Source organism: Poecilia latipinna, unplaced genomic scaffold (genome assembly GCF_001443285.1).
Source record: "Poecilia latipinna isolate Pla-1442-1.1 unplaced genomic scaffold, P_latipinna-1.0 Scaffold232, whole genome shotgun sequence".
Taxonomy (NCBI): Eukaryota; Metazoa; Chordata; class Actinopteri; order Cyprinodontiformes; family Poeciliidae; genus Poecilia; species Poecilia latipinna.
The window spans coordinates 256,097-313,974 of record NW_015112848.1 but is presented as its reverse complement, the minus strand read 5'-3'; the positions used below and the strand labels follow the sequence as shown (position 1 = coordinate 313,974).

The following is a 57,878-nucleotide window of genomic DNA, read 5'->3' as shown; positions in this document are numbered from 1 at the left end:
CTCATACCAGCCTAAGGGCTTCCCGTAGGAGGGTCTGGAAAGGGAAAATGTCACAGATGACAAGGAGAAGCCAGAAAAGGAAAAGAGAAGCAGAGTCTACTGCTCCTTCTTTTCGTCTCACTCCTTCTTGACACAACGCCAGGAGGATCTGAAAAACAAAACGTGTCAAATCGCAAAACAGTAAATAATCTTTACATCTTAAATATTAGAGCAAATATCTGAACCTAAAACCTAAACTTTACCCATGTGACAGCGAAGAGGACTGGGTTTGTGTAGTGTACAGCAGAATTTTTCTCTGCTGAGCTGTTTCTACCAAAGTCTTCTACTAATGTGACAATCAGGCCTCCAATGGCCGTCAGAAACAGCAGAAACACGACAAGCTGAGGAGGGAAGAGAAAGATCAGACTGATTGTTAAAACGTTTCCATCTCAGCATCAAATACTGAAAGAATCAGAGTGTTTTAATTGTACAATACCTGTTTGCAGAGGTAGAGCTTCGTCCGACGTTTTGTATTCACTTGTGATCTTTTACATAAAGACATGAGGTTCCATGGAGCGCTCAGCCAGAGGAAGCCCAGAGGGATCCAGACCAGAACTGTCTGTTCCAGACATACTGGGAGGTCAGGGTCCTCTCTCTCCAAATAGGACGCATTCTGAGGGACAAACACAAATATGTACACACACGCATCATAAACAGGTATCAGAATAATTGTAATAATCAGACTCGGCTTTACTGGCCAAGCACGTGCACACAAACAAACTTAGACTTTGGTCACTTGTTCTCAGTGTCAGATAATTTAAAATAGAAATATATAAAACTGGTGAGTGGTGTGGGGAGTTTTTGTTGTTTTCTTTTTTTTCATTTGAAAATATGTGCAGCTGTATAGTGTTTTTAAAAGAACACTTTATAGTGTTTTATTTCAGTCACATGTTCACCATGTGCACACAGGGGTAAAGTATAACCTCTGTTACACTTTGTACTAGTTAACTTAACTAGTACATGATAATCAACTAGTACCTAGAGTACTAATTCACTCTAATCAACTCTTAAGACTAGGTGTCTTAAAAGTTGGAAACACTGACACCAAGCTGAAGAACCTGAAGAAAATTTCACGATGTTTTATGCCTAATTAAACATTTTAATAATGAGAAACTTTAAATATAGAATCTGTCATTTTTGTAATTATTGGGTTGTGTTTGGGAAGATAAACATCAGAGATTGCAGATCAGATATGTTTATGCATCAAAGCTAAATCACCAGACTCATCTTGAGACAGAAAGAGCTTAACTACACTTTTAAAGAACATCAACAGTTAAACCCACCCAAAAGACTGACCCGCAGTACTCCTCCAGAAACGCAGCACACATCGTCTGCTGTGTCGGCTTCACTCACGGGCGATGATTTGACGACCAGGCGCCTTGTGCCCTCTGCTCCACTGCAGACACGACTATTCTCCTCTGTCCACCCATGGTGCAAAGACAATTGCAGGATGTGGCTGTTGGGGACTTTGATCCTGGATCCTTGAAGCATAAACCAAGTCTCTGCAACTTCTTTATGAAGAGAATATACAAGTTCAAAAATGACACTGAAAAACAGTAAAAACAAACAAATTTGTGTTTAGAAAAAGTGGTGCAGGGCACCTCTCTCTGATTCCGTTTTCGTTTTCCTCCATGTGAACGAGTCTAGAACGACACATATTTTTCAAAAGCCAAATGTAGTCAAGTTCTCAACTGACATGTTTATGACAGCTCTGTCGAGATGTTTTTAAAGTCACCAATAACATATCTGCAGCTCACAAAAAGATGTGTGAAAGTCAGGGGGTGGGATTGTTTGCATGAGCCTCCTACGTTATCTATTTTTTGTTTTAACTTGAGCAAGGCTAGGGTTGGACTTAGATCCACAGTGTACACTGACTGAGCATTTCTATTCTAGCAAAAGTGAGACAAATGAGATTAAACTTTCATTATTTGGGAGGAGAAGGCTAAAGAAGATTTTGTAATGTGCAATGCAGAGTTCAAAGCACACTAAAAGACTCGGTGCAAAGCTGCTGTGTTAGTTTAAGTTTACTCACTTTGTGTTACCAAAGGAAACTGTATTACAACTTGGCTGCTATAGCTTTAATAATGATCAGGCATTTCGCTTAATGAGCTATCCGGTTTACTAACATCTCTGCAAAATAAATGCAAGTGCATTGCACAAAAGTAGAAAAGCTTTTTGCACAGTGTGTTTATTTAATTTGACTAGCCTTAATATCAAAATAGCATATTACTTAGATTTATTTGTTTCCTGGCACAATAAACAAACCCAAGCTCTCATCCTCACTCTGAGAAAAGTTTAACAATAACAGAATGAGGCGCAAACAGGTGTGCTTGAAGGGGTAACCTTTGAGGTTTTCAGACAGGAGCACTATACCAAATGTCAAGTGGTGGTAGCGTCATGCTGAGTGCATGTCGTTGCCAGCTGTTTTGGTGCATTGCACAAATGGATGCAATAATGAAGATGGAGAATTACCTCAAAATTCTTTCTCCTCATCTCCTGAAAAACCACAAGCTTTTTCCAAACTTGAGGATATAAGGGCGTCCCAACAGGACAACAATCCCAAATACATCACCTTTGAAATGCATAAAGGAGGTAAACCGCTAGCTTCTGAAATGGTCCCAACCACATTGTGGACTACAACATAAATGTGAGGTCGGTGTCGTGAACATGTGACATACCTGGTCAAACCTCCAGTCAGTTGAGACCGATGGCAACTCACATCGAGTCACGATCTGCTGGATGCTTCTTCCTGTTAAAAGTGAGTTCATTTACAGTCACCTGCTCTGTATGAGGTATTGCTGCAAGATTAGTGACTTTATGTAACTGTTGAATGTTTTTAAACCTTTTTAGTAATTGGAAGAAAGAACTGAACCACACTACATTGCATTATAACTATGGCTGAGATGTAATGTATTTATAATTGGATTTATTTAATTATCCTAATGTCCAATAAATTAGAAAATGCTCTGGTAAGACCATTTATTAAGTATGCTTTCCAATAAGCCCATATTTCTGTATTAAAAATTGTAGTATTGGTTTAATAGCTGTTAGCAAAAAAAAACAAAACATAAAGGCTTCAAAACATCAGTCTGTAATTAGTCTGTATAACATGTTTTACTTAGTAAAAAAAAAATATCAGGCTGAGTTAATTTATGCTGAAGACCTTGGTAATGCATGCTAACAGACATATCCAAATAATGGTGGGTGTATTTGAGTCTGCAGTCACAATTTTGATCTTGTGGGGAAAACAAAAACTACATTTTACAGTCATTACACTTACATTTGCAGTCCATCCTGAAAAAAAAAAACAATGGTTCAGATAAACAACTAAAAGCCCCAAATTCATATAATTTTCATGTCCCTGCTAGTTAGCTGTAAACCTCTGACCGCCAAGATAATTGAAAATAAATGTGCAGAAAATCGGAATTGTTTTGGTCTGCAAAACTGTGTAGTAAACTAAAAGCATCTTGCATTCCTAGATTCAGAACATCATCATTCGACAATAATTATAAATAAAAGTAATCTATATGCCCGTCTTCGTTAGCTTTACTTTGACATCTGCAATTGCCAACATGTAATCTGACAAATTGATACTTAATGCTACAAATGAAATCTGCACAAACTGACGGGACATTTGACCTGAAGCTTCAATTTGTGATCACAGCAGCAGTGGCAATTTAAAAAAATCCTGTTTGAAGAACAAACACATCTTCATACTTTCAACTTTTCAAGTTCTCTGACAGCTTCTTCCTTATGATGGTGGAGCTGCTGGGAGAAACCAAACCTGTCAACAAGTTTAACTCAAAAATATTTTTAATCGATTGATTTTTATCAGACATCTTGCGGGGCTGAAATTCTGACTGGTTGTAGATGCTGAACTCCTGACATCACTTAATGCATGTAATGCGTTTTTCAGGATGTTTTATTGTTAATTGTTGTTCCGCATATGATTAACACACTTGATTTCTTTGGAAGTAAGAAAAATTAGTAAAACAGTATAGAATCAAACGCTTATTTCCCAGTTTTATATGACTCTACCCAAATAAACAATGAGAGACATCCAAATCCAAATCACCAACATTGTTGTGTTGAACTGAATTTAGAAATAAGCTGGTCATTCTCTTGCTGCACAACTGAGGTCAGAAGCAACCTTTCTGCAGTGGGAGCTTCCTGTGGTCTTCATGGACCGTGTGGTAGGACCTTCAAAGGTTAAACTACTCATAAATACTGCTCAAATACGATGCGGTTCATTTAAAGGTAAATAGCTTGATAACATGTACTGATTTCATAAATAATGGCAGTGAAGAAAATAAAAGGCCCTGAAATGGCCTTTTCAGGACCATTTCAGGCCCTGAAATATTGCAAACTCATATTGCTAATGAGTTTGCAATATTTTCTCCGAAGCCTTCATTTTCACTCTGTCACCCTGTTCACCAACCAGTAAACGGGGCTTTTAATTGCCCTGTTGCCACTTTTGTAACTTGAAGATGTTGGGTTTTCTCTAATGGGAAAGATTGTTTAAAAAAAAAAAAAGATTCAAAAGACTGATGCAAATGAAACAAAAAAGTATAAAATTTAAAACATCTTTATACCAACTCCAGTCAAAATACAAAGTTTTTAACATAAAGATGTGTCAGTCTTGGGGTTACCACAAATAAAGCAGGTATTTATTTTGAATATACAAAACCCAGATTTTTAAATAGCAACTGCAAAGAATAAACAAGTTCAAGTCTGACATTGGGTGGGCTGCAATATATTTTCTAAATCAATGACCTTAAATATCAATAAAAACATAGTGGAACTGGTTTTGCATCTACAAGTGATTTATGCCCTTAAAGAAACAGAGCCTGGTAAAAATGAAATGACACAAATAACACTGTCCTAAAAATGTGTTGCTGTTAACAAAACAATTACAAATATTACTATAGAAATACGCAGGCTTCACATTATGAAAACTCACCCAACAATCAGAGGAAATGAAAGAAAAAAATGCTTGTCAATATAAATTATTAATGTTCAAATAAAAACCAATATAGTATAAAATTTAATTGTATTGTTTTTTGTTTCTTTTTTCTTCAGAGAAGTTGAAATCATCTCAAATTTGATTTTTTTTCTTCCCTCTGGGATGTGTTCTCTGAAGATTTGGTGTTTAAATAAAAGGTGGGGTTTAACATCTGGTTTGATTGGTTTTCTGAAACTCATCAACAAGAACGGTAGGTGTAGATAAACACAGCAATGACACCTGACCACAAACAAAAACAACACAAAACGTATGACACACAAACACCACAACCATGTCTTTGAATAAACAATGCAGATCTTAACATCTAATGAAGCTATAATAACAATTTTCTGTTAATGCTTTGGGGGAAAATGGGCATAAAAGTAAACCTGCCAGGGAAGTCCCAAAATCCGATCAGAAGAACTTGCAGCCAGAGCAAGAGGCGCACAATACCACATCCTAATTGCTTCTTGAAGCAAAGAAGGTCAACTGCATCTCCATGAAGAGAACTTTTCACATTTAGCAACACATTCATTTACAATACATTTCATAAATAAGGCACCTGGTTCACAACGTCACATATTCACAATGTTGTGATTGGAAGACTGGCTGGAGACACAAACTGCCAACTTACCATACGTGAAACTTTGATTCAAAGCTCCCTCCCGCTCCAAAAAATTAATGTAGAACATGCCATCATCTAAAACTATAAATATATACAAAAAAGAAAAGACAGACTGTAGAAGCACAAGAGTGAGGATGAATTCCATATAAGCTTGATGCTTATGATCTGACCTTCTAAAATGGAGGTTTGTCAGACATTTGTTATCTCCAGCCATTTTCATAGAGTGCAGAAACACAAAGTAACTACATTTGTCAGACATCTTTCAGGACTTCTCTGTAGTTCCTGAACACAGGAAAAAAACAGTTCAGGAATTACGGCACCATGTTTGCGTTTTCACCATCAAGCTTTACAAAAGCATGGACGAATTTCAAAATTCTGCTCCTTCTGAGAGGAGAATTATCCAGAGAGTTTGGGGCGAGTACAAAATAGATATTTTTGGTCCTAGTAAAATAAAATTAACAAAATTCCTCTAGATAAAGAATTTCTCTCCAAAAAGGTCCATTTTATTTTGTCCTGGTGCGCTTTGCAGGGGTCTCTTGGAGTTCCTGGGCTCTCTTGGTGGCAACCTTAGTTCCACTGCGCGGCAGTGACGATGCCTGACTCCTCTTCAAAGCTCCACTTCTTGTTAGCTTAGGTCCATCTACTTCAGTGGCCGCTTTAAGAGATTCTGCCAGTGATGCCTTTTTGGCTCTCTTTGAAGGATTGCCAAGACTCCCACTCAAAGGGGTCGCTGCCTCCATTTTTCTCTGGGACCTCGTTTGTACCTGGTCAGAGGAGCCTGAAGCCTTTACGTCAACGCCCTGCTGTGGCGTTTCAGCAGCAATCTCTTTACCCTTGCTTTCCACAATTGTGCTGTGAGCAGATTCCTTAGTTTGAGGTTTTTTCTTATTTACTTCACGTTCTACTTCGTTCATTTTTTTGCTGCTGATCTTGCTCTTTGATGTGTCGACAGGCTGATACTCAGGTACTTTAGGGGACCCAAGTCGTTGCGAACATCTCTTTGGTAGTTTTGTCTTGCTTTTGTCTTTTGAAGCTTTGTTGGCCTGAGTCTTGACAGCCCTTTTTGGAAGAGAGGGCTTTGTTGCCTTACTCACAGTCAAAATCTTCCTTCTTGCCAGTTTTGCAGCAGACTCTTTGATTTTTTTGCTGACAGGTACAGTAGATTTCTTCACCTTTAAATGTGAGTTTAGATTTGATTTAGCAGATGACTTCGTAACAACCACTGATTTCTTGTTTTTTAGCATTTTTGAACCCCTTTTCATTCCAACAGTGCTTTGCTGACCTTGCATCTTCCCTCGAATATTGGAGTATTTCCTCAGGATTCTTGCACTAGCTGGATTCTTAGATTTTCCAGAAGGTTTTTGTGATTCACCTTTTTGGGCACTGGCTTTGGTAGCAGAGTATTTACTCAAATTTTGAGTACCGCTAGGAAATTCTGCTCTCTTGAGTGTGTTTGCCTCTTGTTCAAGTGCTTTAGCAATAAGTTTCTGACTTCTGGGGTTGCTTTTTACAGGAGAAGCAATGGCAAATTTTTTCAAATGTTTCTTTAAGCGTTCTGCTTGAAGGCTTGGAAATGCGTCCTGTGCGGACCCTGACCCAGTCGATGAGCTGTGGAAGCACAGCTGAGTTTCGGATGGAAGACGTGTATTCACCTTCTTGACAATAACAAGGGACTTGGTTTCTGTTGAATCAAGGAACCAGCGACAGATGCTGGTGAGACTGAATCCTTTCATGAAAAGCATTTGGACAGGAGAGTATTTCTGCTGCTCTGAAGACTTTGGTTTTCGTGCCCTCCGTTTACTCTTCCATATAGCTGCCTGTCTGTCTGATTTGTTTTTGTATTTTGCTGTTGGCTGACCCTCTTTGTCCATTTGTACCCAACCCTTTAGCATTTTATCATATTTAGTATTCAAGTTTGAAATTAAGTGTTGGTTCTCTTCACCAGTAAGAGCTTGAAAGAATTTGTTGACAGTTTGTTTAGGGGGTTCTTGTTTTGGGGCAATGACAGGGGTTTGGGCGCTGTGGGTCAATGGCGCAACAGTCCCAGAGGTGGGTTTCAACTGAGTTTTGGCTGTTCTTTCTGGGATTATTCGGACAGGGGAAACTACATCAATTTGCTTTGGAGTGTCAGCAACACTGGTGGAATGTGGGGTAGATCTTTGTGATCTCAAGACTAATTTCTTGTTATCTGGCGGCGGTGACTGAGAAACAGCCTCGTCAGACATTTCACCCTTACTGGTCTCACTTCTTAATGGCATTCTCTTGGGTCTCTCTGATATGGAAGCATCCTTATCTTCACCTGCTAGCCTGTCTTCTACAAGAGTTGCGTTTTGCTTTTGGATTAATTCAGACTCACCTCCATCTGAGTTCTTTCGAAGCCCACGTTTGTTACTTGTTGGCACAAAATCAGTCTGATTTTCAGTCTTTACGGGGGATGGCTTTTCTAAAGAATTTGATTCCTCAGTACTAAGGTGTTGTTTCTCATTTTTATTGTTATCTGAAACAACTTTACCTGATCTTAACGTTTGTTTAGTCTCAGATTCACTCACAAGTTTATTCTTTTGGGTGTCTTCGGAAATGGCCTTAATTGGTTGTATATTTTTAGGGTTTGGTAGCACAGTCTCAGAGACCTTATGCTGTTGGGAGCATTCAGAAACTGAGGGGTCAGAATGCTTGTCAAGAGAGGATATGGTAAGCGGTAATGAAAAGGGGGGGATGCGGAGGGAAGGTAGCTGTTCCGCAGGTGGAAGAATAAGAGTTGAAGGCTTTGGGGAGGAAATGGAGGTGATAATACTTGAAATAGAAGCTGCTGTCTTTTGACTGGCTGATCTCAGTTGACGTTTTGATACCGTACTTTCAGTTTGATCAGCAGACTGATCAGAAGGCACAGGTATCCTGCGCTGATTTCTGGGAGAACTTTTTTGTTTTGGGGTTTCTTTAGTCCTTGAAGGTAATTTAGATGTTTTGCTTGAGGGCAGGTCAGAGGACGGTTCCATATCTTGTTGAATCATAGCAGTCTCAAATGTGTTTGTTTCTAGTTGAGGTTCCTCTGGTTTTTTGTTTTCAACAGCAGACGTAGGTGTAGGATCCGAAACACTACAGATAAGTAGATTCTGACAAGATTTTACTGGAGTTTTACTTGAGGGTGTTGGGTTCCTATCAGCTCTATGGCGCAGACTCCTGTCTGAGGCTGAAACTGGTTTACCATTGACAAAGCCAACTATTACTGGCTCTGTCTGTCTCAACTGATCTGGCAGCTGAGCTTCGGTGTCTATTTTCCTATGCCAAGGTGGCAACTCCTTTGGCAGCTCATCAACTGGCTTTGCAGGCTCATCGCACTCAGCTTCATTATTTGTTGTCTCTACAGGTTCAACAGAGTTCTTGGTTTCTGGCATTTCAGTTTCTGTCCTTACTACAGTCAGTTCCTCTGCTATACTTGTAGAAACTGACATTTCTGTCCTTTCAACATTATCGCAATGCAACTCCGTCTGAGGTTGAATCTCCTGACTTTGCTCCTCTTGCGTTTTTTCCTCTTTATCTTTCTTTATCTCTTCCTCCACTAGATGTACTGTATCAGAACTATTCTGAATATCATTCTCACAACTGAGAAGTTTATCTGATGAAAGCTGGTGCTCTGCCTCTTCTGTGGTTAGACTCTCTAATGAGTCTACTTGTGTCTCTGTAACCGTTTGCTCTGTATTGTCCAGTATAGCCTGTTGAGACTCTGGCTCGTTTTTGGTTGTTGATTCATATGAAGGCGGACCAACACTTTCTCCAATTTCTTTTGCCATCCCTAGATCGTTCATTGTCTCTTGATCTGTTAAAGTGTCTGGAAGAGTTTCTTGGCTCTCTACTAGAAGGTTCATAAGAGGTGGTGAACCAGACTGGACCTTATTCTGGCCCTGATCGGTTTGACTCATTTCAACCTCTACGGCATCTACTTTACTAGCGGCTACCTCTACAACATCTCCTGCTCCTGAAATGACATGCTCATTCGATTCCTCTGAGGGAATTTGTTGATTCACTGTTTCTGAGAATGTCCCAGCAAAAGGCATATCTACTGGTGGTAGACCTTCAGGTTTGGTCAGAATTTGTTTCGGCGTGACCAGTGTAGTCATCTCTGGCATTGGGTTTGGACAGTTGCCCCTTCCGGCTAATGTGCGAACTGTTTTCAACTCCCAAATGTCATCTGAATACATATGCCCCCTAGTACTTTTTCTGGCATTACGGCGGGGGGCCATGCCGCGGCGCTTTTCCTTTAAACAATCTGTAATTGGTTTGTCAATAAAAACAATGTCACAGTTGCCGATATCAGGGTCAACTATTTCCCTACAGGCATTGTCCCTGACCTGATTTTCAGAGGATACCCTGACAGTCTTTCTCGCTGTTCGAACAGAATTTGAGGGAAAGGACGCATGGATTGGAAACACTTTTGCCGTCTTATCTTTCTGATGTTCAAGAACCTCTTTCTGACTAGCTTGAGGAGTGACATTCAACTGACTGTGTCTTTTCACAGAGGAGCTAAGTCTGGCACTGTGTGTCTCTGATCTATTGGATGAACCCCTTTTCTCCTCGAGAAAATGGAAGGGAGAAGAAAGAGGGTTATCGAGCACACAGGACAGCTTCTTACCAGCAGCAGCACTGCTGGTTTTGATCTTCATCCGAACAGGTGGCTGATCACTCTGACGATTGTTTTCTCCATCCACTGAACTCGGGGTGGAACTGACCCGAGGTTGGTTACTCCCGAAACCAAGGCTAAAAACATCCAAAGGCGGGCCTGGGGTTATAGATGTTTTCAAGGACACCGCATCCTCTGGAATCTTCTTCTGTGAATCGCTGTTTGGGACAGAATTGGGGAATTCCAGGACTTCAGCTTTAGGAGTGGATTCATTGGGAAGTTTTAGCTCAGGACGTGATTTCTCTGGGATTGTACTGCTAGAGTCTGAATTCAGAGATGCTTTCCCTCGAACGCCAGAGGTAGAGTCAGATGATTTTTGTACATTAGAGGATGCATGAGCCTTGACTTCCGTTTGAAGAAAACCTATTGCATCTACTATCCGTCTCTGGTGGTGAGGACACAGTTTTGCCATGAATTGTTCCAATGTGGAGGTGGACTGCAGATCTTTTGCTTTTGAAGAACGGTAGTCTGGAGACTCACTACGGAGACAAGAAGAATAAAACAAATTAGCATTACTAATGTTTGATACACCAGAAATTATGGATGTGGATACAAAATTAAGTGCTTGCAAACAAGTGAAAAAGAAGAACACTAATATCAGATTTTATATGTTGCATATTTATTAGAAGAATAAGCAAATCTGAAACTGAATCATTCATCCAGTGAACTTGACCAAGCACATTTTTTTTAGTGCTTACATTAAACATACATATATATGCATAAAATAATACATGCACAAGACTGTGATGGTAGTCCAGTTTGATATAGGTCAAACACACATTTTTCATTGGTAACAAGTACATATGGGCAGTTCAGTACATCAGATTTCATATCAAGCTTATTTAAAACAAAATCATCACATCTGGATTACTGAGATGACATGTCATAAAAATGTGGTAGCATATGTGGTCAGAAGAAAATCTGATGCTTTAGTGTCTGGTAGTCACTTTTTTGGGGGAACAAAGAACACTTGGATTATATCTTTCTTAATATTATACCTTTAGGAAAAACACATTTGAATAAAGAGTTCTGTTTGGAACACAGTTAAATTGTGTTGGCTCTCATATACAAAAATGGACCAAAGAAATTTTAAAATTAGTTTTCGAGCAAGAACATAATCTCTTTTGAAGTGTTAGTACAGTGTATAGTTATGCATGACGAAAAAAACATTGGATTAATTAAAAAGTAAATCACACAAAGATTTTGCATTTAGTCGTTTTTCATTAAACTTTTTCAGGCACAGACCAAAACATAAAGACTAACATTCACCACAATAATTTAAAACTGAAAACAAACACTCAAATAGTAAATGTACACATCTTGGCAAAAATGCTAATGTACCTGTTGGCGTTTTAAAAATAAATTTGAGATTAAAAAACAGGCTTTCCTGCAACTAGAACCCATCATACTGTTAAAGGTGGTGTTTATTAACTTCACATCTCTGCTTGCAAAGTTTAAGGTGTAAAGTGGAGTACCTGAATAACAAATAAGAAAAGTGTTGTCCCTGAGGGTGTCGTTGAGCATTGCCATGAGGAACGGACACCGAGTACAGGCATTATTCTTCCACTAAAACAACTTATCCAATCTTGCAAACAGGCAAATTCATCCACATGGCTGATATAGTACTGGAATATACAGAATCTATACATTACAAATTATAAATCATAGACAATTTTTGTATGCTGTCATGTTCAATAAATTAGAATATATGGTTTTTGTTTTGAGGACCGTTAGTCAAAGTAGAGTTTGAAGTACATTTTGAAAACAACCTTTAAGCAGGCATTAATGTTTTTATTAACCCACATTTTTGTTTTGAAATGTTTTGAATAGTCTGATTTAATATTCTAATATTAACCGTTTCCATTCGCTGTGTCAAATCAAATAGAGGCTTGAAAACAGTTTGTGTGTAACTAAACCATATAATCCATTTCACTTAATGAATTTAGTTACTAAAATATGTGAACTTCTCAACAATATTTTTATTATTTTTAATATGACAGCACTCTGACGTTCAAACTTTGTTGAGACGTTGAACTGGTTTACATCCAATGCAAAGTTACAGTAATTCCTACTTTTTTATTTTTACATCAAATCACACAAAGGTCAAGCGTCTGTTAATATGAAAACATCTTCAGGACAATTTACAACAGATACAATAAACCTTCTAAAACACACAGTTTAGCTCAATCATGCAAAATTACTGCTGCGTTTCTTCATATTGTTCAAATGCTAAAGCAAAGACACAAACGCTGTACAGTGACTTTGAGAGCCACATTATCAGTAAGAGACTTTGGTTGTCATGTATTTACTAAGTTAAGCAACATTTACAAGATATACACCAGGGGTCCCCAAACTACGGCCCGCGGGCCGGATCCGGCCCGCCACGTCATTTGGTCCGGCCCCCTGAACAATGCCGGATCCGGCCCGCCTGCTCATACCAGAGAGCATTCAGTGTTTTTTTTCATATATTGTATTTTCCGGTTTATATGTGGATTTTTCTTCAACCACCAGGGGGCTTTTGAACAATTGTGAAACTTACTTTCCCTCAATGGAATATATACTCGTCAGTCACCGTTTCACTCACGGTTTTTTCCATTCTGGGTAAAAATCTATCCAAAAGTGTCGTCGTCTCCCCCCCCCGTCGACAAGAATTTCTTTGTTTTTTTTTACTGCAAAAACTAAGACCGGCCCCCGACCACAGAAAGGAACAGCTATGTGGCCCTCGCAGGAAAAAGTTTGGGGACCCCTGATATACACGTATGTTTACCAACTTTTGTGTGTAGTAATATTTTTTCTTGATATAGATGTTTACATTCGTTGTTACGTGGCTATAAGCATACTGAAAACAATGTATTAATATCAGAAAAGAAGTGCATGGACAAGATGTATTATAAGCCGGAGGAATAATTGAGGCAGAAATGAAGTTTTGGATCACAACAAGATAATAACACAGTTTACACCCTCAGTAGAAGAAACGGTAACACTTTAGTTGAAGGGGGGTGAATAAGACTGTCATGACACTTTCATAAACATGAATAAGCCTTCATGAATATTTATGACTGTTGTCATAAAGCGTCATTCTGTAAATTTGGACACTTTTAATACAAAGTTGACATTATTCAAAATGTCTTTGATATGACAACTTGACGTTAACCAAGAAATCATTACTGTTTAAACTTTACCTTTAATAACATAAAGTTACCTAATTTTTAAAGTGCAATCAGTAATACTTTTATAACAAATTTATATCAGTAATGATTTCTTGGTTAAAGTTAAGTTGTCATAACAAAGACATTTTGAATAATGTCAACTTTTTAATAAAAGTGTCATAATTTACCGAATGACACTTTATGACAACAGTCATAAATATTCATGAAGGCTTATTCATGTTAACGACAGGTGTTTATGACAGTGTCATGTCAGTCTTATTCAACCCCCTTCAAATAAAGTGTTACCGAAGAAACTAACATCAGTGTAATAGACAATTAGTAGATCACAGTGCATTTACTAACTCTAGAATATGTAGATACTACTACATTTTTATGTATTTTATGTGTTAAATTGCACAGCTGCTTTTATTCTGTGAAAGTGTCTTACAGTATTCGGTGTGTTGTATGCATTGGAAAATGCTACAAATATAATAACAGTAAAATCTTATTATGTTCCTGTGAGGTAGTTGGTTATTAACACTGTTACAACAGAGTGAAAAACACAAAACAGTGAATCAAAATGTGAATCAAATTAATGAATGACTTTGATTACAAAAGAAACTATCAGTGTCTTCAAAGTTGCACTGGATGATTGTCTATAAAAAAACTAAACACACCAAAAATCAACTGCACTGTTTTATGTTGCGTAAATAGCTTAAGAAGTTTTTGTATTTTTCCTCCCCCAGCAATAAATAATACCTGAGAAAAAAAAATTTAAACATTTGATAACTGAAAATCATTTGAAGATGAACACCTGCATTTGACCAGACTGGTCAAAAAGACTACATGAAGCAACCTATGATAAATTGGTAGGTTTACTCGCTATCTATTGTTACTGTGCTGACATACCAAAGGTTTATATCCCTGAACGTGTTTTACTCTTAAATAATTGCCTTTTTTTTTCTAAATCTAAATTTTTTATACATCATAAGAGTGTAGTGAAAAGAACATTTTAGTGAAAACATCTACTATTAATAACCACGTCAACAGTATCTATCTGAAAAGGCAGCGAGTATTGCAAAAGTTTCAATAGCAAGATTTGCTGGAGTTGTGTTAACCTGAAAAAAGAATAATGGATCATGACTCCATTACTCCAGAACGTCCTGAGATAAAAGTGATGGTGCATCTTTGATGTGAACTGTTGGATGGGCCAAAGGAAAAAAAAAGAAGAAAAAACAGGCAAAAATTTTGATCAAATTGGCAAATATGCCCTCAATAAACATTTCCTCCTGATACTTATCCATTATTAGTATGTCAATTTTATTGACATCCCTGGAGTACCTCAAAGCGTTCATTGATAAGGTTGCCTGGCAGACGAAGGTTTTTTTTTTTTTTTTTTTTTTTTGCTAAGATATAGATTAGTTTTGGAACCAATTAATTTAAACTTATGAAGTTTAGCAATAAATAATGTTTAATAAGAATGTGAAGAAGTAGGTGCCACAAGACATAACTGAATAAAGGAAAGCGTTACCTCAAGAAAAGAGAGTTATCACTGCAGGGTGTAAATGGATACCCAAGCATGTAGGTAACAATTTACACCTGCAGTGATTGTAAAGTATTGATACCTCTTAAACCTTTTCATATTTTTTCCCCCAACATAAAATACAAACTTCAATGAATTTTGTCATGAATTACAAGTCTGACAACTAGCTTTCACTGGGAGTCTTTTACTGCGATACCCTTGATAGTTACCTGATTATTGAGGTATTGATTAAAGAAAGCACCATTTTGATCAAATAGCATCTTATTGGTGCAAAAACTAATCATACTGAGAACTGAACTACTGTGCCACTGGTTTGTAAGTTATTTCAAGGCTAGGACCAACAAACCTGTCTGGGCGAGAAGCTTGTTTGAGGCAAAAGTTAAACAAATCACACTGTACCTGTCATATTGTGATAAACGGACATTAATACAAAAAATTTTCTTTGACTAAGGGTTAGTTAGCCTCTCGATATGAACTACACTTCAATGCAGTGAAGAAAAAGTATAAATTACACATGCATGAAAATCATGCTTGGAAATATATATTAACCTGGGATAGAAAGGGGGATTAAAATGCAAGACAGTCTTGCTAGAATACGATATTCATAAATAAATATTTTTTTAATTGATAAATTAATAATTATGTCATATTATGAGATACAAATTTAATTTAAAAGCAAATGTTTCCATAAATAATTTGTAAGTTAATCTTTATAGTTACATAGAATTACTGCAAACTTACTTTGAAGATTTGAAAAGTTCTTAAAGGAAACACACAGGGGCGCCAGATATCTGGTCTTCTTATTTGCCGTGTGTAACAACTCATTGCAGTGTACAGTGACCACTTATCTTTTCATAATTTCTTAATGTAATAACATACAAGTGAATAAATAAGTTCTGCAATTTTACTGAAAATCTACTTGTACCGCAAGGAGACACTTACATACTTGAATATCATAAGTAAATATAATCAGGACTGGAGATAAAATAAATACGTTAATAAATAATGTTATTGAGGTTTTGTGGAAAACCAATGCAGCAGATGACTTGGTTAATAAAAAAAAGCCCATCACTGTTAGTTGGTTTCAGAAAAAAACTCACTCATTGGACATTATTAAAATTATTTCCAGTTTCTTGCAGTGGCTTCTCTCTATCCTGGGAGAGGATGTTGACGGTGCTCTCCATCACATCAGGAGACAATAAAACACCCTCCTCGTCCACATTACTGGTCAATTTGAGTTTCTTTTTGGGAGGATGTTTTAAGGTTCCTAGACGCTCTTTAACCTTGTATTCCAGGGTACTGTGTGGAATCCCATAGACAGACTGGGCTTTGGACACGCTCATTTTCCCACCCATCACAACCACTATAGCCTCTTCGAGAAGCTCAGTGTTGTACTGCCGATATCGCCCTCGCTTCTTCCTGGGGACCCTGCTTCCTGGATCTGTTTCTGAGTCCGCAGAACAATTCCCCGCAAAGGCGTGGTGGTCAGTGGGAAAAGACCAGTATTCCTTCTCTGACCCTGAGCTGTTAGATCCCACACTGCTCCTTTTCTGGATCTGTCTGGGAAGTATAGAGCAAAGCTTCTTTCCAACAACATTTTTACTGGCTACATCTGAATATTCAGAAGGCGTAGAATCCCAAGAAGGCTTTGTTCCTGTAGTTAAAACTCGCACATGAGGAATCTTGATGTCAAAAGACTGTGAGCAAGATAGGGAATGCCCTTGACTTTTGTTTGCCTCCTTAATGTATTCTTTCTCAGTAGAAAGTGACTTGGACAAAAGTCCAGCGGCTTCCAAAAGTTGCGGTATATCTTTAAACTGCTCATTAGCATCATCACTGGTTTTAAGTTTCAGCAGGGCTCCAAAATTGGTTTTGCAATTCCAGGAAGAAGCAGTATTTCTGCCTGGAAGCTCGGTGTGGTTGCACCCGTGGGATTGGCTAAGTGCTGACTTGGGGACGCTCTCCAGTTTGGGCTCCTTTTTGATGTGCAGCGAGTATGCAAGTGATGAGGTAGGCTTAAAACAGGCAGAATGGCCGATATTCTCCCTCCTCCTCCCATTCTGTAGGTTCTTCATAAACAGCCCGACTTGTCCGTCCGCTCTCAACGACGGCCTGATTGGATGGAAGGAGATTGGATGTAAGCAGAGCTTGCACAGTGTCCTTTTATCTTTCTAAAGGTGGATGGTTGTGGGGGGGGAGGATGTTGGCCACTCCTTTATTACATGACATTGTTTAGGTAACATTATTGTTGTTAAAGTCACTGTCCAAAATATCTTTACATTTCAGAATAAAAACGGCTCTGGTTTCACAATTTTTATTTCTTTATTTTTGAGGAAAACTGTACAATTTTTGCAGGAACATGATAAAGAAATAAAAGCAAAGCAAAGGAAGGGAAAATAAAAGCAAAACTAAAATTGAAGCAAAATAAAGCATTGAAACTGCAGTTGTGTTTTTTTGTTGTTGTTGTTGGTTTTTTTGGCAATTCATTCATGTGGTTCAAAATGCGGAACAAAAAAAAGGGATTATTCTTCCAATAAGGGATCTGTGATTTTACACAGGGCATTGTATTTATAACATGATAATTAATAGAGAAAAAGATGTTGAGATTTTATATGCAACATTACCATGGATCAAGTGCAGCAATATAAGGAGCATCCCAGGAGAGGATTATTGTGTTGCAAGTTTGACTTGAATCCTTATAGATGACTAAGTGAAGATTAAGGTTCATCATTGTGCACTTCATCATATTACCTATCTATTCAGTCTTTCAAATTTAATCAACATCTTTCTTGTAACAACCCATTTCAGTGCCCTTTTTATTTACCAATAAGGTAATAAAATGAATAAATGGAGGAATTAAAGGACTATTCCTAAAACTCATAATGGTGATCACATATTTTCAGCCCTAAAGGCAGGAGTTATTAATCTTTATGCATTCAATGAAAAGGAAAGAAAACTGCATCTTTCTATATTTAACTTGCTGATCCCTGAGTAGAACACATCATTGTAAAACTGGAAAATTTTAGCTGCTTGGATGCCATTTTGTCCTTCTGAGGCACAATATTCACAAATGTATGATTCAGAAATGGATGCAAGCTACATGTTGTATAACTAGAAAGGTCATTCAGCTCTCAAGGCACAATACTGTGAGAGTTCAAAGAAACTAATGCTTAAATAAACCAAACATTTTTATTTGATTAAAAAGGCACATTCAAGTCTGGGTGAGTAAAAAGATTCAAAAGATTAAAAACCAAACAAATCCCAACTAATAATAATTAGTATTGAAAATAAAAACATATCAAAAATAAAACAAAACCAGGTTATGGCTGTAAGTAAAAATGAAGTCAAATCAACAGATGCCATTCTTTCATATAAAAGCATGTAGTGAAATAAAACAGTTAAATAATCCACTATCCATTTCAGTTTAACTCGGTACTATATTTAAGGGATACTGAATATAAACTGACCAAATACTAAATGAACTCAGTAAAAGAAATCAGCTCAGTTTAAAAGATTTGTTACACTAAAATATAACACCGTGTTGATTCTATTGCAGAACCTGTTAAATCCTCAAATTATATTTTCACATGATTTTCTGAGTCAGCATTATTGTGAGTCCCACAGTATGCAATAATAATATCAGGCCAGCCAAAATTTTGGGACAGAATGGTGATTGTAAACAAAACTATAGCCAAAACTCGGCTAACTATAGTTTTGTAGTCAAAGCTATAGTTAGTCAAGTTGCTTATAGTTAGCAACTTGGTTAACTTTCTAGTTAACTAAGTTGCTAACTATTAAAATAGAGATAGCTCCAGTGCTTTCTAATACACAACAGTATTACTTTTTGAAAGTTTAGTAGAGGTAGTAAAATTACAAACTATATTCTACTGGAAATTGAAAAGAGAGCTTCACGTTTGTTCACAAAGGTATTTTTTTCTCTCATGCAAAGATATCCATATCAGATATCTCTGAACTTGGTTTCGACTGTAAGCAAAAGTAAAGATGAAGGCAAATTGATAGATGCCATTTTGATGCAAAGATATCTTATCCAGATATCTTTTTGTGAACAGACCAATTTTTCTGATGATTTTTGTCTAATCACCTCAGCACTTTGATGTCAGCATATCAAACTACATAATCTAGCCATTTTTTGTTATACTTCACAATAAGAAAAAGTATCAACACGATCTGTGCCAATAGAAACAAAAGAGGAAGAAAAGATTCTTACCACTTCAGCGAGACTGTAGCTGGGGAAAGGCAGACACTGCGGGAAGATATGCTGCTGTTGCTGCTGCTACAGCGATTCTTTTTGATAGATAAGTCAAGAACTCCATCTATCAAAACACACACACATATATATAGAGAGTTTTTGAGATCCTTGCAGACTTCACCATCGTCAGCATACTTGTAAGCTTTTACCAATCTGTTTCAAATTACCTTGTTCGTGGGGCTCTGCCGCAGGCTTTTTAATGGTGAGGTCTAAGGGAGCATCCTGGTCAGCCATGAGAAGCTTGCTCAGGACTGGGTTCTGGTTTTGTGCTGCTCCAACCAGGGTGTTAGCAGGGTTGGTTGAAGTAGTCCCTGACGGAAGGAGTGGGGCCAGCCGGCTTTGGTCAGAGCGAGACGGGGAGTCTGAGCGACTGTCCTGAGGAGAGCTGGTTTTTGAGGTATATTCGGCTGCAAACTGGCTGATCATTCTCTGAAGAATCTCTCGAGCCACTACTGGAATGTGTGGATCTGAGAAATTTGGCACATCTGAAACACAGAGGTAAAAACTGCTTAGTGTGTATCCCTTCTCAGTCTTGATCAGGAGACATGCCAGAAACAACACAACATTTAAATAACATTAATCTTGTTTAAGTTTAGTGTAATCCCAACTGGAAAGTATTCAACACAGTAACAATGTCACAAACCTGCAGAAATACCTTTTCTGCAAAGAATTGCATTGAAAAACTCCTCAGTCTTCTTCTCTAGTCTGATGATTCTGATCTGATCTTTAACTAGGAGAGGTTTAGGTGCATCTTCAAGATGATTCTTGTTGAAGCCAAATAGGTGTTCCTGTTAAATAAAAGAGATGTGTTAAACATTTAGGCTTTATAATTCAGCATGCACAAAACAGGGGCCTTTATACACTTGGTAGATCATTTTAATAAGACATGATGAATTAGAGAGAATGTGAGCGTTGAGAGCCTCTGCTTGAAAACTATACAAAAATTCAGTTTGACATTTTTCAGATGTACACTTAAATATTTGCAGTGTAATGTTAGGCAAGCATTTACTGAATTGGCTCTAAAACTAAAAGATTGTATATTTTGGTGACAAGAGTGATAACTTTCAGTTTGATCATCACTGATCAGCGATGATGATCAAACAGAAAGAAAGTAATCACTCTTGTCACCATAATACATTGATGATCCCTGATGATCAACTCTTGTTATGATCCATGAATTCACCATATCCAAACACTATTGGGTGGTAGTATCAACAGCACTTTTCAGTATAGAAGTTATTAGTGGAAGAAGAAGACTTTAAGTTAACTACGTCACACTCATTTTTCAATTCCTTATTACTCCCTAGAGTTCATAGTGACTTGTAACAACCCCTGCAGATGGAACAGGGAAATAATATTGGTAGTTTAACTTAAATATCTTATTTTAGGTCAGTAGGTTTAAATTGATCATGACGTGTAACAAAAACGTGAACTAAACAGGACGATCTAAAAGGATCTTGTCTGTGTGAAAAGTCACCTCACATTATAAAATAAATAATTAATGGACATCCAGAGCAGAAAGACCAGAAAAGTATTTTAAATGCTGTTTATTAAATTTCTCAAAGAGAAACTGCAATGAGCTAAAAGCAGTGTCAGAGAATCAGACATATTCTACAAAAATCACAAAACACATCTCTACAGACAAGCCATTTGAACGTGTAAAAAAGAAGAAAAATAATCTTACTTTGACTTTATCTCTCCTCAAACAGCAGAACAGACAATTTTCATCAAATGACCAGTCAGACACAGCAACAGGTTCAAAATCTGTGAACACAAAACAGATGAAAGTTGTTGGAAAAAAGACACTTGCATGTTTTGTAGCTTCACTTTCTTAATGACAAACAGATTTGAGATAACTGAGATTTAATTTCATTTTAAAATCTTTAAATAAAGATTGTGTGGTTAATGTATAAAATCTTAAGTTTGAAATTTTTTCAGCACTGAATATTTAAGACAACGCATTTCTTGCAAAGACTGCATTCATCAACGCAGGTGGACATTGTTAAACTGTAATAAAAATGCTTATTGACTTCGTAAGAGTACAGTTTCCGTTTTTATTCAGATTTTCTTTAATTTAATGATAAAGCAATGGACATAAATATATAAATAAAATACAGGAGAGGGCCACCATGAATGCATGTTAGTGTACTATCATTCCTTCTGAATGTCCAGCTGAAAATTTAATGAATAAAAATCTTTTTTAGCCATTATAAGACCTTCCCTATTGTCTTAGTAAGAATACATATTGTCCAAAATGTCCATAGGATCCCACACTATCAAAAACATTGCAGAAACACAAGCCATCCTCTCTTCTGCTGGCAGTGGGTCTGTCTTGGATCGATGTGCATGGGTACCAGATGGTACAATGGAGGAGCATTGTCATAATGAGCATGTAACAGCTTAGCGATAAAGAAAATGGTCTGGGATACTCACCCTTAAATACTTTTAGGTCTTTTACCAACTCTGGACCAATCAGACCTTCAAGGATGCTCTCAAAACCTGCAAGTAGACATAATTCAGTAAAATAAACATTTGATTTCACATTTGTACATAAATATAACATTTCATTAAACCTAAAGCAGGACAGAAACCTCTGTGAGTCCTTGAAGATGATGTTTCTACCCCATATGTATTAGATTCTGATTCTATGTTTTGGTCAAGTAAAAGTCTTTCCCTTTTCAGCGGCTTAAAGTGATGCTTTGGAAACACACATTATGAGCTGCATCTCTAGAATTCAGTAAATACACACTTTGTTCTTCTGTTGCCAGGCAACTAAAGCACCTACAGAGTTCAGAGTGCTGCTATAGCATGAAATGAAAGAGCCAGCAACAGCATCACCAGGTGATATATATTGAATTATGCATCTATAGAGCTGAGACAGGGAAATTAAAAGAAAACCTTGAGTGAAAAAACTCAGGAGTGACCCAAACCAATGAAAGTGCAACTGCATATATCACATGTACAGATTGAGGAGATATCCTACAGTCTCAGCTGTTAAATAGATGGTTTGTTTTGCTGCACAAAATTCAACTATGCATTAATTCAGAACAATATATAAAGCCTGCCAACTGCCGCAGGGTCAGAATAAATAAATCTGAAACTACCATGAGTTAAATCAAGCACTAAAGAGGTCAAAGGCAACATCTGTCCAATGAACTGTCACAAATATAAGCACAACTGTTTGCCATGCGACCCATAACAAAAGAGGATTTAAAATAGGTTAATATCAAAATGTATTTTACATAGCTAAAAATATGATTAGTGAGCATTTAGATCATGAACAAAAGTGAGCCAGAGTATACTAATGATCGCAATTCTACAGATAATAGAAAATGCCTACTTACAAAATCCTTCTCAGATAGAGAGAAATCGTATCAGCCTTTTCCATCTATACTCTTGCAAAGCTCAAAGTGAATTCAGAAAAGCTTGTCATCTGGTAAAATGCCTCATTCTGCCGCCTTACAAATTCCCACCCACTTTCCAGCAGCCAAACATAAAAGGGGTGGATGGGGGGGGTGGGAGGGGATGAAGTGGAGATGCCTATAGCGCCATGGGTCTGTTTCTGGGTTAGTGCACAGGACTTCAGCTGGAGAGCTATCCAATCCTATTGCTGAAATATTTCAGAGGCTGGAGAAGAAAAGTGGGTCATCCACTTTGGTTTGACAGTGCAGCACCATGACATCAAACTACTCTTCAGGAATTCAGTTTAGGGCATTTAAAAAAACGTGTCACACTGTAATCCCCGACTTTGAGGTCATGTTGTATGTTTTTTATTTATTTTTTATTTATTTTTTTAAACAGGAGGACATTATATCTTGCAATGGATTACAACACGAAACAAAAGCCTGTTTAAACCCATGTCTTATTTTTGGATACGTGAAACATTTAGAGGTGCTTAAATTACTGAATTTATTACAACAGGATGAAAGTTAAGGAAAATCAAAGACCGCAAAAAACTGAAAATGGCCACATTTTACAAGTTCATTAAATACACTACAAACTATGTGTTGCATGCTTAAATCCAGTTGTGAATTGTGGCTCAAAACAACTTCTTTCTAAAGCCATACTAAACATTTATAAAAAACAAAACATTTAGTTACTGATTTAAAAAGTAAATATGTTCTATATAATAATCTGTTATTAACTCAGATGCAACATAATGAAAAGAGATAACAGCCAACAGATATAATACACAACATAATAGTAATAAATCATGTCAAACAAATGCTACAATAAAATAAACTCTGTATTACTCCCAAAATAGTACTGGTGTTTGAAATAATAGTATTAATAATACTATTATTATAGTATTAATAAACTCCCAAATATTACATCCAAGCAGTCCATGATTTTGCAAATGTGATACAATGTTTTGTCCAGCTGTGTTTTTAATTGTTCTACTTGTTTTGTATTAGGCATTTCTAAAGGGGACTTGCCTTTTATGATTAGTTTTAGTACAGGAAAATACTCAAAGCTAACAAACCTCTAAATACAGACATCGTCATACATTCAAAATCATTTCCACAGTTTCTTACATTAGATTTTAGCTAAGGATTCATCTCATTTAGATGTTATGTATTATTTTGGATAAAACAAGATTATGCTATGTGATTGAAAGGCATAATTCTAAAATCCAAGACAACAATTTACAAGGTTTAAAATCTGTAAAACTGAACTTGAAAACTTTGAATCCTTAGCATTCCTGTTGTTAACAAAATTAAATCCCACAGCTACATATCATAGACAACATGCAAGACACCAACCATGTTTTAGTCAAGCATTGACATTTAAACTGCCCAAACCTAGCCATAAACCCTTCATACACTGATTGTGAGCTATATCTCTGTTCAATCTGCCTTAGCCTTCTTCTGACCTACATCCAAATCCAATCAGAGACAGAAAGATTTGGAGAGTGCTGTTTGTAACCCTTATCACACCACTCCCACCACTGCTTACAAGGAGAAATCCCTCAAGATCTACAACCAGAATAACTTCCTTAAATCCTACACATAAACCTGTGTGGCACATTGATGTAACCCAAGATCAAAACTCTGTTCACTTTTTTTCTCCAGAAGTGGGCCGTCATGCTAACGCGGAAAAATATATATATTTTGACTGATTAAATCACCAATGCACAAGATCAGTCAGCAACTCATTTATCATTGCAAAGGTAAGTACATGCTAATGTCTCTTTGTTTTAACGAATCAAGCGAACAAGGAACTGTAGGCTCTGTGTGTGTCACACCCATACTAAAGTGCTCTAAATGCTGAGGGGGTGCAGTGCTGCACCAAACTTTACTGATCCCATCCCCCACTCAGCTACTGTAAAAACACCTTCAGACATAAGCAAAACCAAAAGCTCATTAAAACTGGAGCCTGGAAGTTTGCCAGATCTAAATCTTATCAGGTAAAAAAAAACAAAAAACAAAAAACAGAAAGCTGGCATTTTGAGGCACAAATTTCATATTAGATTTCAAAATAGATCATTATTGACACGTTAGAGTCATGAAAAAGTAATTGTGTGCAAAGACAGGGTACAGAAGAAGTAGGTTTGGTGTAAAATGACTGGGGACAAAAGAGTACAAAGTCAAGCAAGTTAAAAAAAAAAAAAATGTATTGTTGTCTTAAAAATATTCAACATGTGGCGACCAAGTCAGTTATCAACCCAAATTTGAAAACATTTGTTGGTGCAAATCACTACAGCAAAAAAAATAAGTACTTTAGTTTAGGTGAATACAAATGAAAAATAATTTGCACCTATCTGGGCTAAAATGTGATTGCAGATATTATTCATCACAAATACATGATAAATTAATCAGGCTATCCTACAAAATGATTTTCACACATTCAAATGAAATTGTGCTTGAAACACATTGTGCGACATGAAGTAAACTATTAGTCTAATAGGATGATAGTATCCTAACAAATCTTCAAAAACATATAGGACGGTCATTACTGTTTAGAAAATATGAAAAGAGTAGTGGGAACTGCCCAAGAATCCGCCTGAAGATTGTGTCTCATACATTCATGAAAGCTCTGGATCATTTCAGACACCAGGCTACAATGCTAATGGGAAAACATAAGCCACATACCCACCAGAGGGAGAATGAATAATATGTGCTACAAACAAGTTAGTCTGTCTAGTTTCAGTATTTGCTTGTTTGGTGTTTGAGCAAATCTTTTACCCCACACATCTGCATGTTTAAACGCTAGTCTGAATGACGCACATTCTAGAGATTTTTTAAATGCCGGCGGCAGCTGTATAAGTCCGAATTTTCCCCAAATCCACACAGAACGCACAGTTTTTTGGAAGCGCATTTTGCATCTGGGGGTTGTTGGTCCATAAATGCATGTATGGGGCAAAACATACAGACAATTGTTACTGCTGTTCTACTGGACAATTGTGCTTGTCTCCGCCCTGCAGTTTTACTGTTCACATTAAACAACATGTCCATTTCAGGGACAGTGGAGTGGTGGTGGCGTGCAGCCCTCTCCACCAAAAAGCCAAACAAAAGTATGTCCTTGTTGTTCCGGACTGAATATGCCTTTCTACTGGCAACAAGCTGATGCTGTTGTCATGTACTCTGCAGCTTCACAATTATAGCCCAAACACAAGGGACATTTGTCAATCATAAAGAGAGAACTGACTAGACAGTCCTGGAAAAACATCAGAGAGCAGTTCAGAAGCTGCTATTGTCTAGTTACTTTTTTTTTTGGTTTTTTATTAACAATCTAAACCCACTTTCTATTCTGCCTGTTTAGTTGGAATATTAATTTTACTGACTTAAACCATAATGAGGATAAAGTATAAAATGTTCTGTCAATCAAACAGCTCTAAAGAGTGACACTTAAATGACTACGAATCATCTATAACTCCCAATCTAACTTTGCTTTTTCCAATTAGCTTTAGGTAACTATTTTAAGTCAAAATATTGTGATTTATCATTCCACCTTTTTTTTTAATGTGCATATCTTGGCTTTTACATACTTAAATTACACATAAATAACATTAACCCATCTCCATACAAAAGAAAGAAGATTAAACTAATTTACTGTGACATTTTCAGATTATGACCATGAAATGTTAAGTTATATGTTTTGAAATAGACAATGCCCTACCAGTTAAATAAATTGGTTTCAAAATGTACTTTAACATCTGCAATCATCCCACACAAGTAGTTATTGACATGTATTACACTAAAAATATCGGTCAGTCAATTGCTTCCGTGTTATCCAACAATAATATCAATGATTTGATAAACGTCTCTACTCAGAAAAGAGTAACAATTAGAACCTAAAATTACAAATTAACAATGGTGGAACCCAAATATGAATTCCATTACTGCTATTTAGATTTTGAGTTTTGGGTAATTTATTACACTTTAACTGAACACACTATATAATTTGTTGTAGACCATTCACTTGACAAATCCATATATTACCAAAATATATGGATTTTCAATTAAAAAAACCTTTTTGCTGCCATATTAGGTTATCAGATTAGTGCAAAGCGATATTAAACCTATTCAGCTTCAAGAGTTTCAGGAACCTTTTGATCATTCAACTCATTTCTTTGGGGGAAAAAAATGCTTCTTTAGAAATGTGGACGTTAGGATTGGAGACGCTGTGCATGCTGCAACATGTTTCACATTGAGATGGTCTTTTAGGCTTGAATAGCTTCGATTCTAGACAACCTCCTTTTTGCACAAACTGCAAACAATAGTATTTTGCAGCAACCCATCAGATCATGTGTTTTTTTTTTCCACCAAAAATTAGCTCCCATTGGGCAAAAAAAAAAAAAAAAGCTTTTTGTTCTACTGCTGTTTTTCTATTTTGTCTACTGCTGTTTGCAGATGTCCCTTGTGCGTAGGTTTTATGGGCATACAAGAAACATATGAATACAAAGGTTAGAGTTCATAACTTTTGTATGTAAAAAGAAAGAAAATTTTCTAAAATTTTGAATGTATTAAAATCTATGTAATTAATCACATTTAATGCAATAAAATCCTTGTGCAAGTTACTTGAACCACAAAATTTTAACGGCCACTTGGTTTGTAATATTGGATGAATATGTGCAAATCACAACTCAAAATTTGCTGGGTTTTATTGTTTTGTTTTTAATGATGTGTCCCTTTATAAACAAATACAGCTTTTGTTTTAATATTGCACTGATTGACACATCACCATCTGTGTGTGAATGTGTGCGTGAATGGATAAATGTAGAGTGAAACGTTTTGGGGTCCACTGGACTTATAAAGCGCTGGATACGTTCAGGCCATTTAACATTTTTTACCATATCATGTTGACAAAACAAAATAAGTGTTGCATTACAATGACTGAAGCACAAAAAATGTTGAAGTGTCTGAATTTGCAGATTTTCTTCCACACAGTATAAAATATGCTGATATAAACTATAACACTAAAACACTACAACTAAAACAAATTGTTTATTAAGTTTAGCATATTTAAAAAATATATATATAAAACTACTACTATGCACCAACACAGTCTCAGCAGTGTACAACACGTCTTTAACTGTTGTCTTTTGCAAGCCTATGGAAGTTTGCATATTGTGAAAACGGGAAACTCTCCCAACAGTGGGGTCTACTCTACTTCCTCAAAGCAATAAGCGCGTCCACGGGTGGCAATTTAAACTCTAACTGAGAACATCACCTCACGGGTCTGTGTCGCCCTCCCCCACCCAAATTACAGTATGATCGCAGCGCAGGAGCGCGCCGCGCACGGGTACGTCTTTAGCCGACGCTACACCCACTGACACTCCCTTTAAAACAAGCACGGTGCCCTTTAAACAAACTAACGTTAGGCCAGTGCATACTTTATATCTACAACTGAGACCCAATGTTAAGAAAACCAGCAAATAATCCAACTTCGGTGGTGTGATATTGTAGAAAACAGCAACACTTCAATAGCTACCCCAACTGGCTGCAGTAGGAAAGAAACAGTTAAGGACAAAAAGTCGCTCGGAGATGCCCCGAGTCAGTCCGGTAATAGATGGTTATTTACACCGAAAAAAGCTACAACGAGGGGAAATTCAACCCGTAAAATGTGAAATATCTCACTGACAGTTTCCTTACCTACACAATGAATAAGTTTGTGTCGCCAAGAGTCAAGTTCCTGCCGAAAGCCGCGCCTGTCGATTGTGCATTGCTGCTTTTTGCACAGACTCGCCATTTTCTATTTTCTCTGGCGGCGGGCACCAGCACGCAAAGAGGAAGCGCTTAGCTGTAGGAACGGGCGCGCGCCCGCGGAGATAAGGGAAGCTGAACAGCCAGCACTTTCTCATTAACATAGACATATCTCATCATTTTACTTTGCCACTGCATGAAATATTTCCATAGTTGTCTCTGGTTACTGTTGAAATGATATTGTATTAGTCATTTTTGTAATATTCGTGTGTGTGTGTGTGTGTGTGTGTGTGTCTGTATGTGTGCAAGAAGTAGGGTATTTTTGTATAAGAAATAAGAGAATTTTCCTACAGGAAGAAAGAGAGAGAGGTAGGCAGGTGGGGGACATGCATTTGCTTAAAGGTAGAAATGTTAAAAATAAGAATAAGAGATTGTACAGTAAGGACAAAATTATAACATTAACAATACTGTTCTAAATACAGTGTTTAAAAAATATAAAAATAATAATATGTAGCTAAGTAGGTTAATTTAAAGGTATAAAATGAATAAAATATCTGCTTACAGAGATGTGCAAACAGTTGTTCTTTGAAATTAGAAAAACAGCACAGGATAGAAGAGTTATAAAGGCTTAAGTTTGTTGGGAAAGTCTTACAGCTGTTGGAAATAATGATATGCAGAAGCACTTCTTTATGCACTGAGGATGTAGCAGTCTGTCACTGAAGGAGGTCTCCAGTTGGTCAACAGCTTCATGTGGGTGGGAGACATCCAGAGGTTTGCTGTCTCCGACCCCTTCCACTGAGTTGAGGGGTCATCCTGATTCTGTTTTCCAAAGTTGTTATTGTTATTGTTGAAAAAAGAGATAGGGTACTATCTCATAAGGATTTCAAGGACTTATGTTATTTACTTATGCACTTATTTTCCTGAGGGACAATAAAGGGCATGTCTATTCTATTTATGTTATCCCACACTGTCAAATAAAAATTTATTCCATTCTGATGCAATAAAATAACCCTCACACTTATATAATCAAATTTAAAGATGTGGGGAAAGATTTATTTTAGAACTTTTGGTATTTTACATTGATGTTTACCAGAAATGTGTTTAACAGCATTGAGGTTTATCAGTGCAGTACAATACTCACCAAGAATGAACAAAGAGATTCTCCTGTATACAGTGCTTGTGGTAAGCACAGAAGAAATCAATGAGCTTAAGAAAAAATGGCGAAAAGCTCTTACAGTATACAAGTATTCTGCCAGCCTGTCAGCTGCTGCACCATCAGTAAATGTTGCTTTCAGTGACAGTTGGGGCGTACGTGTTTGTTCTCTACAAATTAAAATAAGGACAAGCCATAGCTATATAAAAACACTTCTCACTAAATTATTGTTGAAAATATATAACAAACTTAAAGTATTTAATTTTATATTTTTCACTTGTGATCTTTTCAAGATATTTTGAGATTTCCTTCACGCGTTCGCAGTTTACAGGCAGGACGTGAATGCGCCATCTCTTTTATCAGCCGGTGTTTTCATTTATTTACGCCCCTCCTGTCGTACACGGTGGTTTCCATGCTTCAGAGAGAACAGGCTTTGAGTGAAGGTAAATAAAGACTTACCTTTAGGTGCCTAGCCTCTGTGCCTCTTACAGACACAGAGATAGATAGATAGCTGTAAATATGAGCTTTATTAAAATTTGAATAGGCTAGGAATTTAGAAAAGACGAGAGCATTTGCAGCAACATGTAGCTACACAGGGTTGCATTGATCGAAACATATTGACAGCTTTAGCTAGATAGTTTTAATATTGCGTGGGAACAATTTCGTCTTTGTGTGATTAATTATTTATCTGATGGCGGCCGCATGGGTGAAATTACACTTGACTTTCGTCCTGCAAGGTTTTTTATTTGTTTTAAAAATGAAATCTCTGTTATAAGAGGTGGATTATGCTGTAATGCAGTTTGCTAACGCGCATTTGTGCATATAGTCACTGCTCCTGTGTGCAGCTTACAGCTTTGGAAAAGGGATACCACCTCAGCGTTTGCTATACAAAAACTACTCTGTGCATTCAAGAGTTGCAAGAACAGATGCTAAGGTGTCTTCATCCTTTCAATATAAGGACTCAGATCGATTTGACATGCACGCCTTAGTAGCTGTTGGCACATACAGCTACTATATATATATATATATATATATATATATATATATATATATATAGACACACACACACACACACACACACCTTTATAGATTTGTTATATTTTAGATTTTGTAATTAATAAGATAATTATTATAGTAGTATTAATAGCATTATCACCTGCAGTGATAATACTGTTTTCTCTAAAAACAGTGAGATAACTCTTAAATGTAGCAAAACTCTAAATTGAATACAAATTTCACTTTCACTCGGTGGCTAGTCTTGTAAAGCTAGATTATTTTTTGCAACCCCTAGGCTCTATTGACTATATGTGACAAATAGCAAAAGAAAAAAACCCAACTTTTTGTAAAGCCCATCTGTAACTTTTCTCTCTGAGAAAATAGCGCCCTGAGCCAAAATACCACTTCTGCATATGGCTATTGTAAGTTGACCTTTGTTGTTTTTTTTTAAAAGAGCTTTATAAAAAAAGAAAACAGACAATTTGTCCTAAAGTATCAAGGCAAATAATCTCATAATAGCTGTACTTTAGTAATCAGTTTTACACTGCTAAGAAGTAGTTCTTATCCAATGGGGTCAATTTTGTGTCTTTTAAATAGGAACACCATGACTTTGACCAGAGGATCTTTTACTTATGCCAGTGGAGAGGAGTACCACGGCGAGTGGAAAGAAGGTGAGACGATCCCTTCTCATAGTCCTACAGAAATTAAAACCTGCTTTCTTAACAAAACTGAAACAAGTCTGTTGTGTCATCAGTGTAATGGTGTTAACTATAGAACTTTAGAAACTATTTATTTACATGTTATTACAGATGACCATCCTCAGATTTTAGTATTACTAATAAACTTGCTAATTGAGCAGAGTACTGTACCATTTTTGGCATTCAGCTGTTTATAGTGTAAAACAAAAATAATACATTGATGTTGGCTGGTTTATCTGTCAGCTACCTGGCTGATAAATTCATTACCAGATGCAAACAGAAGACATGCTGGTCATAGTTTGCCGCTAGTAGTTACTTTTAAAGAAAGATGATGACATTTATATGCTGAAAGCCTTTCACATGCACATGCACTTGTAGGTTCAAGCTATTTATATAAATCCCAATTAGTTGCCATTGGTCACCCAGAGTGTAAGCCAATCCTCTTTGCACCTGACTGTAGATTGGGAGTCTTTGGGAGTTTGAAGAGAGTCCTAAAAATAAAGCCAGTCAATTAATTTAGACATTTACACACTTTTATCCTTTTCTTCTGCTTTTTCTTTAGTTCTGTTTTTTTTTTTAAGGAGTAAGAATTCCCATCTTTTTACACCAGATTCAGTTTACCTAAGTTGTAAATGATTTATTACTGAATCACTAAGTGGAAGTAAACTCCTTTACTTGTGTCCTAGCAGGGGTACTTCAGTGGAAATCAGTGCAAGCAAGCAGGATTAGACTGCAATAAATCCCACCTACACAGTCAGCAGATGGGACTCCTAATTTAGTTGTAAACCCTTATCTCACAGGAGGTGGGAAAAGGTTGTTTATATCCAAGAAATAAAATTGCACCAAAATTGCAAAAAAAAAAAAAAAAAAAAAAAAAAAGTTCCCTTTCTTTATTACAAGCTTATTTTAATAAAACACACAAACATGTCTATTCAGGCAAATGCAGTCTAACAAATTACTTAAATATAGTATTGTGGTGTATTTTGCAAGGCAGCATAATCCTTAAAACTTTTTCAATTTAAATATTTTTTTATGGGATTTAATGTGATGGTCCAATGCAAAATGGTGCATAATTATGAAGTGGAAAAAAAAAGATTCATATTTTATTTATTTATTTATTTTTTTACAGATGAAATTTTTTAAAGTTTAGCATGCATTTGTATTCAGTCTCCTTAACTCAGATATCACTAAATAAAACCCATTGATATCAGTTGTCTTCAGAAGTCACCTATTTAGTGAATACTGTCCCCTTTTGCGTGACTTAATTTGAGTATAAGTACAGGCTTTCTGTGAACTCTTCAAAGGTCATAGCATCATCATGAAGACCAAGAAAGTCAGCAGACCGTTCAGAGATAAAATTACGTAGAGGTTCAAATTGATTTTAGGTTATAAAACAATATTTCAACCATTCTAAGCTTCACAGACCACTTATCTGGTGTGAGAACAGCAAAAGTGTAAAGACATGGTTGTCCACTTACAGCAGGGCAGGGAAGCAGGGAAGTGGTCCATGGGTGAAGCCACAGAGATCCAGGCTTCAAAGAAAATCTGTTGACTCGACAACTATTAGGTTTTGCACTCCACAAAACTTGTGTTTATGGAAGAGAGCCAAGAAAACTTGAATTGTTGAAGAAAGGCTATGAAAAAACACACTTGCAGTTCTCTACAAGTCATGTAGGAGACACAGAGAATGGGTGAAAGTAAGTGACAGAGGATAACAACGTTGAGCTTTCTGCAAAATATGTACAAAATCTACTGGTGGGAAAAAAATCCCACCATCCCCACTGTTAAACCTGGTGACATCATCCTGCTCTGGGCACTCTTAAAACTGTAGGAACAGGGAATCTGGTCAGATTTGTTTAGAAGATGAATACAAGGCAGTAAACCTGTCAGAAGATTCAAAGGAGTTCAAACTAAGGTACAGTTTTATCTTACAGCAGCATTAAACATGCAGAGCTACAATGGAATGGCTCAGGTAAGAACATATGTATGTGTGAGGATGGCCCAGTAAAAGAATGGTACCAAATCCAACTGAGAACCTTTAGCAAGACTTAAAAACAGATATCTACACTGATACTCATAGGTCCTTTCCAACAATTTTGGCCTGGCCTTACATAAATAACACTTCCTTGCAAACAAGAAATGGTCAAATGACTTGCAGCAGTAATCAAGTCGGCTGTAAGAAGTATTCACTCACTCAAGAGGGACTTAATTCAGACACACCACACACTTTTCAGATCAGTTTACAATCAGATGTAAACTGATCTATAAACTGCCTATTACTTTCTTTTCATGTCACAACTATGCTTTGCTTTGTGTTGGTTCATCACATAAAATACCATCGCAATTGTAACGTAATTGTAATAGCAATAGCTGTTTCAGTCATTAAGCAGTATATGGTTCATTATTCTAGGTCGGCGACATGGCCTAGGCCAGCTCAAGTTTCAGGATGGAACATGCTACACTGGCCAGTTTGAGAATGGCCTCTTTCACGGTTCTGGTGTGCTGCTTTTTACAGACGGATCCAGGTGTGTAGAGAAATGATAGCTAAACCCTCACAAAGGTTACAAAAGACAACCTGGTCACGTTTTTTTGGTCATGACAGGTACGAAGGAGAATTTGCTCACGGAAAGTTTCAAGGTTCAGGAGTCTTTAGTCGATTCGATGGCATGAAGTTCGAAGGAGAATTCAAAGATGGCCGTGTTGAGGGATATGGTAAGTGCATAACACCGCTCTAACAGCAAATCGATCGGAATGTCAATATTGTATCCCTGTGGTTGGTTATGGTCCGGTGTATCTGTGTCTGCAGGGCTATTGACGTTCCCTGATGGAACTCATGGTGCTCCACGGAATGAGGGCTTGTTCCAAAACCACAAGCTGCAGAAAAGGGAGAAGTGTCCTGGAGTGGTGCAGCGTGCTCAGGCCTCAGCCTCCAGCGCTCACAGCCTGGCGCTATGACTGCCTTAGACCATAAAGGTGTTAGGACTAAACTTTCAGCACCTTCCAGATGGGCCTTAAGGGTGAACACTCTCTTTCACAACCTCTCTTTGTCTGTTGTTTTACCATTTTTTTGTTTGCTTGTCCACACTTAAAGTGACTTAAGGGAAATGCATTTGAACATTTTTGGATGACTTTCTATGAAATGAAGAACTTCATGAAGCACACCTTTAACTTGATGAGTAAAGTAAGCAGGGAAAGCTGCTGTCTCTCATATTGGCATCGGACCATAAAACGTGTCTGTTTCTTTCTATAGCTGATCATTTTGCTGCTGATTAGAGAAATTACTTTTTAAAAATACTGTTTTTATTAGAATAGTTTAAAAAAAAAAAGGAAAACTCATGGCTGCATGTTAAAGAAAGAATGTACATATTTAACTATTCACATTTGCCTTAAAGATATTTTCACACAATCACATGCTTGGGGGGTGTTCATAAAATAATCAGATGATGGACATTGGGCATTGGGCATTGGACATCTCCTCACATTCTCACTGCATGACTTGCCTTGAGGTATCTGTCAGTTTAAGGAGTTGAAAGCCTGATTAAGGATGGTGTTAGCTCTGCCATTTGCAAGTCTTCTTCTTGATGATTATTATTACTGGGAAAGATCACCATGACACAACATTTGTACATGTTAGAATCATTCAGTGCTGCTCAGAGGTTTACATACGGTCATCATCAGCATGGATTCAGGGTCGTATGATCGTCCAACAGACAATTTCAATGAATTTGATCAACCAGAGTTGGATGAACAATTTTGAATTTATTGTAGTGGGCCAGACAAAGCCAGTTTTGATTTTTTTATTATTTGGAATCAAAATGAAAATGCATAAAGCAGGTGAACTTTTAGCTACTGAATCAGTCCGTATCTCTTAATGACAATTAATTAATAAGTAAGTAAGTAAGTAAGTAAGTAAGTAAGTAAGTAAGTAAGTAAGCTTCTCTGCAACTAATTAAATGACTATTTTTGAAATATTAGTGGGATTATATGTATACTTCTAATCCTGAAGAGAAAATTCACATTAAATTCAAACTTGCCCAACAAGTTCTTGTTTTAAAATTCATTGTCATGGTTTGTTGTATCAAGTATTGTTGCAACTAGGTCTGTCACAATAACAAATTTTGCTAGGTGATAAATTATCCCAGACGTTATTGCGATAAACGATAATATTGTTCTGAGACCATTTACAAGAGATATAGTGAAAATACCATAAAAATGCAACAGCACATTCTCAAAGATCAACAAACTTAAAATTTTGATAAACCCTGGAATTCAAAGACATTTAAAATATTGAAAAGAAATAAACAACAAATGAAATTATTTATGAAGTCTCTCTGAAAATGGGGCCTATTTGAGAATGATTCACCAGGCTGAAGATTTTTGTCATCCAGTGTTTGGTAGAAAGAGGGAGAGAAAAGAAAAACACAATAAATCATGCAAATGGAAATTATTGAGTTTATTTTATCTTATGATTAATTAATTTATTACTTATTGCGACAGGCCTAGTTGCAACATGGAAAAAGAGCGGCCCTACTGCGTCATTAAAAGCCCAACATTTAATCTGATGTACATTCTGACGGTGACTGAATGTAAATTTCTCACCAGCACCTTGTGTTGAATCTATGGACCTAAATAATTTAGGCAGCTAAATGAAAAAAAAAAAATAATAATAATAATAATGTACTTGTTTATTAATGTGTGTAAGGTGTGTAAATATTAATTGTATATGACTGTATCAATTTTAATTTTAAGCAGTCTGGACTAGTGGAAAATTGTGTTTTTATCATGTTTGATATTTTGACACATAATTTATTACAGCTGATCACAGCTATTCTATGTTCTGTATACTTGAATGTTTAACAGGCCTTACGACACATCAGTAGACATTATTTATTCTAGTGTCGCCTCCAAAACTTCAACCAAAGACAATCATGTCATATAAGAAGTATGAAGACCTGAAATGGTCAGTAATGCAAACAAACAGGCCTTAGAGTTGGATAGTAAAGACAAATCAATGAGGAGAATTTCAACTGGAATTTAAGTACATTTGAACAAAAAAATGACCCGTTGTCTAAACAAGGAAACATTTGGTTTATTTCTGAAATCAGATTAGAAAGTTTTACATTTCCACTGCTACATTCTATGAAAAAAGAATAAATCAAGAGTTAAGTCCCAAAGCTTGGTTTAATGTGTTATGACAACTTTTAAGACTGAAAAAGAGACTAAAAGCAGATAATCTGACCTATTTTGGTATCAGTAACACTATTTTGGTGCACATTTAAAAGTATTTGTTCACTCACCAACTGATCTCACAAGAGTCATGCTTCCATTTTCACCTGGAAACAAATGGTGCTTTACAAATGTGCCTGTCCACAATTTGATTTGCCTGGTAAAATAAAAAAAAAAAAAAACATCTTGTTGCCATGGTGTTACCTTTTTGAGGATTGTTAACCATGTGGTCTTTAAATAAAGCATCCGCCGTTTTCCTGGAATTCATCTGACTATGTATCATGGAGGCGTATTTAATAAAGGGTGTATTGTAAAAAGAAACAATTTTTCTCAGTGAGTTTTTTATCTTTGTTCGAGAAAGCAATAAAACATCAATTTTTGGTCAGTGCTGTTTCATAAGCTCTAGCACAGGACCTGGATTATGAATTAGGGACTGAAAAAAACCCTCAATATTTCATGGATAAACAGGTTCCTCTGAATTTTGGCTGCAACGCAGTGAGAAAGTTTCCCCATCCCCCTCTCAATAAATCAGCTCACAGCAGCATGCAGCTTATACGTCACATGAATTGCAAGGGAGAAACCTAAAAATGTCAAGCATTTAGGAGCTCTGTAGATAAGAAAGAATTTTTGTCAGATACTTTTCTTCACTCATGTGTTGTAGGGTCTCAGTTTTAGAGTTACATAGACAGGAAGAACTATCTGATTCCTAACCCTGTGTTGTGGGTGGTTTGTGTTCCCTCTCTCCCTGACAGTTAGAGCAGCCTCGTCTGGAACAGGAAATACTGCGTGGGGCTGATAATGAAAATGAATAGTTTACACACATCACATACAGCCGTGGTTGAAACAAACCTCTCTTTCAACGGCAAGTTTGACTCTGTTAGGTTTCATCTTACCTTGAGTATGTAAAACACATTTTAACTATAATTAAAATATATATTTTTAAACAAAAGTAATATTTCCTGTCTATGGTTTTATTATCTCTGGATGAGAACAAACTTCTTGGTAAAAATTAAAGAAATATCACATTTAAATCTTTCAAGGGTATGACCAATTTATCAAGTGAGACCAGCTCCAATGTTTCAGTTCCTGCAGGTTTTCCAGTGTCTTTCCCATGTAATTATAGTTAATTGATCAACATATGGTAGGACAAAGGTGCGGGACACAATACACTGGATTTTTCTTGGAACTTTGGTCAGAGACATTTTATACCTTTTGACATGCAAACCAGAATGAGCTAGAGAGAAATGCGGGGAAGAAAGATGCCTGCCTTTTCCTTAGCTCTGTTAGGTCTGTGACACAATCTTGGATAAGTAGAAGACACTGGTTAAGGAATTAAAGGGGCAACATTGAAGTCTACAGAAAATGAACCCAAACTGTGCTGTATCTGCTCTTTGAATGTCATCACTAATAGACTTTAAGCAGTCGGTGATAATAACTCCACCCGATTGTGCTGAAAAGATGCCCTCAAGGATAAAAGGAGCACAAGTCCTTCAAACTTGGGGAAACCCTTTCAGGGATTTGGTCAAATCACTAAGGAATTTCGGAAAACACATAACTCAATCAAATAAGCATCAAAAGCAGATAAGGCACAAGAACAATGTGGCTTGAGTACTCTGAGAAACACAACTTCCTCAGACAACGATTGATAAGCCCCAAACAGTCACACTTTTTCATATGGATTATACGGGGAAGTTGCCCATGGCAGCAAGTGAAAGGTGTCACACAAGCACCAGGTGAAATTGTAGAAACATTAACATTGGCTAAACAAATAAGCAAGACACAGACAAGAAAGCTTGACTTGTTAAGATTCAGGTTTCCACCCACACCTCATCAGTTATACTTTTTGAAAGACATTCACATTTGAGAGACGATAAAGGAAACGGTATTAAAACAGAAGAAACAATGTCAAACAGAAAAAAAATGCCTTTGGGTTCTGTCTTTCAAACACCTGCTACTGGGCAACCATGACTCTATCTATAGGTGGCCTCATAGCCATTCATGCTTTGAATCATGAATGAAACTCCTCAAGTGCTTCAATGTTTGATTTCTAGATTCTACAGATCAGGCAGTAACCAGGCCTTTGTAGACTTTTGGCTGGTGAAACTGAACCAAACAAATCGTAGGTAGTGAAAGTCATGATTTATATATCCAGTTGGAATATATTTTCATCTAAACCATGTTAGTTTGGAATGTTTTTTTTCTCTCCTTTTGTCTAACATCTAAATGAGACAAAAAACCTGAAGCAACAACCTGAAGAAAAAAAAAAGAGTAAGAAATCTGCGAGGGGTGAATACTTTTTCCTAGAGCCGTACTTAATCACAATTCTCATCTCTCCTCCTCCCCCTTTTATATTTTTAAAAACTGCATTTTATTGGATAAAAAGCTGATGACACACACGCGCATGCTTAATCATATTTAAATATTGAATTTTATTGGATGAGTAGCTGATGACACACACACATGCTTATTCATCCCCTTTCCAGCTGGAGTGTGACTGACATGTTAATGATTAACCAGGACTACTGAGGGAAGAGGCAGAGTTCAGTCAGGTAAAAAAGGAACTTCAGCCATTTTGACCGGACACCCTTCTGCTTATTCCTCAGCAATGGAACAAGAAATTTAAAATAATAATAATAATAATAATTAAAAAAAATAATCAGCTGACAACTCTTCGAGGAAAGCTGTAAGTTGTACTCTGTTCTCATGTGTTTATAAAACTGATTCTTGTCTCAGGCAGCGTCAGCTCGTATTTGACTATAAAATAGGTAACATGACACTCTCCCCATTGTCCGTAAATCAATAGTGATTCTTTTCACAGAACTTCTCCCCGAAGTAGATAAATTATTCTTATGGTTAATGACTTTCGGCACATCAGTCAGCATTATATCTTGTGTGTGTTTAAGGTGGAAGAAACAGTGCGATGGTGACGCTGAACCATCTGAGTGTAGAAGATCCAGATGATGGTGCTCCGCTGCTGTGCGTGGCTGCAGAGACGACAACACCAACAACTGGGTGTCACAAACAACAAGACATATTAAAAACGGAGTCCAGGGAATTTTTCTTAAGCAGGTACAGGTCCTCCAAAGAAGTGAACAGGTTATGTTTAAAACTATTACAGAGGGCTCTGGACCCATTCTATTTCTAAAAAAAAATACTAAAAATGATCTAATGTGATAGAACGGGTACTTTTGCTCAATTTCCCCACAGTAATTCTTTTTTTTTTTTTTTTTTTTTAAAGATGGTGCTTCATGAAGAAGGCAAAAAAAAAAAAAAGCAATTATGTTGATGAATATGATGATTATTTGCATAAAGAGTTTCAGGGCTGAGTACACAGACTAGTTTGAAATACATTTTATGTACAGTAATATAACAACCAACAGTCAAACATCAAGACAAGAAACTTTCTATATTCCAATCACTGAGTTAATGTAGAAAAATGAAAGATTTCCATACCTTACTCCCGACTAATCTGGTATGATGTAAGAAGATGGAAATGGGACAAAACAAAGTTTGTTTTACAAATTGAAAACTACTTTGCTTGTGGCCATCAGCATACGAGCTGTGCAGGTGTGGCTGTGATCATGGTTATGATAATCTGAGAAAGTTAGTGAGGGCTTTCATTTTACAACCTGGAAAAACTCGGTTTTAGAAAGGTGAGCCACCCATTCAATTTTAGACATGCTTTTAATAAACACATTATTACTACCGTGCCTTACAAAAACACATCTGTGAAGCTTTTTGTATTTTTTTTTCATAATATACCTGCAACTTTGAATATATTTTAATAGGACTTTCTGTAGTCGACCTACACAAAGTAAAAATCAATAAATAAGATGAAAATGACATGCAGTTATGAAAAGTGTGGCATGCATTTGTTTTCAGATTTGCTTACACCTCTAAATTAAATCAAATTACTACATTTGTTCATAAATAGACTCCATTTGTGTGTACCTTCATCTGAGACAAAACTTTTAACATTTCAGTAAAGCAAGGCAAACTTTGTGGCAGAAACCTAATACTGCTCTTCACCCTGAACTCACCATTCCCATGGCGATATGTGTTAGTGGCAGCATCAAGTTGTTGAGATGTTTTTGTTTAGCAGAAATAAGAAATCTATTTAAATTAATGGTCACAGGAGACTAGAAGCTGGCAACAAAGTTTATCTTCAAATGGGATAATAATCTGAAACATAAAGCCAGAGATGATGATAATGATTTCAAACAAAGTGCACACACTTGTTAGAATGGGCGCAGTCAAACTTCAGACCCGAATCTAATTGAGAATCTGTATCAAGAACTGAAAATCGGTGTTTACAAAGCATATCCTTCCAGTGTAGCTGAGCTTGAACTATTTTGCCAAGAACTAGCAAACATTTAGTATCCAGATGTGCAAAGCTGCTAGAGATACACCCCAAAACACTTACAGCTGCGTGAAGTATAATTGCAAAACAACATCATTCTACAAAGGACTGACTCTGGAGAGATTAAATACAAAAAGTTTGAAAAACGGATCCAAGCTCTTCCATAAGAATGCACTGCTTTCTTTTGGTCTATCTCATAAAATTCATTGAAGGTTATAGTTATAATGTGATAAAATGTCAAAAACTTCGAGGGTCAAAAATATTTTTGCAAGTATCTCTAAATTCTCAGCCTGTAATTTGAACAGATGGACTTATCTTTGTCATACTTGCTGACATGTTAACTCAGATGTGACATTTGCAGATGGAAGATCACGGTTGCCCTTTACATTTTTGCTATTGTTGGCCCATTTTGTCCTTTTGTCTTCTGAACAGGAAGAAGAATCTCACCACTAGTCTGATCTTGCTGGTCGGATGCTACATGGCGATTCTAATTCCTGCATATTTCCCCCCAAATAATGTGTCATCAGACAGCGATGACTACCAGTATCCCAAAGATTTGGTAAAGATGCGTGTTGTAGCATACACACAAGATCTTTGTTAAATTTGCAAAATAATTTATTTTACTGTGCCCTCTTCTCCTCAGGCCTTACTAAATCGGTCAGCCCTCCTGCTTTTACGACCCTGCCAGCCTCACTGGGGTCTGGACCACCTCAAGTCGCTTTCCTGTTCTGAAGGACTTCTGGACATCCCAGTGTTTGTTCAACAGGACAAACCCAAGGCATGGAATCTGACCCCTCCTATGGGGCTCCAAGGGAGTGAAGGGCATTTGGCCCTGGCCCTTGCCGCCATGCCTCAGCCTGGTCTGCCTCCATCTTTGAGTACAGAAGACAGGTGCAGGCGATGTGTGGTGGTGGGAAGTGGAAGCATTCTTTACGGGAGCCATCTTGGATCTCACATAGATCAGTATGATGTCATTATCAGGTATGTGGTTCAAATTCATCCCATTCTTGAACTGCTTACTGGGGGCCATACAATTATTTCAAGAGCCTCCAATGACCCCTGACCTATTGATACCTCTTGCAAATTTAGGTTTTAATTACTCTTAATTTTACAAACACATTTTTCTGAACTGGAAGTAATAGTCAAATTTTGTAGTTGCCCTGATTAAATTTTTTGTTGATTTTCACTGACCAGACCAAGCCCTTCCTTGAATTTGTTGGAACAAAGTCCTGTTTTGCTGCAACTCTTAAAATGTTGGGGGTTTATCTCTGATTTCAGGATGAATGACGCTCCCGTCCCTGGATTTGAGAGAGACGCGGGGTCACGCACCACCATCCGCTTGATATACCCAGAGGCAGCACCTCACTCAGCCGATGAGTACAGAAAGACCGCCATGGTCGCTCTGGTGGCTTTTAAAAGCCTGGACTTGGACTGGCTGACTTCTGTAATAACCAAGCAGCCTCTGGTAAGCCCACATCTGAACACCAACTATACTGCACAAGTTTCTCATCGGTTCATTGTAAATTTTTGTTATCCTGCTTGTCATCTATAGAGCTTCTGGTCCAAAATGTGGTTCTGGAAGGAGGTAGTTGAAGATATTCCGCTGAAACCAGAGAGCTTCAAGATTCTCCATCCAGAGATCATTCACAAGACAGGGCAAGTCATACAGAGATATGCCCAGAAACAGGGAAATGTAAGTTCCTAGATAATTAGTCAATTTCTTTACATAAAAGTGTGATACATTTTCTTTTGTTTAATTTTATTGTATCACTTCCAATGACAACTGCTTTGAAACAGAAACAAAATATTATTTCGATGGCTGAAAAATGAGAAACATCTATTTTCAAAAGGATGCCGTTTTGCACTCTTTGCTACCACGTTGAAGAACTTCTCTCAAATTATCGATGAAGTTCGAGATCTTGTTTTGCTTTACGAAATGAATCAAGAGTCGTTTTCTGTTCTGAACAAAGACAGTGCCAACATTAGGTGCCAGTGCCGTGGTGATGGCTCTGCAGATGTGTGACCATGTGAGCCTCGCGGGGTTTGGTTACGACATGCAACACCCAGGGTCCAGGCTCCACTACTACGGGGCAACACGCATGGGTTCCATGAAAGCTCAAGTAAGTTTACATCGACATACAGATGTGGGCAAACATGCTGATTCCATGGGAAGACATGTAAAAAGCCTTGGGATAGATGTATCTTTTATTTCACTTCTAACAAGGCTTATACTTGTTAGAATTTTAATATTCTAATTAAAAAAGGGCTCCACTGCAACATACCACCGACACCTTTACTTAAACGTTTCCACAGATGCTTTTCTGCTTACTCACTATTAGTTTCAGAACAAGTTATGTTTCACAAGCTAGAAATTATCTGAAATTCTGAAGAACTTCAAAAAGTAAAGTAATATTTTAAAGTCTGTTCATGTTGAAAATGTATTTGTTTTCGTGGGTACACATTTATTTACTATTCAAGGCTTTTTACACATCTTTTACCAGGATCCCCAAGAGATTTGTCCAAATCCACCCCATCAGGGTTACTGACCGCAGAATTCACGTTTTGTCTAAAATGACGTTTATTTAAAATCTCCCAGGTGGTACACGACGTTAACGCTGAAAAGCTCTTCCTGAGGGACCTGGTGGCTTCAGGAGCCGTGACTGACCTCACAGGAGCTCTTTGAGTTTCGCTCAAGTCTGCATGTACGCCCCCTTCTGGTTGGGAGTTTGTTTCCTCTATTGTAGGCCGTGCACAACGCACTCCACACTGCAAAATGACCTGTAAAATGCTCCCAGTCTCTAAACAACCAACTTAGCATTGCTATGTCAAAGGACTGATTTGTAGCAGTTAATTTGAGAACAGTATTAATTATACAGATGATATTCAGAAAAAGACTATACTGTGTGATGTCCCGAATGTTTTATTCATGTTCTGTTTTATGTTTTAATTTCATTTGCTAAAGACTCAATAAAATAGAGAGTAAAACTGTGCTGCTATTCTTCTCTACAGGAGAAAAAAAAAATCCATCTAAACTGCTTCTCGTGCACTTTGTGTAAGATTCAGGAAGAATAAATAAACAATGCCAATCAATGCCAGTTGCTACAACCTCATGTGTTCATGACAACTTTGATAATAGAGCGGAAGCAAGTGAAACAATGCTTAAATTATTAATAAGGAAAGACATTCAGCAACTACTTGTTGGATTGTTCATTTATATAAGTCCCATTAAAGGTACAGTATGTTCATTTGTAAAGTACAAATGCTGTAAACTTTAAAAGGGTGAAAAAAGTTACAATGCTTCTATACATGTGTGTGACTAATCAATAGGAAACAAATTTTCCAAAAATGCAAACTTGATGGGGTCGATTAAAGTCACAGCGGTTGTCTGTGCTAATTGAAAAAGTGCTTCTGATAAATAATTTGGAGAACTTCAAACACAAAATACCAAAAAAAAAAAAAAAAAAAACAAACAAACAAAAACAAAGAGTAGGAAACTGCCAGGCAGATATGTGGGTTCTGCTTTTCTTCCTTACTCCTGACGGAACAATGGATTGAAACCTTTGTCTCCAAGTTTGAGTGTAATGATCTTCCTACAGCAGCGGATTGCGTGAGGGTTCCCACAGTTTGCTTGCGAGTTGCCTGCAGTGCTGGAGGATGATCTCTGTGGGGATGACCCCCAGGTGGACGGTCAGCAGCTCATAGCACTTCACATTCTCCCCCTTGTGGTTCTTGTTGTAGTACTTCAGCAGCCTACTGTGGAAAAATATGACTTCTGTTAATACCGAGCAAAGACCGCTCGAGTTTTCCACAATGCATTTCAGGGTATGGTAGTTTACCTGTAGTAGTCATAGGCGAGCATCCCAATGGGTGGAGAGTCATCAGCTAGCACTGGTATGTCCACTGGCTGCAACTTGTATCCCTGATGGATCAGACATTTAGAGATTTTGCAGCATAATGCTAATGCTCACATAAGTTGGCAAAAACGTGGAAACATTTAATAGAATTGTTTGTTGCACAGAAAAAAAGTTCAATCCATCCTTAAATGTTCAGTGGGGACGGGCAACTTACCGTTTCATTCTCAAACCAGAGGAAGTAGCAGAAATAGAAATCTCCATCACGGAGTGTGACGGTGGAATAACCCTTCTGCAGATAGCGGCGGGTTGTCCTGACCAAGGCCCATACCTTCAGTTTAATGTAAAAAGATAGACAGAAGTGAAAAAGAAAGTAATTGTGGTTTCAATTGCTTTTCACAAAGGCAAGTGGAAAAACTATGTCCCGTCAGTCAAAGGATAACAAGCAAAATCTGCAAATGCTTCTTTCTGATTTCACTACATTAACATCGCAGTGTGCATTTAGTTCATAGCAGCGCTGTTATTAGTCTTATTTAAGATAAAACTATGAAAACATTTTGTGAAACTGTTGCCAGTGTAAAGAGTCTTTTTTTTTTGTTTGTTAGTTTTGATGTAAAAAGACTGTTAAGATCTTTACTTTTTAAGTCCATTGGTCTAAATGATCATAGTGTCTTTTTCCATCTAAAACACTCATGTAGTTAAAATAAAGGTTGTCTGACCTTGTTTTTAATATAATTAGCCACAGGTCCCTTCCCCAGCTCCGACGTAGTGCGCTCTGCGATGCTGAGTGACGGAGCAATCATTTGGCCGGTTGCTCGGTCCACGCAGATGAAATGGACGAGGCCTGGGAAATCCTCCAGATAAGTGAGATCAGCTTAGTCAAGATCCACAGTTTTGAAAAAAAAAGTTCTGCAGATCGAAAGGCAGGGCCTGAGTTTAGCCAGGTCTTACCAGGGCAGTAGTCCAGAAATTAGCTCTGAGGCTCTGGGAAATCTAAGATCATTTCTTTTGGTTTTTAAATAAACTAAAAAAAACGTTTCGAAGAATTTCAAAGGTTCTTTCATATTTGTGATCACTTAAAAATATAAAATTGTAAAATGTTCACTATAAAGAAACTGAGAAAGCAGAAACAAAGGAGATAAGAGAAGGGAAGTAAGAAAATGTGAGGCATGTAAAGATACCTGATTGGAAAGCCACAACTTATAGACAGTAGGATAAGATAAAGAAATACGGAAATACAAATATATTTTTTTCTCCATACTCTTGACCTTTTCCAGATTTCGAAAAGAATGAAATCAACTCATTTTCCCAAACCGGACAGAAAGCCCATACGACAGTGAGATCTTTTAATTTACTGGATTTTTGTGTAGATAACCAACAGGAAACTATCTGAATACTATGATGCCACAGAGGCCCGCCTCTAACTTTACCCTAGACTCCAGACAGATTGATTGTAACGACAGTTTAAGTGGATGGTTCCAACCGTAACTGCGTTACACCTCATACAGGCCTGGAACAGATACAGCAACATTTTTACATTTAAGAGAGAACAAATACACAAAATGGTTTTGACCTAAAAATTTATATCAATACGAATATGAACCATTAGCAGACAACAAAGCAGACAGTAGACCTATAGGGGATGGGTAACGTTTGAAAAAAAAAAAAAAAAGGATATGACACCATGGTTATGTTCCTTTTGCTTTTAACCAACAGAAAGTCCTTCCAGTCCACCAGTTTCTCTCTAGGAGAAGAAGAGTGTCAATACATGAGACGAACCAAAAGCAAACCTGAAGTCCCTCTGTGCCTTTAAGAAGGCGCAAAAGGACAACAATATAAAGTTTATTAAAGACACATAGAGTGCTGAGACAAAAAATAAAGACGTTTCAGTGGGCTGAGACTCACCGAACCATAGCCTGGGCTCGTTCCTGCAGACCAGCGGAGAGACGATGAGTAACATCAGCAGACAAAGAATCAGTCAGGAAACACTGCCTGTATATTCCACACAACTGGGTCTTCATGTTTTTACACCACGGGATGAGACTAAAAAAAAAAAAAAAAAAAAAAAAAAACAGTTATGAAGGCGTTGAAAGGAGCTTCAGACACTTTCTGCTGTAATAACATTTTACCACCAGAGGGCAGCAGAGGACTTACTCTTTGTTGAATCCAGAACCTGCTCTGGAAAAGGCTCGGCTCTTGAACTCTGCCCAGACATTTTGTAACTGCGCATACTGGGAGAGAATTAGAAAAATGTTCTTGTTTGAGCTCAAAGGATGAAAACAGAAGACTTAGATGTGATTCTTTTAAATAAGAGTAAGGAATATAGGGAGGCTCTTTTGAGTTCAGATTATGACGATTAAACAAATTCAATTTTCAATTATAATTTAGAACAGGGGTGGGCAATCCTGGTCCTCGAGGGCCGGTGTCCTGCAACTCTTAGATGTCCCCCTGGTCCAACACACATGAATCCAGTAACTGAATCACCTCCTAAATGCAGTCAGGTTCTCCAGAGTCCTGCTAATGACCTCATTATTTGACTCAGGGGTGTTGAAGTAGAGACACATCTAAAAGTTGCAGGAGACCGGCCCTCGAGGCCTGGAGTTGCCTATCCCTGATTTAGAAGGTCGTACGATGAAATGACAAGGTCTGAAACTGGTAACATCTACCTGTAAGTCATGGGGCTCCAAAGATTTGATGAATTTGTCCATTTTGGAGCGGATGTCCTGCATATTCAGAGGGCTTCTGGCTGAAGCGGGACCTCCATGGCCTTCGTGTAAACGTTTCTCCAGCTTGTCAAAGTCCTCCAAGTACTTATACACCGAGATGGCCAGTGCACTGGAGGAAATCTGACATGGGCGACAAGAGAGCAAATACAGGATCCCTTTAGATATACGGTGCCTTTCAGAAATAATCTTACCTTTCGATCTCCCCCCCCTCCCCCCCCCGTTTTCTCATAATATACAATTGCTAAGCTTAAGAAAAACGCTACAAGTGTTGAAATTCCCAAAACATAAAGCTGTTTACTCTAACATCCCTAAATAATATTCAGTGCAACCATTTGCCAACTAAAGTTATTTAGTCAGGAAACAGAGGATGCTTTTGCATTGCATAGTGGGCCAACATTTCTCTTTAGGTGTGCAAAGATACTAGAGACATGCCAACAAAAACTCCCAGCTGTAATTGCATTGAAATGTAGTCTAGGAAGTACTGACTCAGGGTGCCTGAATACAAATGCCAGACCTTACCAACATTTGTGTGTAAAAAAAAACTGAAGTAGGACCCTCGATTTTATAAATATGAAAAACCTTGTGTTTCTAAATCCCAATAAAGTATTTAAAAATTAAAGAGTATTGCAGTGTTGATTGCATACAAGGTCTGTTAAACATCTATCTACTACGTGCCACAAGCATCTTTGCTGCAACTAAAGAGAAACAGGCTTGTTTTAATGTAACCACAAACCTTGGTGAGCAGCACTAGTGTGATGCCTGGCCACAGTGAGAGGCAGTACATGGAGTGAGGCATCATGGGATACAGCCCATCTTTGTGCAACACCTCGAGGAAAACTCTCCGAGGGCTCGCGGGGTCCGGTGGGTTAATTTCCAGAGTGTGCAAGCTGTCCTCTGCCATCTAAAGACATTACTGCAGCTTTAAAGTGTGTCACTTTTCATTACAATCTATGGGTCTTGTAGAGAAAAAATATCCTGACCTGGATTTCTGGGTCCACAAACTGAAACACAGGAGTTTCTCCTCGGCCAGCTTTCTCTAGTAAACCAAAAACAAAGTCAGTCCTCAGGACAGAAGGGAGAAATTTAGCACAAGTAAAATTCCTTTACTCAATAACTCACCTGAGCTACTGGAGCTTCTACTGGAGGGGGAAGGCTCTGGTGTGTAAAACGTTTCAGGACCAGAGCCGGATGTGCTATCAGCATCCTTCACAGAGAAACAGGAAATGGTGAAGAAGAAAAAAAAAGAAAAGAAAACAGCAGAAACAAGCAGCTGTTTGAGAAGTCGCAGGCCGTTCGATACCTCTGGACTCATGTCGTCCAGATCTACATTGCTGGGATACATATTTTGTGCCATGACGATGAGGGCCAGCAGGTCTGAGGGGGTGAGGATGCTCGCATTGCGGCTGCAGCGAGAGAAGCAGGGGGTTGGCAAATATGTAAATAAATCAAAATGCAAATATAAAACACAATAAATGCAAGTCGGCAGCAGTCAATTGCACAGGGTATGAAGAAAAAAAAAAAAAAAAAAAACTGGGAGGTTTTCAATGAAAAGCATGAACCTGGAGTAGAAAGCGAGCAGCTTGGTGTGAACGAGGACGAAGGCGTGCAGAACCTCCTCTCCCGCTCGCTCCACACTGCTGTTGAGCTGCTGGACCAGGCGGCGCTCCAGGAACTCTATGCATAGCTCACAGAGCTGCGGGTGAATCAACCGCTCCACCGCCTGAGAGACGGAGGAAATGAAACGTCTGGACTTCAATTTATTTGTTACAAAAAAAAGACAAGTTAAGTTTTCTTCTGCACAAACAAAAAGAGGAGGACCACAAGTAACAACTTTTGACTCCAAAAATAAGTGTTGGTCCTCCTAAGTGTTGGAGATTATTTTTTAGTGAAAAGTTAATACATAAGTTACAGAAAAAAAAAGCATTTAATGACTTGTGAGGCTTTTATAGGTTGTTTAAACCTTCACTCTTTTACAGTAGCCAGTTTAACTTACTGTAATAACTGTTTATTATTTATTTGTCTGGATTTAATAATTCTGTGTATTTGTTTTTACTTATTGCTTATGTTGATTAATATCATCACCAGTTTTAGATCTTATGTTATTTGTCTTTCCTGAACTTTAAAAAAAAAAAAAAATCATAGTCCAGAAAAAAAAAAAAAAAAAATAAATAAATAAATGAAACATGGTGGAGGTGGTATAATGATGTGGGTATTTTATGTTCAATTAGCGGGCAAAATTAATTGCCATTTCAAATGACATTTTACTAATGTGTATACTTTAAATTTCCCCCACGCCCCCATTTAATTTAAATCACCAAAATTATGAAGTGAAGATGTACAGAAAAGCAATCACAATTAAAGAATAGTTTTTAAATCTTTTAGAAAGGTAGAGTAATCTCAACCTCAACCTACATAAATCTTCTGGAAAGAGAAGAAATAAGCAGGAGACAAGGAAAAAAAATATGTTCTAGTTTAAGATCTGTGTCAAAACTAAAGGTGCTTTGAGTAACAATCTAGAGGAAATTCAGATATTTTTCTTGCTTAAAGTAATGTAAAAGGGAAAATATGTGGCTAAATAAATAAGGAACATTCAAGATGAGGGGAAAACACACTTTCTCTTAGAAAGGAATGAATTTAAAGAATCCTGGATTTGCTCCGGCCAGCAGAAACCTTTATTTACTAATCAGACCGACTGCTCAGACAGGTCTGATCAAGGCTTAGCTTAGCTGCATTCACAATGGCAAAAAAAAAAAAAAAATCCACATTCCAGGTCTGAAGCTATGTTTTGTTTATCCCCTTCTGGCCCCGGGTACTTAAGAAGCAAAGAGCGTTCCACTCCACCTCCACCAAGAAGCTCTGGTCGTTCTCCCGGAGGAGGCTGTAGGTATCCAGCAGGCTCTGCAGATACTTCCACAGCCTCGCTCTCTGCTCCGTGTCCTGAGGCCGCAGTCTGAAGGGGAACCAAACGGATCAGGCGTCAGCCGCACATCCGCCCTAACGCAGCCCAGAGCACACATGAAAGAGGCCGGACGTTCTTACTCTTTCCTCAGGAGGTTCCCGCTGAGCGTCACCATGCCGAACATGACCTCGACCATCTTTTTCAGCACGTACAGCTTTCTCCTCAGGTCGTCCTCCTTCTCTTCGCCGTCCCCGTTCACGGCGATGTAGAGACACTCGTCGAACTGAAGGAATCACAACGCAGCGCGATTAGGTTTTCGCTCCATGCGCAAAAGACAACGCAGAACGAGAGCTGCTCTGTGACGTCATTCTGCTTTGGAGTTCTCTGAAAACGGCGGCAAGTTTTGACGGTGCAACCCGCATCATGTGCCAAAGGGGGGGGGAACAAAGCCTGGCTTGACTCTTTAACTCCACTCACATGACAAACGTGACGCCTCGCTAGAAGAGAGGCATTCATTCAGGTCACTGTGGCATAAGTGCTTCCTACTGTCGAATATTTCAGAATTAGAGCATAAAAAGTTCACAAGTCAGAGCCGGTATAATTTTTTTATGTAACTGTGTCACGGAGGGCAGAGGACGGGCGGATATTATTACCTGGTGTAGGACGTAGATGTGGTTGTTCTCAGTGGTGAAAGAGGTGTAGCTGTCCTCCAAGGTGCTGCAGGAGATGATGATGGGAGCAAACAAAGTACTCAAGATGTCCTCAAAGGCAGGAAGCTGAAACAAAGAATTGGAAATAAAATTAATGAGAGTAATTTTTAAGCCTTCCCTGGAAGCAATTAAATAAGAAGGATTTATTCTCCTCCTCCTCCTCCTCCGTACCCCCTCGCCTTCCTCCTGGGAGACCCCATATTTCTCCTGGATACTCTGGCGATATTCCCGGTCACTCCAATGGAAGAGGACCTCGGCACTCTCACTGGCTATCAGCAAGCACTTCATCTGGACCAGAAACGTCTTCCCCGTCAAATATTAAAAAAAAAAAGGATGCTACACTGTAAAACAAAAAAAGGGAAAAACTTAAAGCCGACATGGGAGGAAATGCAGATGTCTGGTTTGTTGCGTTTCACAGGTGGAAACGTCAATGAAATTTTTGCAATATTTCTAAGTTTTTTTTTAATTTATTTTATTTCTACATTGTGGGAAAAAAAGATGGAGGCAAGAACATGAACAGAAGAAACCAAAACAAACTAAAAAAAAAAAAGGTTTTTAGTGGGAAAAAAGCCAATTTCTTTGGTGTCGTTTTGTTAAGAGTCCAGTTTTTGATCTGTAACAAAAATAAAATAAAATAAAAAAAACCTACAACATTAACGATATTAACCATTTTTTTATGTTATTATTTAAAAATACAGAAGATAATGCATCTTAAAAATACATGTTTTTGACCAAGACGTAGAATCTGTAAAGGGAGCCAATTATGAAGGTAATGGTAATAAAGCCTTCAAACCTTAAAGAGGAGCTCGACATCACTTAAGATGAATCATAAAAATACTAATGGAAACATGCAAAAAAAAAAAAAAAAAAACCCGACTCTATAAGAGTTCCACTTCATCCTGTATGTAAATCCCGCAAACATTAAATTCAATCTGCCCTTTTTGCTGCTCCCGCTCTCCTACCATCATCGTACACAATCGTTTTGAACTGTAGGATTATGCAGTCGAATTTCAACACTGCAAAGACCAAACTTACCAACGAAGTGCTTGGAGGAACTTAAGTAACATTAAACTCCGGTGAAAAACACTTTTAACAATCATCCGCGCTGACTCATTAGACAGGCATGTCAACAAGCACTGGAAGCGAGGTAAACATCAACAACTGTTGATGTTTACCTTGATCTGCTATTGACTGAGATGAAAGTTCACAGTTTCCCCACCCCATCAAGCGCACATCATGTGCGTTTTGTTTTTACTCATCTCTCTTTTTATGCCAAATAAGCACAACGACATCACCGACGAAGAAGCTCTTGTATGGCCCAATCTGTCAAGTTTTACGTAAAATCTTAATACAACACTCGAACTTCCTCCATTCATTAACTTCTCCCTGACATTTTGCGCCAACAGAAACTTTTAGTTGATCTCACATTGACTCACTCTGGGTTCTCAGCTCAGTTCTCTGAATGGTCTCTGCATCTCCGTCCTTTCCTGTTGTTGGAAAGTCCAGCTTTCTCTTCTGCTTTTTTTCCCCCCCTGCAGGTACAGCTTCTGTTCATTGCTTTCTTCCGCACTTTTCGACCGAAGCGCAGCGCAGTCATGTGACTGCAGCCACGATTCAGCAGCCAGGAAATTTGCTTATGGCAAGTGAGTTTATCACATAATCATTCGGCAATTATCTGCTTCTCGGAGCAGATGTTTGACTCGCAATGATTTTTCATAAATATATTCATGCTGAATCTGAAAAATGTATATGTTACAATGTGGTAGGTCTACTTAAATGTAAAATGTATGCTTTCCTTTTTGCACTTTAAACGTTATATAGTCCCTTTTTAAAGGCACCCTATACATTTTTTTTCTTTGTTGCATTTATTTAACTAACAGTAGCAGCTCATCTAATGATGAGATTGTCTAAAATATCATTAAGTATAGATTTTAAGTTGGGATTTTGCTTTCATCTCTTTTATAAGTCTTTTTTAACTGATAACTGATTCATAACTTGTTTTATTTTTAAGTTCTGTTCCAGTCAGATTATTATTATTTTCACATGCTGTGATCAATCACTAGGAAAGGGCTGAAATACCAAGTCATAGTTCATCTGTTTTCACTGCAGGGTCGAGGCCAAATGATTTGCAGTATTAACTTTGATGCTGACGGATTCATGATAGTCATCAGTTTATGCTGGCAAAAATAAACAGCTAACATGCTGGTTTTATTCCAAGACAACTGCTGCGGATAAGTCGCCCAGTTTGATCTGAACATTTCTTCTTTCATCTGCTTCTTTCCTGGCGTTCTGCTTTCTTCATACAAAACAGGCATGCAACCAGGCTTATGCGGAAATAGTCACACACGTAGTCCCAAAAAATGTATAGATCTTGTTAAAAAGGAGACTTTTTTGTAGGGGTTAGTGAACTGAAAGTCTGGTTATTCGTCGATGAGTAGTGAGTACAGCTTGTTCAGTAAAGTTACTTTGAAATACGTTAATGCACACAAATTCTAAAACCATATTTCTATGTCTGAAAGTCTTTGTGAGGTATCTGTAGATCCATCCAGATTTATGAGTGCACAGTGATGTGATTATTATTATTATTATTTTTTTTTGTCATCCAGGATAAAAGTGTACTGATGGTGCTTGAGATACCAACAGCTTGGACTTCATAAAGAAAGGTAAGTGTGGATATCTGAAAAAGAATCATTACCAGAAGAAAGTTTCATTCCAGACTTTCACGGTCAAACAGCTTCAAGTCAGAAGTTGGATTTTTAAATGTCTGACAAGAAAAGCTGTTCCAGACATCTTCAATACAATGCTTTCCCCCCCAAAGCATTAAAATCCTGACGATGTAAGAAATTGGTTGCATTTAAGCGAAAAAAGTTATTTTAGACTGAGGACTTTGAAAATTCAGTGATAACAGTATGACTGAAAATATCTACAAAGGTCTTCTAGACCTTTGTGTGTTATATAAAAAGTCAAAGGAAAATTATTCTTAATAACAGATGTAATGATGTCTTGTGTATGTTTTGCTTTTTAAAATGTCCATAAACATGTACAAGATCTATTCTACATAAGAAAAATAGACTTGAGCAGTGCAGTGGGGGAAAAAGTGACATCATTTGTAAATGAAAGAAAAACCTCTTGTCTAGATATCTGAACATAGATTTATACAACTTTACAAATTGGCAGATGCCAGCAGTCCAAACCCAATTAAAATAATTACCTTGATTTGAGTAATCATAGCTTTTTGCAGATCTTTCTATACCAGGAGAGTTTCTTCGTCTTGTAATTCAGGTGAAAACATGAATTTTGATGACAGTAACCTAAAATTTACATATAAAATGTATCATACAGTTCATCTGGAATGATACACATTTTCCATGTTTTGCAAGCCTCTGAGTTGTGTTAAATGAATCTCCTCCAAATTTCACACACAAATTTATGACAATACGGGAAAATATTTTGGAGTGTTTTGCAAATGTATAAGAAAAATAAAAATCACCTCGACATGAGTATTCACAGGCTTTGCTTAATGTTCATCTTACATTGATATTCTTGAGACGTTTCTACAGAGTCCACCTGCGGCCAATTAAGTTGACTGGACTTGATTTGGACAGACACACATCTGTCTATATAAGTTGACAGTGCAAAATCTCAAACATTGTTTTTCGACATTGTCATAATGGGTTGTTTCTGTGTAGAGTTGTGAGGAAATAAGTTAATTTAAAACAATTTAGGAAAAGGCTGTACTGTTGCATAAATTGCTGGGGAGAGGAGGAAAAAAAAATCAAAAAACAACATAAAACACTGTGAATACTTTCTGGATGCACGTGGTTTGATTATATGTCATGATGGCCTGCCATACAACAGCTATCGAGCTCTTCTTTTCAGTGAACTATTCTTCCAGGAGCCAGATGAACACCGACGCAGGAACAAGTCATGCGCTGATGAATGAAGTGGAGCACATGACGGACTGAGAGTTCGAGATAATATTGTGGTATTTGTGGTATGCAGCGTCAAGATTTAGATTTTGATTGAGATTAGAAGGGATCGGGCCCTTTGGTTTTTGTGAAGAAAGATGGTGTGCGAGGTCTGAGCCAGTTTTCAAGTCTTTATGATGAAAGATTTGGAAAATAGTGTTATAGCATAACGCAAACAACTTGGTATAAGGAGCTACATTTATAAAAAAAACAAAAAAACAAAACAAAAAAAAAACAATCCCACTCTTCAGAGCCTCTGTTTGTTGTGAGACCTCCCAGCTGTTCTCTGTGCAAATGTGAAGAGATTGAGGCCAGAAGGGCATACTGATTTATTGTCTGAATTCGTGTTTCTATCTATTTGAAACTGCATTTATTTTGTTTTAGTTTTCTTTTCTTGACTGATATCTTTAGCCAGCTGATAAACATCTGCAGTTGATGTTTTGTATTTGTTAATTATACAGTAGACAGGGACAAAGCATAATCTGCATTAACCTAAAAAAGGAGAGATGCATTGTACCAGGTTACAGCTCTTGTCTGCATTTTGCTGACCAGCTGGTGTTAAAAGGTATAAGACAGTATGATCCTATATAACCGGAACAATCTGGTGTTCTTTTAAAAAGCCTGCTTCATTTAACAACTGAACTTGATTTGAGATTAATCAGAGCCACTTCAAATGGTGGGTGGTGTGCACGGACACCTATTTAACGCAAGTTTAAATCTGAACATGGCCAAACTCCAAGTTATATGTGTATCACAAAAGGAAACAGTTAAAAAAAAAAAACAAAAAAAAAAAACAAGCAGCCTGGAGCTGCCTATGAGATGCTTGAAAACTGCAGGCATGACTTACTAGCAGAAATTATTGAAACACCAGCCCGCTTCTCAGAGAAACGTCTGATGGCTTCAACAAATCTGCCTTTTATCATAATATTCTTCACAGACTGCGCGCTAGGCCTCCGAGTGAAGCAAAGCAGCATAAATATTTATGTTTTATTAACCCTGCTTGGGTCGAAATGGTCCCAAATGCTGGGATTTGGGACATTGCGGGCCAAACTCTAATCTAGTCCATCAGTTTTCTGGAGACCTGGAGTTCATGACGATCTTATTTAGGCTGACTCCTGTATATACAGAGTAAACATCATGAAATCCTCAAGTGTTTGCTGACAGGGTGGGGGGGCTCTGCATGCCTCAAAATGGATCCCTTGCATATAAACAGTGTTAGCTGGGCCTGAGCAACAGCTACCTCCACTGTGGAGCCGCTGTCACGCACAAGTGGCGAGGCACGACACTAGTCTCCCTAAGTCAGATCGCAGTTAGGTTCGGTGAGTGGAAGCGGTGAATCGCGGGCCCAGTCAAATCACTTCACTGATTTCTGTTCAGAGATTCGAAATCCAGCAGAAATCTTGTGGATTGCATATAATTATTTAAGTTTTTGTAAAAGAAGAGTTGCTATAAAACAGCAGATATCACCTAACGACAGTCCAGTTCTTCACTTAAAGTCTATTTTCTGTCGCTGGGATGTAAGATTAACACATGTGAATATTCATCCAAATCAGCAGTTATATGCGGCCAACAGCATAATGAGTACCACTATGCAGGAATAAGGCCAAGTGTTAACAAGCCTGCTTTGACTCTTGCTTGTCAAAAGAGTCAGCTTGTTTAAAGTGAACCACATGTGAAGGAAAGGTTTTTTTGGGAAAAAAAAAAAAAAAAAAAAAAAACATTTCCACTCTTTACATAAAAGCAGGAGCCAATTTCAAGTTTATGAAATCTAAAACAAAATGTAAATAAAGGTACATGCTTTGGATCATGGCCTCTTTGTGCTAACAGCACACAGGCACCAAACGTCAGCACAGGAATCGCCAGCGTAGAATTTTCTTTTTTCTTTTTGTACCGCCAGGCTTTCAGAGAAGAAACCGAAGATCCATCAAACGCAAAAGCATCAAGCGAATCCTTGTTATCTGTGCATCAGCTGAACGTAAGCCATGTGTGGTTCAGGTTTAGCTCGTCTGAGTCTGCCGTTTGGAGCCCGTCCTGGCTCCGTGGTTCCCATCATCAGCATGCAGTGACAAGACACCACTACAAAGGCTACTCCAGCTGCTCCCACATCTGGGGCCGTAGCATGTAGCACTTTGTGGGAGTGAGTGAGTGAGTGTGTGAGTCAAAAACAGCAACTTAAAAACTTCATGAAAGGATGCTGCAAGGAAGTGACGGTTTGTATTTATTATCTCCCTCGGGGAGGGTTTATCTGCTCTCTTGTGCTCCTGTGCGAATGTAAATCAGAAACCTTTCTTTTTCTTCATTCCTTTGACTCGTGTTTACAGGGAAAGTTCAGCACAGTCTGATCTTTTCCAATGTCTGATGTATATCTAGAGCAGGTGGAATCGACTTGAATGTGTGACGAACAGAAGGCATGCTCTGTGGGTTTTTAATAGCAATGTAAACTTTTATTTTAAACAAATAATAATAATACAGGCACACTTTCCATATTAAAATAATGCTCTCCAAAAGAAATATAAACATCTCTACATTACCTATAAACAAATTCAGAGGCAAACAATATTTATATTTAACATTTCTGAACACTGAACCAGTTCTTCTTGCTCAACTTTTGTTGCGTTTCCAACTTACTGTTAAGCTTGGAGGAGTAAATGGTTTTAGTCTGATAAATACAGACTCAACATTGAAATACGTTGGTGAAAACATTTAAGATAAATTTATCATTAGACCCACTAGCATCTGCTCAGTTCAATAATAATTCTTTCTCAATGAATATCTCATCAAATATAAACCTTTTCACATTCTGTCATGCAATATCACAAACTGCAATGCATTTATTTGG

The 57,878-nt window shown here is 37.6% G+C and overlaps 5 protein-coding genes across 10 annotated transcripts in view; 2 read left to right on the top strand and 3 right to left on the bottom strand.

The window, feature by feature from the left end:
- The window catches only part of LOC106947261 (canalicular multispecific organic anion transporter 1-like), a 21,288-nt gene extending 18,978 nt beyond the window's left edge, over window positions 1-2,310 (bottom strand). The window contains exons 1-4 of the mRNA XM_015032138.1: window positions 1,323-2,310; window positions 476-652; window positions 243-380; window positions 8-148 (exon numbers count right to left, since the gene is read on the bottom strand). Of these exons, the coding sequence (XP_014887624.1) occupies window positions 8-148; window positions 243-380; window positions 476-652; window positions 1,323-1,367 (501 nt within the window). The 5' untranslated portion in view covers window positions 1,368-2,310. The remainder of the gene's footprint in view (window positions 1-7; window positions 149-242; window positions 381-475; window positions 653-1,322) is intronic.
- Window positions 2,311-5,153: 2,843 nt separating this feature from the next.
- On the bottom strand, window positions 5,154-28,520 carry LOC106947276 (ligand-dependent corepressor). 3 transcript variants are annotated; one of them, XM_015032163.1, is made up of 7 exons: window positions 28,402-28,520; window positions 21,740-21,805; window positions 20,991-21,070; window positions 19,950-20,094; window positions 19,474-19,791; window positions 19,265-19,370; window positions 5,154-10,823 (listed from the first exon to the last, which is right to left on the bottom strand). In XM_015032163.1, exons 1-7 carry the CDS (start codon window positions 28,496-28,498, stop codon window positions 6,170-6,172), a joined length of 5,466 nt encoding a protein of 1,821 aa, XP_014887649.1. In that variant the 5' UTR covers window positions 28,499-28,520; the 3' UTR covers window positions 5,154-6,169. The 3 variants fall into 3 exon arrangements, with proteins under 3 accessions (XP_014887649.1, XP_014887650.1, XP_014887651.1); XM_015032164.1 differs by having other exon boundaries at window positions 19,962-20,094; XM_015032165.1 differs by lacking the exon at window positions 5,154-10,823 and adding an exon at window positions 14,383-17,148.
- Window positions 28,521-29,965: 1,445 nt separating this feature from the next.
- Window positions 29,966-36,846, top strand: morn4 (MORN repeat containing 4). Its single transcript, XM_015032162.1, has 5 exons — window positions 29,966-30,048; window positions 31,199-31,272; window positions 33,710-33,824; window positions 33,902-34,011; window positions 34,106-36,846. The coding sequence occupies exons 2-5, from the start codon at window positions 31,206-31,208 to the stop codon at window positions 34,252-34,254; spliced, it is 441 nt and encodes a 146-aa protein (XP_014887648.1). The 5' UTR covers window positions 29,966-30,048; window positions 31,199-31,205; the 3' UTR covers window positions 34,255-36,846.
- A 2,214-nt stretch (window positions 36,847-39,060) lies between these two features.
- st3gal7 (ST3 beta-galactoside alpha-2,3-sialyltransferase 7) lies at window positions 39,061-43,740 on the top strand. The gene is made up of 8 exons (XM_015032161.1): window positions 39,061-39,208; window positions 39,429-39,594; window positions 41,318-41,444; window positions 41,529-41,866; window positions 42,164-42,350; window positions 42,438-42,578; window positions 42,856-43,005; window positions 43,482-43,740. Exons 2-8 carry the CDS (start codon window positions 39,446-39,448, stop codon window positions 43,566-43,568), a joined length of 1,179 nt encoding a protein of 392 aa, XP_014887647.1. The 5' UTR covers window positions 39,061-39,208; window positions 39,429-39,445; the 3' UTR covers window positions 43,569-43,740.
- A 337-nt stretch (window positions 43,741-44,077) lies between these two features.
- On the bottom strand, window positions 44,078-52,692 carry hps1 (HPS1 biogenesis of lysosomal organelles complex 3 subunit 1). 4 transcript variants are annotated; one of them, XM_015032160.1, is made up of 18 exons: window positions 52,508-52,692; window positions 51,243-51,412; window positions 51,015-51,137; window positions 50,502-50,644; window positions 50,304-50,412; window positions 49,022-49,182; window positions 48,763-48,865; window positions 48,582-48,666; window positions 48,443-48,498; window positions 48,196-48,363; window positions 47,403-47,582; window positions 46,891-46,967; window positions 46,642-46,779; window positions 46,415-46,480; window positions 45,456-45,600; window positions 44,954-45,067; window positions 44,722-44,804; window positions 44,078-44,635 (listed from the first exon to the last, which is right to left on the bottom strand). In XM_015032160.1, the coding sequence occupies exons 2-18, from the start codon at window positions 51,357-51,359 to the stop codon at window positions 44,476-44,478; spliced, it is 2,028 nt and encodes a 675-aa protein (XP_014887646.1). In that variant the 5' UTR covers window positions 51,360-51,412; window positions 52,508-52,692; the 3' UTR covers window positions 44,078-44,475. The 4 variants fall into 4 exon arrangements, with proteins under 4 accessions (XP_014887646.1, XP_014887643.1, XP_014887642.1 ...); XM_015032157.1 differs by having other exon boundaries at window positions 44,078-44,638; window positions 51,243-51,374; XM_015032156.1 differs by having other exon boundaries at window positions 44,078-44,638; window positions 52,498-52,691.
- Between the last annotated feature and the right edge of the window lie 5,186 nt (window positions 52,693-57,878).

Excerpts from the sequence above, each read along its gene's own strand:
- hps1 (XM_015032157.1), bottom strand. The coding sequence starts at position 51,359 with ATGAAGTGCTTGCTGATAGCCAGTGAGAGTGCCGAGGTCCTCTTCCAT. Across the intron at positions 46,780-46,890 it reads GGTTCTGGATTCAACAAAGA|TCTCATCCCGTGGTGTAAAA; the intron begins GTAAGTCCTCTG and ends TTTTTTTTTTAG. Across the intron at positions 44,805-44,953 it reads TCTGGTTTGAGAATGAAACG|GGATACAAGTTGCAGCCAGT; the intron begins GTAAGTTGCCCG and ends CTGATCCATCAG.
- st3gal7 (XM_015032161.1), top strand. The coding sequence starts at position 39,446 with ATGGTGACGCTGAACCATCTGAGTGTAGAAGATCCAGATGATGGTGCT. Across the intron at positions 42,351-42,437 it reads TAATAACCAAGCAGCCTCTG|AGCTTCTGGTCCAAAATGTG; the intron begins GTAAGCCCACAT and ends TGTCATCTATAG. Across the intron at positions 43,006-43,481 it reads TGGGTTCCATGAAAGCTCAA|GTGGTACACGACGTTAACGC; the intron begins GTAAGTTTACAT and ends AAAATCTCCCAG.
- LOC106947276 (XM_015032163.1), bottom strand. The coding sequence starts at position 28,498 with ATGGCGAGTCTGTGCAAAAAGCAGCAATGCACAATCGACAGGCGCGGC. Across the intron at positions 20,095-20,990 it reads TGAGGAGAGATAAAGTCAAA|GAACACCTATTTGGCTTCAA; the intron begins GTAAGATTATTT and ends TTTATTTAACAG. Across the intron at positions 19,792-19,949 it reads CAGAAAAGGTATTTCTGCAG|ATGTGCCAAATTTCTCAGAT; the intron begins GTTTGTGACATT and ends TCTGTGTTTCAG.
- morn4 (XM_015032162.1), top strand. The coding sequence starts at position 31,206 with ATGACTTTGACCAGAGGATCTTTTACTTATGCCAGTGGAGAGGAGTAC. Across the intron at positions 33,825-33,901 it reads CTTTTTACAGACGGATCCAG|GTACGAAGGAGAATTTGCTC; the intron begins GTGTGTAGAGAA and ends TGGTCATGACAG. Across the intron at positions 34,012-34,105 it reads TGGCCGTGTTGAGGGATATG|GGCTATTGACGTTCCCTGAT; the intron begins GTAAGTGCATAA and ends CTGTGTCTGCAG.